At 41.7% G+C, this 66342-nt stretch overlaps 1 protein-coding gene across 1 annotated transcript; it reads right to left on the bottom strand.

Annotated features, from left to right (window-relative positions):
* Positions 1-6777: 6777 nt before the first annotated feature.
* Positions 6778-39993, bottom strand: LOC124267331. Its single transcript, XM_046702250.1, has 8 exons — positions 39841-39993; positions 39624-39686; positions 28303-28881; positions 13968-14092; positions 10938-11045; positions 10094-10129; positions 8903-9004; positions 6778-7440 (listed from the first exon to the last, which is right to left on the bottom strand). Exons 1-8 carry the CDS (start codon positions 39857-39859, stop codon positions 7174-7176), a joined length of 1299 nt encoding a protein of 432 aa, XP_046558206.1. The 5' UTR covers positions 39860-39993; the 3' UTR covers positions 6778-7173.
* Between the last annotated feature and the right edge of the window lie 26349 nt (positions 39994-66342).

The raw sequence follows: 66342 nt of genomic DNA, 5'->3' as shown, positions 1-66342 counted from the left end.
CGCGACATTTCCTTTGGGAAGCATCCCTGATTGTGGTTGGACGTCCAGCTTATGATAACTGGCTTGTGTTGAACTCATATGCAAACTTGACCACATCGGTGATAGACGGAACTGCCACGCGATTCGGCGCAGTTCATCAGACGACGAAGGCTGGTAACTTCTGAAGGGAGGACTCACAGGAATAGGAATTTTAACCTGGGCTGCCTCTACAGCCTGTACCGGACTGTCAAATACGTGGCTGGTTCCACATCGTGTGCTCCATTGGTGACAAAACGCAATGAGACTGGAATATATATCAGTCGAAGAACCAGATTTCCGAAGATCTTGCTTACCACTTTCTTTATAAATCATTTGGCAACAAGACAAAACTGGTTGGTGTTCAAATCCCGAAGAACAAGTGATGATCTGTCACAGTTGATACAGGTCTTGTGCAAGACGCTGGTTTTGTATAAAAGGGTATGTGTGTGGATCTTCAGTGAAATGAATGAGTGAATGAGTGAGTGAATTAGGATTTTAAAGGATATATACGGTAAAACCCGAAATCGACTCTCAAATTAAAGAAGAAATAACTCGAAATAAAAACTTTATTTCTTAAATCAACATTTGGCAGCATTTCAGCCATATCGTGACTAAACAAGTCATGCATTGAGAATAAATAAAGTAATGTCATAACAGCTGTCGACAAAGGAAAGTAAAACAACTAGAAGATCACAGATAGAGATTTAAAGCCAGCATATACATGTATCTTTAAAGCTATAAACCATTCTGAACAACACAATGCAAAGAAATGGATGTAAATCGTCAGTAACTGAAGGTAGATCACCATTCCATCGACCTTGGGACTTTGTTACCAACCTAGCTGATTTACATCGTTCCGTCAGGTGTTTTTCAGCAATTTGTTTTGGTACATATTAGCCAAGCAGAACAAGATTATATATTCTACGATTTAAGTCAGGAGGATGAAAAAACAAGGGAGTTTAGTTTCACACCGCTTTAAGCAATATCTACATCAATATCTCGGCGGGGATACCAGAAATGGGCGTCACACGATGAAAACAACTTTGAATGAAACAGGATCTTACACACCCACGCGCAGGTGTCGGTCAAATGAGGTGCTGGAAGCCATTGTGAAATGTAGCGTGAATGATGGCCGTTGCTGTGGATGAATGGTTGATAATAATTGAACTCATGACAAGTCTATCCTTGGTGGAAAATGTATGTTCACAAGAATTGAATCGAGTTAATACATTTGATTGTTCACCACCAACTTGTGCATTGTTGACATATTATTTTATGTCCTTACCTACCCTGCCGTGATATTGCTGGAATATTGCTAAAGCGGCGTAGAACTAAATTCAGTCCCTTGGTGGAAAAGGTATGTTCACAAGAACTGAATCAAGTTAATATATATATTTTTATTGATAACTGCCAATTTGTATTTGAAACAGTATTGAAACCACAAACAGTATTTGAGCTCAGCATAGAGTGATTAATCCAATATTAGCCTCAAAATGGATGTTCTGTTGCCGTCTCAGTTGAGTGTAACTGAGTATTGAGAGAAAGAACAGCGATCGATCATTGAGCAGCTTTATACCTTTCCATCACCTGCTTTGAATAGCGCCGTGGTGATGAAATCTGGAAAAATAATAAAAGGAACGCTTGAATTTTCTGTGATCCTTTATTTCTTTCTCTCAGGATATTTTAACAGAAAATATTTTGCCTTTTGTAAACAAAATTGACAGATTTTAGTAGAATAAACTGTTACAGTACACTCTTGCAGTGGCCTTGGAAGTCATTCAGCAGATGTCAAGACCTCATCAACGCATGTAAAATAATGGTCCTCTTGCCGGCACGTATATGTATCACGGGTTCTTCCGCCGAGACACGTATGTATAATGAGTAGTCTCGTGTACACCTGTATGTATAACGAGTAACCGTCTACACACCTCGTGTGTATAACGAGTAACTGTCTACACCCGTATGTATAACGAGTAACTGTCTACACCTTATTCACACCACCCGTGTGTATAACAAGTAACCGTCTACACCCGTATGTATAACGAGTAACCGTCTACACACGTGTTTATAACGAGTAAATGTCTGCACACGTATGTATAACGAGTAACTGCCTACACCCGTATGTATAACGAGTAATTCGCTCTACAGACGTATGTATAACGAGTAAGTGCCTACACCCGTATGTATAACAAGTATGTGCCTTACACACGTGTTTATAACGAGAAAATATCCACACCCGCATGTATAACGAGTAACTGCCTACACACGTTTGTATAACAAGTAACTGCAGATACACGTATGTAGAAATAATGAGCTTCCTACACACCTGTGTATAACGACTAACTGTCTACACCCGTATGTATAACGAGCAAGTCTGCCTAAGTGCCTACACGTATGTATAACAAGTAACCGCCTACACACGTATGTATAACGAGTAACCGCTTACTCCAGTCTGTATAACAAGACAACTACCTTAACAAATATCTGTTAGAGTAAGGTATGTATGTGTGAGAAGTAACTTTACAGATATGCATATAACTGCTTACGCTGGAGTAACTGCCTCATTCCCGACCAAGGTTGATAGATGTATAGATTTCCGTGGTTAATTGCTGCAGGTTATAAAAATGTAGAAGTATAATAAAAGGTGAAAGCGGCGTCCATAAAATCAAACTAGTAATATCACCATTCACCGGTGTATCGCCAACAAGCTTTGCCTCGATGTGATACACGATTAATTTGTTTTAGTATCGATTCATATTTTCTTTGACATACACTAGACGCCAAAAGAAACGTTACCTCCTACCTTTATGAATTCACTGAACAACTATCAAAGGTATGTTAGAAGGTTTTAGCTTACAAGAAAGCTTAACAACACAGCTTTATGCAACCACATGAAAACAATTCTCAAATGCATTCATATTTAGGTGAAATGTAATATTTTTCAGAAGAGTTAAATTGTCCTATATTCGCCCATGCCGAAATAAACTAATAATAGTGATTTGAATGTCCAAAAGAAAGGTTGAAATAAAATTCTGCTTTTGGTACAATGATAAACAATTTAAAGTCACCATTTTTCAACTACTATAACAAGAAACAAGGGTTGTAGAGTGACTGTGTAAAATTGTAAAATAATCATTCCTATGATTTCAGTCTTTTAAAACAATTTCTGCTGATTTGCATTAGTGAAAACAAGTAAAACGTGTCTTTTAATAAAGTGAACAAATGTTTTGATACATCTAAAAATTATCTTTGTTAATATTTTGCTTGCAAAGTAACACTTTTCCTTTTCTGTTTACACATAGCAATATCAATCGCCAAAACGCAGCTATATTCAAGCTGTATTTACATCCATTTCACATGTGGAATGATTCTATAGGGTATAAAGTGAGCCTAGAATACATGTTCTGATACACAAAGTGCGTACGAGAAATATGCCACGATTAACAGCTGAAGGGAGAGAAAGAACCATTGGGATGGTGCAGATGGGGTCGACATACAATGTTGTTGCCAACGCCCACGGATGCCACCGTATCACGGTTATAAGACTTATACAGGGCTTCAGACAGACTCAGTCACCGTAGACAGATCAAGAAATGGACGTCCACGCATCACAACGCCAGCTGAAGATAGGTACCTCCGTCATTAAGGAAGGAGGGTAACGCGTTTTTTACGTTTAGTGTACATATTATTTTGCATGTTGCACCTGATATTTCATATACATTACTTGTTGGATACAAAGACATTATTAAAGTGAACTTAACACATCTTCTCTTGTAATTTTGTCATACAGAATATCAAATGTGACTAAACTTGGTGAGTGTGGTTGATGGACTCTTGGGTGATATACTCAGGTTTCCTTCTCGAGTAATCTCTCCAAAATATTTGGTGACTGGTGAGCTATGGTATGAGTTTGCCATCAAAGTATTGGATGCTTGCTACGCGCAAAATGTCGGAAATGTAGCATCCGATACGTATCGTATCAGGACTTCAGTATAATAATTATTATTATTATTATATTATTGTTATTATGACATGATTTGTTTGTTCAGAATGTTCATCAGAATCGTATTGTTTCCATGAGATATGTGTGGCTGTATACACCAACATACTCTACCTGGGCAAAGTCAAAACATTGATAACACAACAGTCTCGTTTCCTGTTGACTGGGTGCCGTCCTATTGCGCAACTTAGTACAATAACCAGTCCAGAAATTTAGGACCAATTCATTTAACTGGATGCATAATTATTAATCAGTATTATTTGATACATATATGCACTTGTATATTGGAACACTACGCTCCTTCTAATCCTTGCAAACACGTCGTGCAGCGTGCTCTGTCGTACAGCGAGCTCTGACAAACGGAAACCTGGAAATCGTGGAGATCTCAAAACGAGGCTCTCCCGCTAGAAAGGTTTGTCGGTCTGGTACGGGCTTGATATTATATCAATCACCTTGTGCGTTACAGAACTACACTGAGTAAGCACAAGAAAACACATAACAGGTGTAACCAGTGAGCCAGATGCATTGTGAATCATTTTACGACCTCATCAAACAGGGGCAGTCTGTGACGTGTTAGTTAAGGACATCCTGCCTACACTTCGCCATAAAATATAGAAATACGATGTTATTAAAGTTTAAAATTAAAATTCGTTTGCAAATACCATTTCATTAGGAAACAAGGAATTGGAAGTCAATGTAACCATAGTTGTTTATGATGTCTATTTTCACTTTCACACGAGAAAATTCGGATCGGCTGAAAAGTAGGTCATTGTCTGAATAGGTTAATGAGACTCATGTTTCGGTTTGTACTTGATCAATACGTTGACACAATTCACACACATTCACACGTTGTGGGCAAAAAATGACAGAAAACACGAACAATAATTACTTGTAAATATGAGCATTTTATTGTTTTTCTGTATAAATGGTAACTTGAAGAAGATCGACACAAATGTTATAACATATCAAGGTAAAAATCGGAAATCGTTCATCCTTCTGGCTGCTAGAAGCCTTGCCATACGTAACATGCTGTTGTAGGAAAATATAGACAGGTCACTATCTGGTTGTTATATCACAGCTAAACAAAACTCACACCCATTCCAAAGACACGGTTATCGCTCATTCTAGGTGTACTCTGATGTAAAAGATCTTAAATGACAACGAACCATAGCAATATGTAGCTGCACAGAAATATATTAATTAATGATCTTTCATTCCATTTTTTGGTAGTCTTCACCAACCTGTGGTTGAAAGGTACGAGATTCAAAGGTTTCATGTTTCTGTATGTGTTTCTGTATGTGTTTCTGTGCAGCTGTTTATTCTTATTCACAAACATAAACTGACGTTCAAAAGAGAGTACACTCCTGGTGATTTAGATTATTAAAAACAAACAAACAACAGAAACGTAAATATTTTGAAAGTGTGCTTTGATTGTGACTCGCAATCAACAATATTCAGGAATGTTTTTATCAAAAAGGTGGGTAGTTTCTTTTGTACGTCAGTTCATATGATGACATGACAAACGGAGGATAAATGTAAGGATTGTTTCGTTCGATGAGGACAAATCGATTTGCTGCCGCTTATGAGATCTTTTCTCATGATAATGTGAGAATATTCATCAGTGTACCCTCTGTTAACTATCCATTAAGACTAGACATATTCTACTACCTCGATGAAGTATTCTATATGTTCAGACTGGTGGATGAAGAAAGCTGATGTAACAATGCATCGTCTATGCAACGTTGTCCTGATACGTCATTGTATAAGTAAGTGAGTTTAGTTTTACGCCGCACTCTGCAACATTTCCAGCTATATAGCGGTGGTCTGTAAATAATCGAGTCTGGACCAGACAATGCGGTGATCAGCATCATGAGCATCTATCAACGGAATTGGGAGACGAAGACATGTGTCGACCAAGTCAGTGAGCCTGACCACCCGATCCCGTTTGTCGCCTGTAAAAGGTTGTTATATTTTGTATATACGAGGGTAGTGGTTAAAGCGTTCGCTCATCACGTCAAAGACCCGGGTTCGGTTCCCCACATGGGTATAATGTGTGAAACCTATTTCTGGTGTCCCCCGCGGTGATATTGCTGGAATATTGCTAAAGGCGGTGTAAATATATACTCACTCACTCACTTGTGTATACGACTCAGCTGTGTTGCGTCATCGTGACGCTGACGCTTCGTGACGTATCGCACATACGAGATAACCCTGATGCGTCATGGCAAGGTATTAGTATACTCTATATACAACGTGTCTCTGCTACGTAAATGTATGAACCTTACGCCCCATGACGTATCGTATAGATGACGTATCCTTCTGATGCCCCATTGCGTATGGCATATACAGTCTGCTCTTGTTACATCCATGTTTAAAACGGACCGCCTGAGACGTATAAAAAAACGCCAGGCCCTACAACATCAACGTACGGAGCTCATATTCCATGGAGTATAAAAACCGACATATCCTAAACATGGTATAATGTGACTTAATACCGGATAGCTTTTCTAATTCATACTCGACAGCTGACACATTCTCATGTGCAACAAAAACACTAGCTCTCTTAGTTATGTAAAGCTACAATATTGTGCTACTAATCTTACTAACCAATCGGCGTTTTTCCACAGACTTAGACATGAAAGGCCTACAAAAGAGAGAGAGAGAGAGAGAGAGAGAGAGAGAGAGAGAGAGAGAGAGAGAGAGAGAGAGAGAGAGAGAGAGAGAGAGAGAGAGAGAGAGAGAGAGAGAGAGAGAGAGAGAGAGAGAGAGAGAGAGAGAGAGAGAGAGAGAGAGAGAGAGAGAGAGAGAGAAGAAAAAGAGAGTGGAGATATAATATATCGTCAAAGTGATTCAGATGTTTATGCTGTTTTAAGCCATGAGCATTGTAATGTAAATACTTAACTTTGAAACGGGATCACAGGAAAGGGAGGCAACTCTGTACGCCTTGGACGACTCAGAGACCAATGCCTTCTCTTTCAGTGGGGACTATCAGAATACGTCGCTGACGCTAACTAGGTACCAGTAAGAATGAAGCGTCTGTAGATGAAATAACAAGGCGACTAATGAATATCGAGTAACGAGACTTAAATATGGCAGTCTTCGACACTGATGAAGATGAGATGCTGTAGATCCAGCGGTTTGAGTTGCTCAGCTTGTCATGAGGGAGCCATTTCCTGTATTTCCCTCAGCTCCCGGACAGTGCACAGAGCATGGAGATATTGAGAAAACAGTTTGATAAGACCAGCGGTATTCTCCTTTGACAGGCAATGGATATATAACGACATACACTCCTCCGTGAACTGACATATACACAGTTGTTGATCAATATGGCGCTCTTGGGTCGGAACCGGAAGTAGATTACGTGATAATTTGAGAGCGTAGGGCGCCGCCATCATTACCGTCAGCCTCTCAGCTAGAGACATCTGTAAATGAGAAATAGCACCAAAATGTAATGTTTTACCCACCACAACAATGAAGTATGTCACGTGAGATTCCTACTGTTTGTTGTTTTTGGTCTCAGTTTGGGCAAGTGGTAGCCTCATGGTTAAAGCGTCTGCTCGTCACGCTGAAGGCTCGGGTTCGATTCCCCACACGAGCACAATGTGTGAAGCCCATTTCTGGTGTCCCCCACCGTGATGTTGCTGGAATATATTCCCTTACTCACTCATTTTGGTCTCACTCTATTTGTTTACTAACAACATAGTATAACTGTACTACTGCTGGAGTGAGTGAGTGACTTTAGTTTTACGCCGCACTCAGCAATATTCCAGCTATATGGCGGCGGTTTGTAAATAATCGAGTCTGGAGCAGACAATCCTATGATCAACAGCATGAGCATCGATCTGCGCAATTGGGAACCGATGACATGTGTCAACCAAGCCAGCGAGCCTGACCACCCGATCCCGTTAGTCGCCTCTTACGACAAGCATGGGTTACTGAAGATCAATATTCTAACCCAGACCTTCACGGGTTTAATACTTCTTGAACAAATACTAACTCTGTATATACTCATGATATGGTCACAAACTGTACAATCGACTCGTCTTTTAGCGGAGATGTCTTATGAATTTGTCTCTCTATTTTTAAATATACGCTCGCGTTTTTTTGTATGGCTTTTGTTTACAGGAATGAAAAGTAAAACAAACATTTAAATGTTTTCGACGTAATCTTTTAACACAATTTCGACACATGCGATCTGCCTGACCCTCACGTCTACATAATCGGTTAAGGGGTCTCGAGGTTAATACATGTCGCGTGGATAAATGCTCATGATGTCAATCACTGGGTTGTCTGGTCCAGATTCGATCATTTAAACACTGTGATCACGTAGGTGTGATATTACTCAGTGCCGTGTTTCACAACAAACAAACAAATAAACAAAGTAACGTCCACTCAGCATTTACCTCATTACACGGCACAAGCAGGGTGAGTGAGTGAGTTTAGTTTTTAGCCACTTTTAGCCATATTCCAGTAATATCACGGCGGGAGACACCAGAAATGGGCTTCACACATTGTACCCAATTGGGAATCGAAGCCGGATGTTCGGCGTGGCGAGCGAACGCTTTCACCACTAGGCTACCCCACTGCCTCACCCGTGGAGGTCCGGGTGAGAATGAACCTTCATTCACCCATGCTTGTCGTAAGAGGCGACTAACGGGATCGGGTGGTCAGGATCGCTGGCATGGTTGACACGTGTCATCGGTTCCCAATTGCGCAGATCGATGTTCATGCTGTTGATCACTGGATTGTCGGGACCAGACTCGATTATTTACAGACCGCCGCCATATAGATGGAATATTGCTGAGCGGGGTAAAACTACACTCACTCACTCACTCACTCACTCACTCACATCCCCACTGCCTCCGTAGTAGATACGTCACTCACCTCACTAAGGTAATCACAGTCCTTAGTGTAGACCTTGATGAGTTTAGACAGTTTGTCTACGTCCTCGTCTAGACAGCTACACAATAAAAGGTTCACATCATCCTGAAAATAACATAAGCATATACATATGTCAATATTGAACACTCACACTGGATATTTCCCTGACCATGTAAAATGTATTTTCAACAACCGTAGAATTAGATTTCTTTCCATAACGTTATTCACCATTTTCAGACAGGGCGTTTCATATACATGTAGGGCTAAATATAAGCAAAACTCATGGCAGTTGTGGTGATAAATGCATTTATCAAACAATACCAAACCGTGATTTTTTGGAAGATCATTTTAAACATCTAATTGAAAATATCTCTCTGGCTCGGGAATATGACATCTACGCTCGGATATTAATCTCAATGTATTACAGTCTTATGTTTCCGGTGTTACCAAACTTTGGTAACAGCATAATTGTTTAGCCACTTTCGATTTTCAAGTATATACTTTTTGTCCGGTAGTGTATTTAGACCTACAGTAGTTAGATGGTAAAGTTGAATTTTTAAACATATTTCAACTTGACGAAATTCATGAGCTATACAAGTTAAATCGTATTTAAACGACGCATAAGCATCACTTTGGCCAAGGTTTCCACGAACCAGAAGCAAATGGCTTTACAGGTGACCTCTAACAGTGTTGTGGTACGTTAAAGACGCAAACAGCGTGTGGAAACTTGAAACACTTCAAGGGATACTTGCGAATTACATTAAAAGCGCCACGCGTGTGGTGCTGATCGTAGTTAAATCGATTTAAAAGTCTTCAAAGGCAGTGTATATGACAATAAATCTAATCGTTCGTGTTTGTTAGACACAAGAAAATTTCCATCGTGAAAAAATATTTTGTCCCAATATCTTCAAGGCATTCATTGTTTCTGTTTAAACCAATTATTATACGTTCTCAAGCTTTGATGTCTGAAGGGAAAGAAATGTGATCAAGATGAAGGTCTTGAGGAAAATGTAGAAGTTGGGAAATTCACTATAAAAAGAAACGTGAAAACTGACCGAGGCCATTTTATCACAGAGGAAGTGGATGAAAAAGTGCTAATGCTTGTTTTCATACACATTACAATATATGTGGGCGTTTCGTCGTCACGAACTTGTATTTTAAGAACGAAAAATGAAAACATGATGATATACTTACAAAACAGTCAGCCATGTTGAAATAATAGAAATACACCTGTTGAAAGTTAAGGAAATGCAACAGTAGACATCCAAGTATTAAAACGAGATATTGATATTAGAGGATTTAATTTTTAATTTTATTAATGAATTTAATTAAACAAACAATTCTACCGGTGAAGACCTGGTGTCATCTCTGGATTTCATTTATCCATTAACACCACTATTTTGTTCAAAACAGGTAATATTCCCGGAGTGGTACAAAAAGACAAACGTACGCACACGCACGCACGCACATACACATGGTCGCACAGACACGCAAGTGCTTGCACATCGCTTCGCAAGTTCAATCATTTTGATCGTGGCGTGATGTTTTCTTCTTTACTATCGGACAATGTATACACCCGATATTAGAATCGGAGGAACCACATGTCTTCCCTTTAGCTATTCTTTTAGAAAATAGCCATAGAGTCATAGACTATGTTCGATGCTCATGATGTCACTCACTGGAGTGCCTCTTACTTCCTACAGTACAGGGGGCGGTGGGGTAGCCTAGTGGTTAAAACGTTGGCTCGTCACGCCGAAGACCCGGGTTCGATTCCCCACATGGGCACAATGTGTTAAGCCCATTTCTGGTGTCCCCGCCGTGATATTGCTGGAATATTGCTAAAATCGGCGTAAAACTAAACTCAGTCAGTCAGTCCTACAGTCAATTGGCATAGCTGATTGGTGAGTGAATAGAACAAAACACACACACACACACACACACACACACACACACACACACACACACACACACACACACACACATAAAAAAATCAAAACCAAAACAAAACAAAACAGGCAGGCTCATCAACAAAGGATGCATTAAATCTTGCACCCCTCTCTTGAGTGATGGTCACCACGACCGGACGATCATCCGTGTACAGCGAACTGTTGATGTGTAGACACCGGCTCAACATCCGCTTGCAAAGCTGCAAAATATAACAAATTACATACACAAAATAAACAAATTATTTTCGACAGAATTAACAGATATGATTTCTTAATTTATTTCATCGAAATGAACTAATTTGAGATACATTAAATCATTGTTGTTTCGTAATCAATCGAAAAGGATTCACGTAGATGGCCCTTTTAATAGTATTCATATAATGTTGTCAAAAGCACTGGTCAAGAAGCTTACCGACACAGTTGTGTAATGCTTTATGAAAAATATAGATTTATTCTCTACACAAGCAACATTAATCCGCTAAACAAATGCTAATTTATTACAAATTGGTGTATTTATGAAACACGTAGTGACTATGAAACATGTATCACTATGAAATACTATATTTCTGAAACATGCAGTAATTAATTTTTAAACTCTTGATAGTGAATAATGAAAACAAATATCTGTGAAACATGTAGTAACTGCTTGTTCATCTACAGATATATATATAGTGCATGATAAATCGTTAACTGATGTTAAGCAACTATTTGTTAAACAATTGACAGTTCATGCTGAACACATATAGACATGAAAAGAAGTAACTACTTATTAAACGTTTGACAGTTCATGCTGGGCAGATATTGCTATGATCTAGGAGGCAAATAATTGTTAAACTATTGACAGTTCATGCTGAACAGATATAGATAGACATGAACGAGGAAGCAACTATTTGTTAAACAATTGACAGTTCATGCTGAACAGATATAGACATGAACGAGGAAGCAACTATTTGGTAAACAATTGACAGTTCATTCTGAACAGATATAGACATGAACTAAGAAGTAACGTCTTATTAAACTTTTGACAGTTCATGCTGAGCTAATATAGGTATGAACTAGGAAGCAGATACTTGTAAAACTATTGACAGTTCATAATGGACAGATATTGACATGAATTGAACTGGGAAGCAAATAAACTAGCGTCCAAAAGAAACGCCACAAAATAAAAATTATCATAAATTGTCAAAGTAATTGCCAATCTGCTGAAAAACGGCTGAAAACACATCCCTCGAACACAACCTGTCTATTCCCAGTGAACAAGTGCACGAGATTTTGATGATTGGTGAGGTGAATGAATTCGCACAGAATAAATGGAAATTTTGCACAAAGTAACCCGTATGACATGAGGGTATAAAACCTGACTAGATTTGTTCTCTCTCATCATGTGACACGATTGAAAACAGCCAACATGCCTCGATTGACCAAAGAACAGAGGGAAAGAGCAATTGGTATGCTTCAGATGGGCGCAACACAGGGGCACGTGGCCAGGATCATGGGATGCTGCACGTCCACCATCACCAGACTGGCAGTACTGCTGACAGACCCAGGAGTGGCAGACCCAAGGTCACGACCCCACAGGAAGATCGATATTTACGGGTGCTTCATCTGAGAAACCGCTTCCTCACTGTGACGTCATCAAGCGCCAATAGCCTTTAACATGCAGTCAGCAGACAGACCGTAGCAAGACGACTCCGTCAGCATGGTATTCGTGCCTATCGACCTTTCAAGGGCATGACGTTAACGCTCCGACACCGACGTGCCAGATTGAGGTTGGCCAGGACCGTAATGCAGTGGCAGCAGCGAAACTGGCGAAGAGTGCTCTTCAGTGACGAGAGCAGGTTCCACCTCTTCAAATCTGATGGTTGTGTTCGAATCTACCGACGTCGGGGCGAACGGACGGCACCTGCTTGCATCCAAGAAGTGGAGCATTACGGCGGTGGAAGCGTTATGGTCTGGGGCGAAATTTGTGGGGACCAGAAGACAGATCTCGTCATCATCAACGGTAATCTCACCGCACGTCGTTACATCGACGAGATTTTACGGCCTGTGGTGCTGCCTTACATGAAACGTCACCCAAGGACTCTGTTTCAACAGGACAACGCCACACCTCACACAGCTCGGATCACTTGTGACTTCCTCAACACTAACAACGTCAACCTGCTACAGTGGCCAGCGAGATCACCCAATCTGTCTCCAATCGAACAACTCTGGGACCAACTGGGGCAACGTATTCGGAAACGTCAACAGCCGCCATTGACTACGGACGCTTTGGCAGTTGCCCTGCAAGAGGAATGGCGCCGAATCCCTAATAATGACGTCAGAAGGGTCACATACTCAGTTCGACGCCGCGTTAGAGCCTACATCACTGCTAGGAGTGGGCACACACGATACTGAATCACCTGTGTTGTTCAGGACAGTTTAAGACCTTAAAGACGAATCAGCGTTGGCGATCGAATACTGGACACTGCACCCCTGTGTCATCCATGTGCCTTCAGAACACGAACTGTTTCGTTTTTCTAACTGAAAAGTTTCAAGAACTGTTGCTGAATGATTGTGTTTTACAATACAACACTTCTTGTTACCATAATTTGCTTTTGTTGTGTTGTAGTGAAGAAAACTGTTTGGTGGCGTTTCTTTTGGACGCTAGTTTACTTGTTGGCAGTGCATGCTGAACATAAATAGACATGAAGCAGGTAACAGCTATTTGTATATATAGAATCTCACCCAAGTGTCTTCTGATATCAATTATGGAGTTGATAAAGGTACAAATATTTTACTTTTATCAACGAGTGTTGATATATTTGATATCAGAAGACACGAGGGTGAAATTCTAAAAAATCACTCTTCGTTAGTTTTCAATGAAAAATGTCCATCTTTGAACACGGTGCTGCCATTAGACTTGCAGTGCAGCGATGTCATAGCATTGTGACGTCATCAAGTTCATGACGTCACAGCATTGTCAGGGCATTGTACAAAATATACTGTCAAAACGATATCTCCTAGGAAATATCGTTTGATCTCACACATGCAATATCTCCTGTGCAACACAGTTTTGGATAATAAATGATATCTACACATATCTCTGACAATTTTTGCTCGGATACACAAAACCAAACACTTACCAATTTGATATGTTTTCTTCTTTTCCACCGGACAATGTATACACCCGATATCAGAATCAGAGGAAAGACGAACACGGTCAAGCGAACAGACAAAATATCTGAAACGATAACAAGTGAGTCAATTTAACTTTATGCCGCTTTAGCAATATCCAGCAATATCATAGCGGGGGACACCTGAAATGGGCTTGACACATTGCGAGGAATCGCACCGGTCACCAGGCTACCCGATTGCCCCGAAAAGAGAACGGAATAGCATGTTTGAGGAAACAGTGTTAATTAACAATTAAACAACGTTTGATGTCGCCCTCAGCAATATTTCACCTCTATGACGGCGGTCAATACATATCTGGATACCCGTGTAGGTCCGGGTTAGAATATTTGATCTTCAGTAATCCATGCTTGTCGTAAGAGGCGACTAACGGGATCGGGTGGTCAGGCTCGCTTACTTGGTTGAGACATGTCATCGGTTTCAAACTGCGCAGATCGATGCCCATGCTGCTAATAACTGGATTGTCTGGTCCAGACTCGATTAATTACATACCGCCGTCATATAGCTGGAATATTGCTGAGTGCGGCGTAAAACTAAACTCACTCACTCACATATCTGGACAAGATAATCCAGTGATTGACAACGTGGGTATTGATCTAAGCTTTTCTTTTCCTGTTTTCAAAAAAATTCAAACTATAAATAGGCGGTCTGTAAAGAAAACAAGCCCCCACACAATCCAGTAACTGACATCATGAGCACCGTTATACGGGTACAATCATATGCAACAAGGAAGTCATCGAGACATTGCCGTGAGATCCCGTTAGATTTTACCACTACAGATGCCTTCTTAAAGCAATCTTGAGCGTTTCATATATCTCATATGCTTTGATACATGAGATAAGGATGAGCAAGACACATTCGAGGTTAAGAAGGATATTATTTATTCCTTCAAGGTCCTACAGTATCGATATTTCTGTACTCTGAAGTAAATACACGTCTTATTAAACATGACTATGTCCATCTTCGGAATATCCCCAAGCCAACACTAATCTCCAGGGCGGAAACACCACGCGTTCTTGATGAAGAATGATATCCTATTGTGCTGTTCTCTGTGGAGTTGTAAGACAACTTCCACAAACCGGAATTTTGTATAGCCCCAGCAAGCGACCGTAGCACGTGCCAAGCTCGAGCAGTTATGCCGCCTTTGCTTTTAATGATCAGCAGCCTTTTGGGAAATATCGAAGTTTTGAAGAAGCCGTTGTATCCTGAAAGCCGAATTTTTCCTGTCCAGTGCGTTGCCTTTGTGGAAATGCAGTTTGGAAATGTCGTAAAGGATTTGGTGATCTGAAAGCGAGATTAGGCATTCATATCCAGGAAGTACATTTAAATCGGCATACCCCGCAACCACCAGTCCCAGCCGTCAGGTTATGGTTCTCTCAGTGATATCTATAAGTTTTTTGACCTCATCGGCATTAAGCGTTCATTGATATCCAGCTTTGCGTTCAGCTTTTGTTGAAGTTTAGTTGTTCACCGTCCGTCATAAACAAGTATTCCAATAGCGCCGTTACGCAATGAATCCTACAGTATGAAGTATCGGCGCGAATTGTTATGTACCGTTTGTTATTGATAGCGCGTTAAAATCGGGCGAGCGAGATGAAGTTTTTTTCTTCCAGTTATGCGTAGTGAATTGGTTGTGGATAGTGAAGAAGGAGCCGAATTTTACGCTACTTCTGAACCGGTATTTTGTTACGCAGCATAATAGAATGTCTGGTTTAGCCATCGGCGAGTTTGAAGTTCTGCGCCATAATGAAATATTTTGTTCCGAAACCTGTCAACTCGTTAAGGTTTTCCAGCCCGTTTCGTTAATCCCCTTAGTTCCGCCATATAATAATTAGATTGATGGATTCTGGCGATCCGGTTCCATAATTCAAAGAGGGTTTTAAACAGTAGTTTAAATATTCGGTCGAAGCGACGACGTTCTTTGCGCTTATTAGTTTACCCGCCGCAAAACCTTTCATCTGATCCGCAATCCGGCATTCCAGCGCGCCAAAAGTCCGTCGAAAACCGGCGACCGCATGCCATTAAAGCTTCTCCGAAAGTGAATCATTCATAGCTGGGATTATTGATTTTGTATGATGGAGCCGGAAGAAGAAGGCGTTATCCACCCTGCAACCAGCACGGGTCGCCAATACGAGACTTCGGTGCTTAGTCAGCGGGATACAAGTTTTGAAAGGTAATAAAAGTTTTAACTTCGGTCGGAAAGGTACTGGTTAACTGCCTAAATCCATATCAAAGCCATCGTCGCGCCAAGCGTATAGTTCCAGTTTCCACGGTGTTAACGCCTGGTTAGTTTGTGTATAAGATAAAAGCGTTTCGAAAGTCGGCGGGAAAATAATTTGCTTCCAGCTATTGAAGAATTCCGTCTTTCAATCCCGGCGCCTCCAAATGGTAGCATCAAAGCCCGCCGTTCGCTGTAGATTTATAATGGGTTCCACCGAAGTACGCGCAACAAAGCGCCAGATTCATCCCAGCCGCAATTGTTTGTTCCGCTCGAACACGTCATCAATCGCAGTCCATATCAGAAAACGTTATATTGATCTTTCTGGAAGTCGTTCGCATTAAGATTTCTCCTTAACAGCGAGCCTTCGAAGTAATTGTTTCGCCAGCGCCAGCGGTATCCCGGTATCGAACAATGGATGGAAGTCGATCGTTGATCATGCGATAGTTCATCTACGTCAACGTTCTGGCGCCCAAAACGCCTGCCGCACCGCTCTGTGAAGAGCCCAGCGGAGAAGTAGTCATTTCTTTCTGTCGACCGCGGTTCTCGTTTTCAGCAATGCTAAAGAGCCATATTGTTCTCCCACCAAAGCCGCCCGTTTCCATTCTTTCGAGCTGGTTCTTTATCTGCGCCTGGTGACGATTCCGGAGCTCTTCGTCACGTCCAAAGTCCCATCTTCATGCCAGTTGTAATCAATATGAGGGTTATCGATTTGTGGTGAAACATTAACTTATTAACCGAAGGGGAATAAAACTCTCTCGATAATCCCAGCTTTAAAATGAAACCTTTGCATTTGCTGGAAGGAATCGGATAAAGTCGAAACCAGCGATAAAGCCTGACGGTCCTTCCAGTCGAAAGCCCTCAAAACCAGGTCAGCCTGCGTCCCGAAACCATATGCCGTTGTGCCTGTGCCTCCTGCGAAGATTGTTGTTATTTTTGAAAGCGAATCGCCGCAATATTCCAAAGCGAAAGTGCGGCGAATAACCCGAATTATGTCCGACATCGAACAGCATGAGATCGATTCGATATTGATGGATCTGTGGAGCGGAGCTTTGACCACCTTGATCCTGTTAGTCGCCCTTTGAGGATAAGGCGGCGGGCGGTTGAAGACCACTTTAACGTTTAATTTTTCTATTGAGTCCTTTATAATTGGCATTGGCTATCGTGATTGCATCTTTCTTGGTGAATATAGAACTTTCGGCGAAGGGAACTTAATGGCGGATTACGACGTTACTTCGTTTTCACATAGAACCGAGTTTTGCATTCTAAAGTTCCATCGTTATCCGCCCATAGTTCACCATCCCTGACAAACCAGCCCCACTTAAGCCCGTCAAACCAAAAAAGACTGTTTCTTTCTGAACTCATTTTAGTGTCACACAGAGACACGCATGTATCCACAAAGGTACAAGAACGAAAGAACGTTATTTTACGCCGCAGTCAACATACAAATAGCTATATCACGACGGCCTGCAGAGAGTCGACCCTCATACCGGCGAACGATAGCATGAACAACTATTACAGCACGGTGAAAAGCACAATTCAGCAAAGTTCACAGATCCTGACCTTTGTAATCACGCCTGAAGACAGTTCTTGCTCAAAGAGACCAATTTTATCCCGGAATCACCACTAAAAAATGTGTAAAGCAACGCTGGTTGAAGCTGCCAGAGCAATTCAGTACATGTACAGCATTTGAAATTACGAAAGTTCTATACCACAGTCAACAGCCATAAAATTTGAAATATCACATTGAAAAACACCGTGAAAGTGTATAGAATGTGTTCTACGCAAATAGAACCATAACGTTCCTCCTTGGAATCAATGTGATGCCCACTGTCGTCTCCGACGAACAGATAAAAGAACTAATGTTTTTAGGGATGAACGCAAACGGCAAGAAATGTTAAGTGCAACATGTGCTGAACGTCATGTTGGATTATATCAAGAACTCCCAAGGCATGTGTTTTAGTACACAGCGGTCAGCTTAATGACATAGTGAGAACCACAGTGGAAGTGTTTCTGGACTGAACACTGCAGGCAGTTCAGATTCTCCCAGCAATGGTGTTTTAATGCTTTGAAGTTGTGCAGGCAGTTCAGATTCTCTCCAGCAATGGTGTTTTAATGCTTTGAAGTTGTGCAGGCAGTTCACATTCTCTCCAGCAATGGTGTTTTAATGCTCTGAAGTTGTGCAGGCAGTTCAGATTCTCTCCAGCAATGGTGTTTTAATGCTCTGAAGTTGTCGTGTAGGCAGTTCACATTCTCTCCAGCAATGGTGTTTTAATGCTCTGAAGTTGTCGTGAAGGAAGTTCAGATTCACTCCAGCATTGGTGTTTTAAAGCTCTAGTGTGAGTTGATCGAATTTGTCGAAGCAATCCAAATGTAATCATCAAAGGTTGAAACCACGGTAAACCGGACGAAAGTCAGGCGCATTTTGACGATATATCCTCGTGTGTGTTTATACGACCTTCGCGGTGACCTGTTGTATGCGCACACACAGAATGGGAACATGGAAGCGATCTACTCACCTTTTACACATTGACAGTGTTGCTTGAAGCGTACATGATAGGGAACATGTATGCGATTAACAATCACGTTTAATACATTGACAGGGCTTGTATGCGTACATAGGGAACATGTATGCGTTAATCAACTCCATGTTTCAGCACATTTGATATTTAGGTTGAAATGCATGATAAGATGGTGTTGATTAAATCACGTTTTACAAATGCCTCCGACAGTGTTGAATGGTATAAGCGAATATGGGTATGCGATCAACCACAAAGTGAGCACAATGGAGCCAATGTCGAAGTCGCATGATTAGAATGATACGCATACGCTGATCAACGCTAGGCTTCATAATCTTTTTCTTGAAAGCGGCGCGAAATGCGGAGATTTTCAATAGCGTATCGATCAACTTACGTTTGCCAGCTGATCAGCCGGTGCGTCATAGGAAATATGTAATACGATCGGGCACTGGTTGCGCATTACGGCCGATGGCTATACGAAGATAGGGAATATGTACAATGATTATCATAACTAATGCTTTCATTTATTGAGGGCTGCGTACAGGCTGGAATAACCGGCAATCCCTGACAGTGTAGTATAATAACGAAGTCGGTTTCCCGGTGGCGGTCCTTGCTCTTTGCTACAGTTTTTAAGTTCACGTAACTACCGGGCAAATAGGTTAACATTATAAGTCCAACGGCAAAATGGGTTTTTCAACCGTACTGGAAATTATTGCGTCTCTACGGTAATGGATCTGATCTTCTGTGCAAGGTTGTTCCCAGAGAGTTTCAGGTTTGCTCTTTAAAGGAAGCTGTGACCGCAAAGAATTCCGTTAGAATATAGCCTTTAGCAACCCATAATGCCGCCAAAGCACCGAAGTTTCATCGTAAGAGGTTGAATAACGGATCGGTGGTCGCATTAAGCGATCGGTTTTGATATAGCGTCATCGGTTCCTAATCAGGCAGATCGACGCTCGCGCCTACGACTTACTGACTATCTGGTCGATCATTTTACAGACCGCCACCATATATAGGCTCGAAATATTGCTGAGTGCGCGTAAAACCACTCACTACCTGGAAGTTTTATAGGTCTAAGTGGAAGTTTGCTCGGTAGTGGTGGAACACGGAGAAGCGATGTTATCCCGATCCTTTGTGGCCCCAGCGTCCCGTTACCTATCAGTTGCGTCCGCAGATAAGTGGTACAATCCCGCGGTCGCATTAACACTTAAAAATTCAGAATCTTAAAATTTGAATTTCTTCTGCAACTGAAGGCGGTAATTTCAGACTGGACAAATTTATGCTGGTCCTTTCTTGTCTTGTCACGAGTTGCATTTTGACAGCGCCAGTTTGTTGATTAAGGTGGATATCGTACAGCAATGATTGCATCCAGCGATAAACACTACGGATCGGGATTCAAGTGGCAGCAGCCTTCCATTCCAGGGAATCTCTTTACTCTGTCGATGGGTTCATTGTTTATAGAGCGCCGCTCGTTGCGACTTTTTGAAATGCGGATTCTCGGCAATCTTCTAGAGATGAGAGTATCTTTTACACTCTACCTTATTAAATACTCTGTCGCTGCGATTGAAAGTGACTTTCGGATTGATAGGGTTTTCCGTGATGGTTTAAATGCGTTAGATGTCGAATCGTCATCAGCGTAGCGTTGCATATGATGATGTAATCTTCGCGATGTCTCATAAGAGGGTTGTAAATGGTAAAAGAAATGGTCCGCATAGAAAGTTTGAGGGACGCCCAGATAAACTTGGGGAAATCATTCCTGATCGATTGAATCCTTCCCAGAGATTTCGATAGGAGCCGAACCAAAAAGCACCGCCCTTTGACGTCGTAATTCTGCCTGAGACCGGTTCATGAGGGAGTGGGATCGGTCGTGCGGCATTCGTGAACGCCAGGAGAGAAAATGAGTGAAAAGTAGGGTGGCGGTTCCATGGTGGAGTCCAATTTATCAGCATACCGATGGTTAAGAACGCGCGGCCGACTCAAACCGCAGCGTATTCCTTTGATGAAAAATAGGTCGAAAGATAAATGGTTTTCACGATCAACCTGGCGTTTATAATGGACAGCGCGCCAGCGTAGATAGAGAAGGGCGTAACTCGGACCGCTGGTTAATTCATAATGCGGTTGTGGCGGCGCATAACAGGCAAAATGATCAAACTGGCGCTTAATATACCTTGACAGTGTTTAAATTCCAGAAAAGCGAGAATATGCCACGATCAACTCCGTCATTTTAGAAAGAAGTGTAGATAGGAAACATGGCATGATCAACTCACGTTTCATCAGAGGGTTCGTTGGTTGTGGGCTGATATCTCGTCTTTCATCTATCATGAGATGTGAGCCTGGTAAAATCCCGACTTCAAAAACGGATCCACGCAACACGCCAATTCAATGACTTTGACGCCTGGCTTAAAGAAAACATATGGTCACTGTTGGGCGATGAAGCAGTTCAGGCAAACACGTCAAACGGAAAGTAAGGCTACTGAAATTTGGATCTTGATCAAATCGAATTCGCCTCTAAATCGGGTAACCTAACCCAAAGTCCTGCCGTCACTGTTCGACCACTTTGGCTCTTCAGCTGCTGGCACCGCCAACAGCTTATCTCATCACCTTGACCTTTTGTGTTTGTGTCGCTTAAATCCGGGTTATAGTTTTGGATCCCCGAATGCGTGTCCCGTCGAAGTCCTTAACGCGTTCATGAACGGCAATTGAAGATATTTGATTTTTCAAACGGCACGGTGCTCCGCTGCGTTAAAGTCGTCTGGTTTTGCCGCAATGAGCGGCGGAAGATTTGCGCGGAAGAACGAAGGCACATCGATGATGTAATAAATATGCGGATTTGCCGGTAGCTGGAAACAATACATACATCCAGTCCGGCGTAACTACATCTCTTCAAACAACTCCGCCTTCTTCTGTTAATAGGGCGGTGGGGAAGTCGGAGTTTAAAGCCATCAGTTCATCGCGCCTGAAGTTTCCCAGCCTTCCTATGGGTTCGATTTCCGCTTACGGGCGGCCGCCGTGCATAGAAACCCATTTCTGCGTCCGTCAGTTTGGGATATTGTTTGGAATATTTGGCGGTGCGAAGTAAAACCCAACCCACCATTCAGAATTTGGCGGAATTCGGTACCCGGTGAGCCATATCTCTTCAAACAATGAATCCTACCGGAAGCGGCTTCCGCAACTGGAACCATTCTCTGAAACTGGCATAAACGTACCGGTGAATGCGTTGCGCAACCTCTCCAGCCACCTGATTCCATCTGCTCACCAATTGGATTATCATGTCTGAATGACCGACGGTTTCACGGCTCCACGCCATCACCTTATTCCTGCGCATTGAAACACGGCCTGAATGCCGGCGCCTGCTCCACCGGGTGCAGAAAACAAACTGGGATGCTTTGTGACGCTTCACCTCCAGCCATTCCAGCGGTTGCGCGTTTTGAATATCCAGCATAATGAATCCATGCCTTGTTCCGGGCATGCGGTAAACCAGCGCCGCACAAAATCCAACACCGAAGGCTTCAAACACCAGCGCAACACCCGGTACAATGAGCCGCGCCACGCCATTGATCAGGATCTGCGTTTACGCACGCTCAGCATACGCCGTTTACGGCGCGCAGCATCAGAATGCGCAGGTCGCCCGGTAGTGGGCCATATATCCGAGGGCGCGCAGCATCACGTCTTGGGGATCCAACCTTGTGGCGCAGTGGTGCCGCAAAGCGAGTTATCTGATGGGGTCGACAAGGAAGCGACAGCCAGCTATCATCCTGGGACAACGATTGCGGAAACGACATTGCCCAGCAATACGTCAGCACCGATATCGATAAATCACGAACCCGTTCGATAAATCCATGGCTTCGTTTATAGCGAAACCAACCGATAATCCCAGTGATTGATCGCCGGTATATCGATTCGCAAATTGGATGACATAGGCCACAACCAAACAGAGTCAATCACCGATCCCGCCGGAGTGGCCACGAGATGGCGCGAGCGGTTAATAAAGTACCGGGATTCTTAACCCAATCGGGGCGAGTGGAGGGTTTTTTTTACGTCGCCGGGTTAAATATTCCAGCAACATCACCGCAGTCCGGCATACGATGAAATGCGCGAATATCGGCCTTTCGCGTATGAGCTAACGTTTTTAATCAATGATGTTACTTCCACCGTCGATATCGTAAAGCGTTCTCGCCGGTATGAGAGATGCAATTGACTGGAGAAGGATATTCGAGCATTTATCATGGCGATATGTTGAAGTTTTAATACCTGTAACGGAAGCACGGCGATTCCACGGTGATAGTGGGATGTTCGGTAATCAAATATCTCCTTATTTGAATCACAAAGTTGTTCAGTTTATAAGGCGGTTTATCCAGAACTGGTTATCAATATACGGGGAGGGTTAATAGCTCTTTACCAGCCGCTGATACATTTCTGGAATAAATGACGCGGGCTATTGAGCGAATGGCGCGATAGTCTTCCTTTGCTGGCGATTTGTCGAAATGCGTATTTGGCGATCAAAACGAAGTGAAAATGATTTAATCCAACTGAAGTGACAGGAAAATTTCGATCTTAGTTGGCGATTGTATCGATTTGGGGAAAATGGTTTATGGGGCGTAGCGATGAATTTATTTAATCGCCCCATTTAACAATTTTGGCCAAATTGAGTACCGGCTGGTGGGGAAGATAAGTCATTGGGTTTGCAATTGAATCGATATTCCGTTAGCTCCGAACCACCGACACGGAATTGTTATCGTTTCAAACAGGTAATAAACGCATAAAACCATTTTCTCCATATTGGTCGAAACGAATACATATGCTGAAACAATAGCTTCCGAAGTAGGGTAGCTTCAATGGTTAAACGCCAGTTCGTCATTTCGGCGGCCCCAATCTCATTATGGCACCGTTCTATCTTCAATTTTCCTCTCTAGTATCAACGTTAATATTGCCGCGCGGCGGCAAACGAAACCTAATTTAATTATTCGTTTGATTCCATCTGAAACGCCGAAATTCAGGTTATGAATCATATCGTTCAATACGATGCGTACCATTGTGTCGCGAGAAAAGCGCGCGAAACGCAGTTCCGCGAAGGCGCAAAGTCATTGTTTTACTTAAGCGGCAACATTTAGTAAAGGCTTCCAAATGTTGGAGCGATATTTATAAAAAGTTCCGTCCTTCGCCGATAATTATCGAGCTTCTCTCGCGCCAGGAACGGGGTCTGACCTCGACTGACGTTATTTCGGAAGTCTTTTGAAACGCATTACATCCGGCATTAATACCCGGAGGGTGGATGGAAATGAAGCTGTTGAATGGGGAAAGCAACCAACTGGCGTCCCAGCTCGAAGTTCTTCCGTCCTTCGTTTTATGACTTTTGTCCCCACGCTGCCAATGAAACTTTTATCCGGCGAAGATCTGGGGAATAAATTATCGTTAGTGCGATCTTTTTCAGATTAACTTCAACCTTAGGGGAAGCCGTCTCATCACCAGCTCTGCTTTCTTCGCTTCCAATCGAAATTAAATCGATAGATACGCCGCCAGCGGAATTCCCGATTCCGCCGAATCGCTGGCGAAAATAATAATTTTTATGTTCAGCTCTAAAACGACGATGCCGAACCAGCATTCCTGATGTCCGGCGCCGGCTATTTCGAACCAGATTCCGTGGTAGAGGAATGTCCATAGCCTTCTGGTGCCCATATACAGAATTTAAAATACTAACCGGTGCGCGAGCCCAAAGCGATTCGATTCCGGGTAGGAAATTCCGGATCTGGAAGTTCGTCATTTCCAGCGAGCTCTTCTGAAGGTTTCCGGTAAGCGCCGCAGGAGGAAAATGATTTATGAATCGGCGATGCGACCGAAAGGTTTGTTGATGATGACGGAGGAAAACAGTTCCCCAAACGATAAAACCGTAGGCGAAGAAATAGAGAAAAATGGGCAACACCCAGCTCTATCACCAATACATTCCGGGATACAGCAGAATAGTGCCGAAAGTCTGGTTTCAATGTTCAAAAGGTCGTCTGGTATATTCGGAGAGCCTGCGGATGGTTATCATTAGTGCCCGAGGGCCATAATGAATCCAGTTAAAATGCATTTCGCATTATCGTGCTGACCTTTCTCGTGGTGAATCTGTCAGCGGCGGCGGCAACCGCCAGCAACGCCGATTGAGGGCAAAACAAAACCTGACCTGCACGGTATTATTATCTGAAGATCGAAACAAATTGAATCGTGCCTTCTTTTGCCGGTTTTAAACGTCGTATTGGGCGAATATTCCAGAGAATAAAGTTCATCCGAATCGGTTAGAGATTGAATTTCGATAAACCGTGGTATTACGATGCGATTTGGTTTCAGCGGCAGCAGGCGTATTATCGTGGTTAATACACGATTGTTTGTTTTGTTGTTGGTTTCTGGTCAGCCGCGGGTCAATCGGTTTCCGCGATGGAATATCGCAGTCGAGTTCGGCACCCAGACAACCGAAGTATAGCATAACGATTAACGTGGCTGATCCATACGCATCGGAAATGCGACGAATTCCACCCAACCTCTTGCCAAAGTATACGGGTTACGTCGAAGATCGATTTCGTTCGCCGGTGCGATTCAGAGCGCCGAAGCCCGTGCGAACTCGTCTTCGAAGGCGACGCATTAACGTCGTGCGTGCCGTTGATTCTTTCGAGGGTCCAGCCCGCTGGCGACCGTGGAATTCTGGCGGAAGAGCGATACGAATATGGCGATATATCCAACTGATCATCTGCTGTGAATTAACTTTTGAAATGAAGCTAAGCCCCCTCATCGTTCAGGTTATGACGGTATATCTGCCGCTGATGATTCCACCGCTGTATGACGCCTTTAAACGGTACAACAGCGCACGCCGATAACTGATTGGGCGAGTTTGGCTCAGCAGCAACCGACGCAATCGTATTTGGCAAAGAACTAAACGAAAGAGAAAACTTCACCCGGAATCATCGATGCCATCATGGCATAACTTTTCGGAAAGTGTAAACCCATTGAGAGACACCACCGGGATATCGCCGTCTCGCTTCTGCGCGGCCCGGAGGGTCAAGCGCAAATTTTGGGCGAACGTAAGCTCGATATCTAAATCAAGAGATGTGGAAAGCTTCCCAAACCGAACAGAGCTGCGAATCGTTTGAAAGAAACCGTGGTCGCCTCAATCTGGCGTGAACGGTAAAACCAGTCCATCATTAACTGAACGGCACCGAACCGGCATCTTTGAAGAACTGAGTTATCGCATCGGCGCCTGCGATGCCCAAGAAGCAATGCCGCCGAACTGGAGTCCTTCATCGAGGTTTCGGTACGTGTCCGGTGAGTCTGGCGGAGTGGCGATTTTGGCGGCTGAAGGGAGTCGCCAACGCTATTAAGCGGGTGAACCATTGATGATGTCCGTAACAGGCCCAAGCATCAAAACTCAACCAATTGCTGTTCCGTCTGGTTCAGGTCCGCCTGACCCTTTGTGATGGATGCCCGCACCAGGCGGGAGTTACTCGACGGCGGACCGGTTATAGAATCGGCTCCGCTTTGTCTGGCTGGGCCGTTGTCATTTCCGGCGCAATTCGAAGAGTTAATGATTTTCACCAGCAACTCATCCCGTCCGACGGCCGTCTGCAGTTAAACATGGCGTTATAGGCGAAGCGAAAGATTATCTCTGGTTCACTGGAATTAATCGATTTGGCGGTAAATGCACCGAAGATCGCGGTATCCGGATTCTCGCCACCGCATATTGAATCTGATTCCCAGCATATTTACCCGCAACGTGCGAACAATCGAGAATATAATTCATTTTAGTTGATGGGAATAACGATGACAGCAAAGCCGTGATATGGATGAAATTTTTGAGAGGCAAGGGAAGGGAAGAGCAGAGGAAGGTACAGCGAGGCTTGGCTTTCACGCGGTTTATTCCGGTTGCGGTTATGTATTCAGAATTGAAGCCTGGATCGCATAATTCAAAGATTCAACAGCGAATGGTTACCCATCTGGTTAATTGGGAAGTCCCATTACAACCAACTGGGTTTCAGCAGCCCTGGAATTACCCGATCCTGCTGTCAGTCTTTACGCATAAAAGTACGGGTTTACCAGAAGATCATCGCACCCCGAATCCTTTCAGGGCAAAGTAAAGCGAGCGATACAATTTGATGAGCAAAACTTCTCGATATTGCTATGGATAGGGTTAATGTCATCCATTAGTAAATGGTATGTGCATATGATGGCTTCCCTGTTATTGCGCCCGGATACCAACAAAATGCCAAATGATCTTCACGTTGCGGTAACATATGCTTCTTCATCTCATTATCTGTTCATCATTTCTGTCGATAATGCGTTAAACCCATGACCGTTAAAACGCAAAGTCGCAACGGCAATAAAGAAGCGATCATATTCCGTTGTGAACCAGACACCAGCGGAATAGATGAGGACGAATTCACGTTCTTCAGGAAATGTTCGGAACTTTGGCTCCTCGTCTCATAAATGTGTCTGATCAGCCCTGGATCTTTGACAGGTCAATTGGTCAATGCGCAAACTTGGGAAACAACTGTGATTGGGGTAAATGGAACGGAAACATCGATCGATTTCCTGTCGCTATATTTGTATTGGGGAGACGTAGATATGTGTGGCAACGTCATAAACCACACACCTATCATACGATCAAATAACTTTTATTAAATTTTCAACTTTGGTCGTTGCTGATAAGAATAGATTGTGCATGGTTCACTCGGTTAACTATCAAGAATTACCTAAATAATGGTATCTCGCTTGACACGAAGAACGCTCCATTTGACAACGGGATTAGAATGTGTGGACGACAATGTTAAATAACTGCTAGGTGTAGCAATTTGGATCTCTCAGCAGCTAAATGTACTCATCAAGCTGTCATTTCAAGCGCTGTTTATCCCAGAAAGAGGCTTACAGAGGCGTGATAATTAAACCATTTGTTAAACCAAGTCTTGTCTGGAACTTACGACCCCTAGTTGCATGCAGGAGGGTAGAAAATCAAGTAAATGAGGTCACGTGTTACTTCAAGTCACCCAGTCTGAGGGTATCGTTCGATAGCTTCCTTTACCGCATAGATATTGAACTTGCAATAACCACATATCATACATCTTATTGATTGGCATAGAGATTTGCAAATCATGACTTAGGCGAACATTTAATATACAATATGTTTATTCAGATATCAAATAAGCATTGGGTATGGATCATAACTACAGATTAATAAATGCCAAAATATAAAAACTGTATGTATGTATGTATGCATGTGTGTGTGTGTTGGTAGGTGTGTATGTATGTATGTATGTATGTATGTATGTATGTATGTATGTATGTATGCATGTATGTATGCATTTGTGTGTGTATGTATGTATGTATGTATGTATGTATGTATGTATGTATGTATGTATGTATGTATGTATGTATGTATGTATGTATGTATGTATGTATGCATGTATGTATGCATTTGTGTGTGTATGTATGTATGTATGTATGTATGTATGTATGTATGTATGTATGTATATACACGGTTTTTTGTTATTACTATTAGTGATATATTATGACATATTTGATACTTACCACTTTTTAACCGCCTTGTAAACAACTGAAAAAATCCAGGATCCGTTGCATCAAGAGAACCACACACATCCAAAATTTCGGGAATTTCACAGTCTTCTAATTTAACAATCAACATACGCTGTTTGTGCAAACTGGTAGCAGTGAGATTTTTCAGAATTTCTTGAAATTCCGGCCATGTTTCTTCCACGTATTTTTTCGACAGCACCAGCACAACCCGTTCACTCAACATAACAGCACACAACAGATTCTGACTGATGCTCAACCGCCTGTTGAACTTCTCACACAGATAGTACGTCTTGTACGTATAGGGGGGTGTTTGGAGTTTGTGTACGGTGTCCTTCACCCATTCCACGTCCGCTGGGCAGTGTGAGAAGAACACGTGGTAGCGGTACAGGTCACTGAGGGATGGGGCCGCGCACTGGTCATCGTCCTCGAAGTCCACACAACTGTCCACCAGCGACTCCTCCGCAAGAGATGCCTCTTCTCGGTACAAATGGTATCCGTTCTCTGACTGATAATCACCCGTGAGGTAAATAGTATCCTCTTGCGGGGTCTCCCGGGGTATCAGGATCTGATGATCTGGAAACGATAGACATAAATTTAGAGAATATTGTTTTTCGCCGCGTCACAGAAATGGATTCACAAACTCTACCATGTTCGGAGTGGAACATACGTCTTCGGAGTGACGTTTTAACCCCAAAGCAAATCTGTATTGAAATTTGTAAAACGTTATGAGATGTACATTTCCTAAAATAAACTTTGAAACATGTTTTGCATTTTTGGCCGTTTTTATTCAGTTGTTAAATTTCAATGAAATTATGTTGAGGGGATACATCTCCTTCCCGTCTCTATTGCTTAACGTGGCGTGAAGGGAGAGCCCTGAACGAACACGCAAACATCTATATCCATATTGTCAGCTTGAGATAATAGAAACAAGGTAATCCAGAACAGTATTGTTCACATACAAGCTTGTCATTCGTCATAAACATCCATGTGTTCGAAATGAACTCGTCGATGTATTTAAATCACAGTTCACAGAGAACTGATTAGACTAAAGCTTAGTCTCTAAATATATATAATTTTGACAGTAACAAACAAATCCATTTAAATTGAAATGGAGACCCAGAGAGCCAAGAAATTCTGAACCTTGTGAAATCTAGACTTGCATCATTGAGGGCTTTTGCATTGCAGGGAGGGCAAATGATGTAGTAGGGGAAATATGTGGTTCGGGGACTGTGAGACTAATTATTATAGGATAGGATATTTATATCACACAGCCTCATCCTCACAAGGTACCCATTTGCAAATGGGTGAACTGGGACACATAAGCACAATATTTTGTCCAACGATACTGCACGTTACTATACCCGCAACTAAGAACTGATGATCATATACGAGCATATTCCTCAATTCGGAGCTATGTAACAATTCAAACGTGTCGAACTACTCGTAGTTCGAAACAAACGGAGTTCCTCTTATACATTCCGCCATGGTACCATATTCTACATCAAGTTGAACGAATTTAAGTAAACGTGATTTAAATGAAAATTATGACAGATTTGCATATCTGGACCCGAGAAACATATTTTTTTCACGAAGTCCATTACAACGTTCATGCAAGTATGAAATGGTTTAATCCTCCGGCTATGGTTATACAATGAATTAACTCTTTCTGTCAAGAAACCCAATCACGTTTCCTGCTTCAGCGGAGAGATTACAGCAACTACATGCATCCGGTATCATCTGCCTCATCAGCTAATGGAACGTACCGGTATCACACTGATCCTTCTGGGATAGGACTTACGTTGCATGTGATGAAGTTATTTTAAATGAAACTACACCCACCAATGCACATTTCTGCAGCTAGTTTAATCTGATATTTGTTACTCGTCAAATGATTCTTTTCTTCGGGGAATCTATGATCGATATTTGGAACAATTAATATTGTTTTTGGATCACGTAATGCTCATTTCCATATTCTTTCTACAAGCACTTTACCGCCATCTAAGTCGACCAGTGTGTTTCTTTCATTGTGAGCGTACACAAAACATCTTACCATGGGAAATGGCAAGCTGCATGATAAACAATAGCCCTTTCATGGTAAACTGCAAGACATCAGTTGGAGAAGAGACAAAGAATAATGTTCCGTGATAATGAAAGAAAAGGGCAAACGTGCATCCAAGACTAAAACATACCTTTTGTTGGTTTCAGGATTAAGTGGCTCAAGCAGAAAGTGTGCTTGATGGAGTGATCGTGTAACAAATCAGAGTTCAAGCAGAGAGGATTGATCCCTTCTGAAGAATTGGGGCCATTATGTGTGGTACAACAAGCTTAATTAAAGATTCGGGGGCGGTCTAGTGATGGAAGCGTTTGCTCGTCTCGATGAAGACCCGGGTTCGATTCTCTGCATGTGTACAATGTGTGAAGCCAAACAGGTGCTCCACTGTTATCGCTGGAATATTGCTAAAATCGGCGTACAACCACACTCACTAACTCACTAATAAAAGATCCAGCAGAGATGCACAGAAGCTGCTGATGTGTGTGTAAGTGTGTGTGCATGCGTGGGTACAAGTGTTTGTGTGAGTGTGTGTGTATATATGTACATGTGTGAGAGGATGTGTACAACTGTACAATTAAGATACATATTACTGACTGAGTTTAGTTTTACGCCGCTTTTAGCAATATTCCAGCAATATCACGGCGGGGCACACCAGAAAATGGGCTTAACACATTGTGCCCATGTGGGGAATCGAACCCGGGTCTTCGGCGTGACGAGCCAACGCTTTAACCACTAGGCTACCCCACCGCCCCTAGATACATATTACAATGACTGCAACTACAACAGCTCAGTAAAACAGTAAATACACTCAATAATGACAACCAATACCCCTGGTGAACCAGGACACCAGGTTCATGAAGCTTTGCAAAATTCTGACACAAGACCTGTTTAAACGTGTGCAAATCATTTCGTTGTAAAATACATTATTGATGGCATAGGCAGTCATGGGAGTAAAATAGCTCATGTTTCCGCAGATCGCTAATCTGAAAAAGCGCTCTCATTGTTTGAACGTTGTCTATGTCGATATACATAACAGCTTACATTGATCAACCTGGGCACAATAAGTGCAGTTTAATCACATTTACACCAAACACACATGGTGAGTACTCAGGTGACAACAGGTGGGGCACATACAGTTATATTGTAGTAGATATTTTGCGTTCCTCATTTTCATTTGAACAATGTTGCCCTGTGGTTGTTCAAGTGAACAATTAATCGCCTCCGTGGTGTAGTGGTTAGAGCGTCCGCCCGGAGAGCGGAAGGTCGCGGGTTCGATCCCCGACCGCGTCATACCAAAAGACGTTAAAATATGGTACTTGTTGGTCCCTGCCTGGCGCTCGGCATTAATGGGTACAACAAGGACCGGTCGGCTCGGAGTCTAATGTGTCTGAGTGGGGTATTCATGCTTCACTGCGGCATGGTATCTCAGTGGGCTAGCACTATAAAACCAGCTTAAGTCTGGGCTAGTACAAGTAGCCGCACATACAGATACACACGCATGCACGTCGTCATATGAGCGAAATATTCTCAAGCACGACTCCTCACCTCACCTCAAGTGAACAATTACTTACGATTTCACAGGGGTAGGATACGCTCACCCGTTTGCATTAGGTATGTTGCTGGTTGATAGACATTGATGAAAAAAAAGCCTGAACCTTACAACGGATCCTTCTGTAGCAGAGTTCTCTTATGGATATCAGTCTTGTCTTGAAGTCTGTAACAAATGGTCTTGGAGACAGTGTGTAAGTGCGCTTTCGTCTATGTCCATTATGTCATTCGTAAAAGTGGCGGTGGGGTATCCTGGTGGTTAAGGTGTTCGCTATCCACGACAAATACCCGGGTTCGATTCCCAACATGGGCACAATGTGTGAAGATCATTTCTGGTATCCATACTCAACCATACTCAATCTCTCACTCGTGGAACATCACTCACCTTCATCTAAGAGTTCCGAGAGGCAAACACAAGAAGGAGAACAAACAGGCATTATCGTAGGATTATTCCAAACACAACCAGATGGATATAATGGTACCACGTCCACTTCGTGTGATCCAAACGTCCCACTAAAGACTCGGAACATACGTTGTGATTGCCCTCGGACTAGTGGCAAAATCACCACAAATGTGCCCTAATGAACACTTTGAGTTCTGGCGAGCCCTGGTTGATTTGCATTTGTTTTACAAGCTTGGTGTTGAAAGAGCAGCGAGACCCGTGGCTGGCAAATTACGGGGAAAGATTGACATCTTCACAGTGGTTATTACATTGCCGCACGGCAATAAAAGGCTGATCGTCTCTAATGTAGACGTTAAAACAGCTACATAGAAAAGAAGATGGTGATTAAAGAAGTGGCCAGGCGTTTGTGTACGCTCTGCTTGGTGAGAGCACTAACGGACTTTGATTGAAGGGCGTTACGTGCCCCACTTACAAGACGCTCTTTTCGTTTCCAAGCGGTTCATCAAGACTCGGAATATAAGTAACAAATAGTCCGCTTTCTTACATGGCTGAAATTTTCGATGCTGAGTATAGCTCGGAAGAAGAATAGTGATTCTTGATTGTACAAGACGTGGATGGCACTATTTCTGTCATTTCGTTCTGTCATTTTCATTTCATATCTGTCACTATTTTAAAACGTCTTCAGAAAATTGAGGATCTGGAGGCTGCTTTCCGGATACCGAGAAATACACGAAGAAAAAATAATAATAGGCAAACAGCTTCTCCTGATATGCTTTTTCAACAAAATGTGACAAAGTTTGAATAAGAGCGTCAAAATCATTTCAACGACTTGAAGAAATGTTTATTAAGGGCATAACCAGTCCTGCAATTCCGAATTCACCGTGAGCGTGTTTTATGAATCTCTTCAAATAGTAATGATACCATGTCTTCGTGAAAGAAGTCTGTCTTTCATGACAATCGTTACAAACACATGCAAATAGCGAGCGTCCATCGACCAAAACACAGATTATATGATACAAGACGTCGGAATTGCATCTGTTTCGGAAAGAATAGACCCGTGAAGGTTCGGGTTAGAATATTGATATTCAGTAACCCATGCTTGTCGTAAGAGGCGGCTAACGGGATCCAGTGGTCAGGCTCGCTGACTTGGTTGACACATGTCATCGGTTCCCAATCATGCTGTTGATCACTGGATTGCCTGGACAAGACTCCACCATATAGCTGGAATATTGCGGAGTAAAACTGAACTCAACACTCACTCTGAAATAATAGGTCAAATTCCATGTATTTATTGACAGTCATATACGACATGTTACGTAATCAGAATTTAGACTGCTGTATTACACACGGTTCTCTACTGTGACGACAGGTGTTGCATATACTGCTCCAGTGGCTGCATCAACATAAAGCCTTGTGTCAGAATGACACACGGACATGTCAAATGACGTAAAGGTTGTCAAGTACTCATTTCAAGCAGGAATAAACATATATGCGCCACATGTCGTTGTATACAGTTACACAGACTAGTCCATTATTGTTAGTTCGCATGTCGGGTCCACCAAGCTATGTTTTTAGGTTTGGCAGAACGGTGCCATTGCTCCTGGGTTTTCCGAATTTGGTAAATGTCTCAGACCGGCATAACCTCGGGCGTTCTCTTACATTAGTTAGTGAGTGAATTTAGTTTTACGCCGCACTCGTCAATATTCCAGCTATATGGCGCGGTCTGTAAATAATCGAGTATTGTCCAGCCAACCCAGTGATCAACAGCATGAGCATCGGTCTACGCAACTGGGATACGATGACAAGTCAACCAAGTCAGCGAGCCTGACCACACGATCCTGTTAGTCGCCTCTTACTCTCCCACATTAGATTGAGACGCCTTTTACTATCAAGCACACTGGACCCAGAAACTTTCTTGTCACTACTAAAGAATAGATCATTCCTTTTTGAAAGTTGTAAAGACCAAAGAGAATATCCACTATTTCAAACTTCGATGACCAACTGGAACCTTTGCCTGAGCCGTACATTTGCGTTAGTATGAGAGGTTTTTGTTTATTTTTGTTTTGTTTGTTTCTTGTTTTACGCCGCACTCAGCAATATTCCATCTATATGGCAGCTGTCTGTAAATAATCGAGTCTGAGCCAGACAATCCAGCGATCAACAGCATGAGCATCGATCTATGCAATTGGGATACAATGACATGTGTCAACCAATTCAGCGAGCCTGACTATCCGATCTCGTTAGTCGCCTCTTACGACAGGCAAAGCTATAGGTTGCTGACGACCAATTGTAACTGGTAGACTTCACAAGTTATACTTAAAGCATGGTAAGGGGTTGGAGGAAGGTCAAACAAGACAGTCCAATGACAATCAGGCAGACGAAACAGTTCAACACAGAACGGGTTCCGGTTTATGTATACAGAAACATCGTTCAGATTTAAAATATTCACTAAAGAGTGTTGCGTTCTTGAAAGCGTGGACACGCTAGGGGGACAACAATGGATGACGCCCACTAGTGCAACAGAACTCCAAGATGATGGCATCTGAAGACAGGTTATTTTTAACACTAATAAGCACCAGCTGTGCACCGTTGCTAAACGTTTTTCTGAAAGACAGCGCGCATTTTAAGGAAAGGTCTGACTTCATCACACACTAACGCAGTCTGATTTCAAGTGTTTTCCATTTGTCTGTGATAGTGTTTCCATAGTTTATCTGGGATTGAAAATGCTACGAAATTGTGGATTTCTCTGAGTGCACTGATACTCTGATTATCACAATGGGTTGTAAGAGGACATTCTACACCGATGATCCAGCAGGAATTATAGTAAAGATGAAATCGTTCCGTTGTATTATGTTGCCATTAAGAGTTATACTTACGTAAGATAAATAAATTATATTCACATTTATAAGACGACAGTCGATAACATGAATGTTCTATATGAGTAAACGATTTGGTGTAATGCTTGTAGCAGTATTTCAGTATCATCATGGCGTATCTGTTTGATGTGGGAGGAAGACCCGAAGTATGGTAGGTCTCTTGTGTTTACTATTTTGGTGACACTAACCAGTACAGGTTTGGTGCTGACAAACCTAGAAACAGAAACGGGATTCGAACCTACGGATTGTACAAATCAGTACACAGGGAATTGGGGCGCTTAGATGGCTGTGGCACTAGTACCTCAATGAAATGACACCCTGCCAAAAATGTGCCCATTCTGTAATTACGTCACGCGGGAGTATGAACGAGTTGGTGTTTTGTTCATTTCATCAACAATTTTCCAGTGATTGACATCATGAGCACCAATCTACACAGCTGAGATACGACGACATGCATTTACCAAGTCAGCCGCTAGTCTTCTCTTACGACAGGCATGGGTTGCTGAAGACCAATTCTTACACGGATCTTCAGGTAATATATAAACGACATGCATGGTATTTGGAGACAGTTGCACAATGATTCGTTCAATGTCTGATGACCCGAAAATAACCCCCTCTCGATGGACATTTGCGAAAATCAATGGCCTGACAGCATGGACTGTATGTAATGGGAGTCCAATTTGAAGTAAATCAGTTGGAATATTTTCGATGAAGCAAATTAGAGCCGATTTCAAGATGGCTGCCGCAGCACTACAGACTTCCTGTAGTTCTTGAACAGCATCAGCTTGGGCTGACTGGGATTAAATTTCCGTGTGGGGTGAATCAGCACTGATTCTCGGATTGTTAAATAACATCAGCTGATCGCAGGTCCACACTCACCTTCATCTAAAATTGGATTTACTTCTTCACTAATATGCCCAAATCGTATTTTCTTTCCGACTGATTTCCACCGACAGATATACAAGAGGCTAGGGACTGAGTCGGAAATGTCACGGAGACAGCGTATCAGGCAAGAAATGCTTTTTCCCAGTGATGATTTCCATTAGCTGAAGGAAAACAGCAGAAGATTCTGATCTCTGCCGATACGGTAATTCTAGACTGACAGACTTCGAGGCCCATTAAAGACCAATCGTAAAAGCAATGACACCAGATCGCATTTTTCTCTTCCTTTTTTTCTATTGAAAGAACTTGCATCTTTACCGACTCTTAAAGGTGTCAATTGAACCGAATTCATCGGAAATTAATGTCAACGTTTTACATTTTTGTCATTTTCGTCGATGTCGAAAAAGAAATTGAGTTTAAATGATCTGTTATCTTTACACCGCACACATGGATTCAGCCAGTATTAAACCAATTTTTACCACTTTTTGTAATGCATGCGTCATGACTCTCCTCGTAATCAATGTCCCATTCTTACTTTTTTCATCGTTAGTTGGGTCTTTGGTTTAAACCATGCCAGGACCATAATGTATTTTTTCACCAACATGTTCATTTTGGGAAAGAGGTGGTGGGGTAGCCTAGAGGTCAAAGCATTCGCCCGTCATGCCGAAGACCCGAGTTCGATTCCTCACATGGGTATTATGTATGGAGTTCATTTCTGCTAAGAGTCAAGGTGTCAGGTTACAGTGTCTGAATTGGATATCAGGGTTTAACAGTGGCATGGTATCTCAGGCACACACTCTCTCTCTCCCTCTCTCCCCCTCTCTCTGTCTTTCTCCCTCTCTTCTCTTTCTTTCTCTCTCCATATCTTGTCTCCCCCTCTCCCCTCTCGACCTCCCTATTTGCCTCTTTCTATGTCCCTCTTTCTCCCCTCCCTCTCTCGTTCTTTCTTTCTTTCTCTCATCAGTCTGTCGTGCTCGATAGCATGGGGATTGCCTTTCGCTCTCCTCTCTGTAGCTCTGACTGTCTCTTTCTTCCTCTCTCTCTTTTCGCTCTCCTTACTCCCACCGTCTGTCGTCTACGTCGTAGCATCTAAGGTTGCCTATGATTTCATTCATCATTTGCCAGGTTGCTGATTGAGTTACAGTCGGCATTTGAGCTGGAGTGAGTGAGTTTAGTTTTAAGCCGCTTTTAGCAATATTCCAGCAATATCACGGCAGGGGAAACCAGAAATGGGCTTCACACATTGTACCCATGTGGGGAATCGAACTCGGGTCTTCGGCGTGACGAGCGAACGCTTTAACCACCAGGCTACCCCATCGCCCCCATTTGAGCTGGAACACTTGTATATTACCGACTATGCATACGGCGTTAATTCTTCCATGGTATTAATTGTTTGTTCATTCCGTGTACATTAATCACACGGAAATGTGACTGTTGTATTTAATAGTATGCATTAGGTTTATTGCAGGTAATAAAGTTAACAAGTCACATTACATGACAATTGTAAATTATCTAAGAATTTTAGAGGAAATTTCGCCGATAGATACAAGATACATAATACCAGATTGACGAAAGAAAATAATTTTTTTCTAGAATATTCGAGAAGTACGAGTTCGAGTTTAAGAGGTTCGAGACACAAACACAGACAACAGCTGCTCATGCTAGAATCCGAACCGTTAACGCTGGTTTTTATTGATCTCTGACAGAATATACTTGATAACGCATGCACACAGCAATCCTAAAACAACCCAGACTTAAACGCCATAACAAATGTTCATTCATTGCAATATTTTATGAAATGCATGACCTGGTCAGTTTCATTCTTCGAATTCATGACAGCTGGTGAACGCCACAATCTGACTACAATCTAAACCGAGTCGTATTAATATTTATGCATGACATGAGAAACACAATCCCATATTTATTCACATAAAATATCGCAGGTGAAAGAGTAGATCTAGCAGCGATACTAAAACTGAGTTGGCAGAACAAACACACTGATAATAATACGTATAACAAACATGAAGCGGATGCAAGGATAAACACGTTTATGCAACTTGTCGCTACATCATTAGAATCCATACAGATGCTTTTAAGGTATTGATGCTGCATCTAAGCCAACAGATGGTGATTGTGTTTGCTCATTTATTGATTTCTCGATATCAAATCAGTCGTTGCTAGTTATGGCAATCTACTCGTTTTGATTTAAATATTCATACAATGACGTTGATATCCAAGTTCGTAAAGGAGGTTACAGACCCCAAATTACAATACAGTATTAGGGCACGAAGAAACTATCGTACTTATAATAAATATTCTTACATAAAATGATCATTTGGACATCGGGATATCAAGGCAACTCGTCGTATTACTTAATCAACGTGTGAAGAAACGTGAGTGAGTGAGTTTAGTTTTACGCGGCGTTTACCAATATTCCAGCAATATCACGGGGAAGGATACCAGAAATGGGCTTCACACATTGTACCATGTGGGGATTCGAACACGTGTCTTCGGCGTGACTAGCTAACGCTTTAATCACTAGGCTACCCCACCGCACCGCGAAGAAGCGTACTTTTCATAGAGACCCGGCAGTGAATGGGTACCCGGTAGGAGGAGATAATATAAACCTCCTTGTGCGTCATGAGCAGTTTGAAATGAATGATCTCCAGGGAGCAGTGTATGAAATTCAAGAGCAAACTGATACAATGACCCCCAAAATATTTTGTGGCGATGTTGAGCAGGAATCCAAATTGGAGTCCAAGGGTTTAATGTAAGAACTCCATGTTATATCAAAGGTTCCTTATAGTAAATATCCAGATGCTAGGCTGTCCAAATTGAGGGGGTCAGTTGTCACTCCATAAAATGTGTTCCTTTCCGAGGCGGTGGGGTAGCCTAGTGGTTAAAGCGTTGGCTCGTCACGCCATAGACCCGGGTTCGAATCCCACATGGATACAATGTATGAAGCCCATTTCAGGTGTCCCCCGCCGTGATGTTGCTGGAATATCGCTAAAAGCGGCGTAAAACCAAACTCGGTCAGTCAGTCAGTGTTCCTTTCCATCATACCTGCTTCTAAATGCCACTTAAAGAACGGGTCAAGATCATGGAGGTGTTGCTGTATTTGTCTTTTCAGCAATATCTCAGCAGTATTTCAGCAACGTCAGATGAAATGGGTCGAGAATAACAGCAAGACTGCAGTGAGTCCTGAAATGGATTGCAAATAGCCGCATGGCTGCTGTTCCGTGTTAAAGGGGCGCGTGGGGGTAGCCTAGTGGTTAAAGCGTTGGCTCGTCACGCCGAAGACCCGGGTTCGAATCCCCACATGGGTACATTGTGTGAAGCCCATTTCAGGTGTCCCCTGCCGTGATGTTGCTGGAATATTGCTAAAAGCGGCGTAAAACCAAACTCAGTCAGTCAGTCAGTGTTAAAATAACTATAAAAACAACAACAACCCCCCAAAAACCCTACCCCTCCCAAAGAAAACAAAAAACAAACCCCAAACAAACAAATGAAACGGGCCACTGTGTACTGATAAGATGTTAAAAGGTGTACTCACCGTCATCCATCCCTAGTGCTTGTGTGGCGGCTCTTCCTCTATCTGTGTCCACATAGCGGCGAACTGCAACGTAGAACAACACTACAGACTATTATGAAACATACAGCATTTACTACATACCTGTAGTACACAGGCTCAGCTTCCAAATACATGCAACAGCCCTCGAATCGTAACACTGCTGCATTGTAGTTTTAGTCAGTATCATGACAACACCAACCTCCGACTATATCAGTCATAACAGGTCATCACGATTTGATCTATCCACAGGCCTACGACATGGCGTGGAAAATCAAAGAAGCCAAGCATATCACTCCCATTGAACGGCATCAGAGATTCTGTGCTATTGTTTGGCTCATTTCTTAGTGATAGAATACCAACCACTGTCCATCGCTGTAAGCCGTACTTGTGCTGTAGTTAGGCTGAACTGTCAGCGGTGAGCATATGGTCTGGCACAGAAGGTTGTCGTATATTTAGTTCTAAACGCATCGAGGTTCTGAGGTTACTGGCGACAGGTGTTCTTGGTATAGATGCTGTGAATATTTTAATGTTATGATTAGACAATTGAAACTGAACGGTGTGTAGGTGTATGAGATTGCGCTTTGTGCTTATTCTTGCCGTGTGGGTGTGTTCACTGACTCACTCATTGACTCACTCACTCACACATACATACACACTCACCGACCCACTCACACACTCACTCATTCACTCACCCACCCACACACTTTCACTCACTCACCCACTCACTCTCACTTAAACACAACACAATATTAAACAACACGATACCAAACACAGGCAGACCTCGTTTTTTCGTTGTGTAAGTGAAAAACTGAACCATTTTGTCACTAGAAACACGAAAAAGTGACATAGTCCTTAAATTATATACTTGATTAAAAGTAGAATAATAGCTTATTACCAAATACATATAGGGCTCTTATTGCCGCATTTTGTTACTGGGAACAAACACTAAACTGTCTTTAAATAGTCAGATTTGATTTGTAACTAAATACCTGACACGCACAGAACAGTTTGACCTTTTAGAAGTAAGCAACTTATGTAGTTTTCAGATAAAACTTGTCTTATTGAATTATTAAACCACATTTTTTCTCGATTGCTCACAAACGGTATTGATTATCTGATCAATATATATCTCAGTTAGTATTTGATTGAGGGTTTAGCAATGTCACGTTTCCATATAAGAGAACAATATAAGAATATGTCAATCGAACACGTCCATACGCCTCGATGGTCTGTGCAGTTCATGCGAAGTCAATCCAGCAATCCCAGACAAATTAGGGTGCTGCGTTTTCTAGAATGTTCTGATGAATGTTTGTGTGTTCTGAATGTTTTCATAAAAGTGTGTGAACTCTGTTGATTACTATCATCTTCTTAAGGTGAGTGAGTTTAGCTTTATGCCGCTTTGAACACTATTCCAGCAATATCACGGCAGGGGACACCAAAATTAGATTCACACATTGAACCCATGTGGGGAATCGAACCCGGGTCTTCGGAGTGTCGAGCGAACGCTTTAACCACTAGGCTACCACACCACAAATTATATACCAATATATAAAACTATTAAAATGGATAGAACTGCAATGATATATCTGAGTGAATATAGTTTACGTCTCTTTTAGCGATTTACCATCAATATTACGGCTGAGGACACCAGCTGTTGACAACCAGGCTACATCACCCAGGCACACATCACACTACATCACACCCGAGACCATCTGAGAGGGCAATGATAGACGTGCATGATGATGGAACTACATCATCCTCTTAAGTCATTCGGGGCGGTGGGGTAGCCTAGTGGTTAAAGCCTTCGCTCGTCACGCCGAAGACCCGGGTTCGAATCCCCACATGGGCACAATGTGTGAAGCCCATTTCTGGTGTCCCCCGCCGTGATGTTGCTGGAATATTGCTAAAAGCGGCGTAAAACCAAACTCAGTCAGTCGTCATGCTGAAGACCCAGGTTCGATTCTCCACATGGGTACAAGTGTGAAGCCCATTTCTGGTGTCCCCCGCGGTGATATTGCTGGAATATTGCTAAAAACGGCGTAAAACCATACTCACTCACTCACTTTTTACTCATAGAGAGATCCGTGAAGATCCGGGTTAGAATTGGTCTTCAACAAGCTAAGTTTGTCGTAACTGGCGACTAACGGGATCGGGTTGTCAGGCTCTCTGATAAGACTGACACAAGTTATCGCATCCCAATTGCGTAGATCGATGCTCGTGCTGATCACTGTATTGTCTTGTCCAGACTCGATTATTTACAGACCCCCGCCATATAGCTGGAACGGCGTTAAACAACTCATGAAATGAGGACGGACTGGTAGTCTAGCGGTTCGCACGTCACGCCGAATACACGTGGGTATTCGTTTCTTTAATTTGCTCAGCAGTTTACCTTTACTCAATAGAAATGAGTGAGTTGGGTTTTACGCTGCTCTTAACAATGATAATTCTATTATCTCATAAACACCAGAAACGGGAACCAAACCCTGGAATTCGGTGTAACGAGAGAACACCTCAACCACTTGGCTAACCGATCACCTCCTCAATATAAGGACAAGCATGTTTGATTCTATTTTTACAGGGCCGAAGCTGTACATGATAGCAAGCTGATGTTATTTATTCCAAAAGGCGAGATAGCCTTCAAGCAACAGGTGGCCGATTCATTATTTTGATATACGATGTAGAAAATACATACAATTAATTATCGCTTTTGTGTTGTGATACTGCCATCGCAAATGTGCGGCACGTGGGCCAAATATGATAATGCTTCGTGGAAACATATTTGACATATTTGAAGTCACGTGATGCAGCCCTCCGTTGCTATAGCAACTTTGTGATATCGAACAGGTGTCGGAATGCTAACCCACTGTTTATAGAATAGGAAAGTTATGTTCGCTTGGGTTTTGTTTAAATCTGCTTTCAGCAGGAAGCACAGTATATGCCGACGGCTATTTAACCGAACTGAAGCAAACAATCAGATGATTGATATTATGAACACACAATCAACAAGTTTACGGAGCTTGAGTGTGTTTTCATCCCATCATTAATGTCACCACTTACGACCAGGGTCCCGATCCACAAAACGTTCGTAGCGCTCTGACATTCGTAACTATAGAGTTACTACAGGTCGTAACCTAACGAACGCTTTGTGGATCGTGACGAGCTCAGGATGATTTAACCTGGGTCCGAATAGGATTAACAGCATATAGATGTAAATAATTTTATTTTATAATAATATACTGTTCACCGAAGGATTTTGAAAGGTCCATTTCTGTACGCGTTCTTAACTGATCGTACCACAGTGTGTAAACAAAATTTTCCATTGCCTTTGGATACCACCATTGCCATACCCTTTAGACATTGTTGTTGACAAACCACTAAAACGACAGATATGAACTAAGGAAAAAACATGTCGTGGGAGTTCCTCTCATTAGACTTTCCTTCGAAGCTATCCGTAATCTGTTCTCGTACAAATTGTTTGTTGTCAGGATTTACAAACAAAAACAGACTTGTTCACTTGACATGTTCTAAAAACTAGACTATGTGTCTTAAAACGTGCTCGAAGAATTACTTCCCTGTTCACGATTCAATAGGAAAACTGAGTGCGAGAATCCCAGTGACGTAATTTGCAAGCAACCACTTTGATACCATCTGCTACAGCAGCGACGGGCGTTGCTCCTAGGTACTTACAGTGCAGTCATACGTAGGAATTGAGGCAATATCTCCTCAGTGGTAAATATTAAAAAATGCAATAACGGGAACAATAGGTTGGGTTCTTGCGAGTGACATTTTTGTTCATTAAACTGCCTCGTCCTGGGTTCCGTTGTAGAAACGACCTCAGTCGTAAGTCTATGTTAAGGTATGGGAATTACGGCAACCGTAGCGCTGCAACTGTCGTAGTCTATGTTAGGGTATTGGGATTGGACAATCGTAAGTCTATGATTGTCGTAGCCCTGCAACTGTCGTAGTCTATGTTAGGGTATTGGGATTACAATAACCTCAGCGCTACGATGATCGTAAGTCTATGTTATGGTTTGGGAATTACGACAACCGTGGCGCTGCGACTGTCGTAGTCTATGTTAAGGTATTGGGATTACGATAACCTTAGCGCTACAGTGATCGTAAGTCTATGTTAAGGTATGGAAGTACGTCAAAGTTAGTGCTACGATAATCGTAAGCTATGTTAAGGTATGGAAGTACGTCAAAGTTAGTGCTACGATAATCGTAAGTCCATGTAAAGGCTTGTGAATTACGACAACCTCAGCGCTAAGATAATCGTAAGTCCATGTAAAGGCTTGTGAATTACGACAACCTCAGCGCTAAGATAATCGTAAGTCCATGTAAGGCTTGTGAATTACGACAACCTCAGCGCTAAGATAATCGTAAGTCCATGTAAAGGCTTGTGAATTACGACAACCTCAGCGCTAAGATCGCTTTGTTCAACAGCACTATGACTGGGCAAGAAAAGGTTGGGCGAAGTATACACTCTTTCTTGTCTGGTGAATTTGCTTCTGAGAATATAGTCTCTGTCTAAATCAGCAACGAGTCACCTACAAATGGTTATATTGAGGACAGGAAGACTGAAAATACCACCATGAGCACGGGGACAGGACGTCTTTGCCACACCAAAATGACCACGTTTCAGCTAAACTGGTATTAAATATCGTACGTTAGCATCAAGCCCTGTTTACGACAGCTCAGCACAATAAATTATAGATTTAGCATTAACCAGCACCGTATTTGAAGGTTATTGGGTGTCCTTTGTGTGGCCAGGTGAATAACCTCGGGGGGTTGGAATATACCTATTTAAAAAACACATCGGAATCATGCAGGCACCTGGTGTGCGGTGTAATTACAGTTCTCTTTGTTGTGCTGGAGACAATCTAATGGTAACCACTGAATGGACCCTTGTGCGTCACAAAAATAATATGGTGTAGTGAAATCGTTGAGGGAATCGATCGGCGAGCAAAAAATAATAATTAGAAACAAAATAACCAACATCGGAAAGCAGATATATTAAACTGGGACGATAATGGACCTGGTACCTATTTTCAGCTTCGGCTTAGATGTTGTATTTAGTACTTTGTACAATGACATCGTCTGTCTCTCTCTCTCTCTCTCTGGAGGTACAGGAGAAAGGTTTTGTTATCATGAAATCAATTAGCACTTTACAAGATGTCGGTACAATAATTTGACGACATTAAGACATTTAAGAAATATAAACATTAAATATAAACTGATAAATATACAAGCCGGTGTAAAATTCGGCACACAAAAATACAGTCACTCTCAAAGACACTTATCTAATATACATATGAATTGTGAAATATTCTTGATTTCATTTACATTTCGACATGCTCGACAATGTTTTGGAATTTATGATATAAGGGAATTGTGCATATTTATTTGAGATAAGTCTGGATTCATTGAAAGCTTCACGTTTAAACAGGTTGTGAAATGCATCGGCTATAGCTGGCGACATACATATTTACATATCCTAAAATTTCTCCTTATACCAAACCAACGGCCAACTTCAACATACATATTATGGTTACAAGTTTTATATTATATATGTAACCAAGACATATAAGACGTAATTGGAATTATTAATATGGCTGCATTCGTAGTCTTCGTCACCACTGCACTGTACATTGACTTTTCAGCCGTCTTGTACCTCTCTGTCACTGTCAAATACTCTGTATGACACACACAACCTTAACTGACCGTGTTTGCCATCATATCAGTTAGTCCAAGGTACTGCCATTGTTTCTTTACCTGTACATTGTTGTCTCTTCAAATGTCCATTGTTGTCTAGATCTATGTGTGTGTGTGTGTGTGTGTGTGTGTGTGTGTGTGTGTGTGTGTGTGTGTGTGTGTGTGTGTGTGTGTGTGTGTGTGTGTGTGTGTGTGTGTGTGTGTGTGTGTGTGCTCACATTTATACTGTCAGATAGTCCGGTATACCGACTGTCTGTGTTGGGGCGACCGCGAGCAGGATAATGCCGTTCGTAGGAAACGCTTTGAGGTTGAGCTGGAACTCCGCTCACCTCATATATTTCTGAATCGGCAACCCAGCTCATTGCTGTCTTGTGTATTTGTTTATAATGTATTGTATAGCCAACTAAAGAAGTCTGGACTCAGCGTATTGCTCATCTTATTCTGAGTGAGTTCTCATGTCGATATATACGCGTTGACACGTACACGAGGGGCGCACTGAAACTCATCCAATCTTAGTCTCAGAGAATACCACACGAGACGTGATCTCACTTTCATTAAGTTTCTAGGTGTAATTAATGATACGTGTTTACTATTGGAGTCCCTACCACAAGGCTTGAGGGTAAAGGTCATTCTATGTTTCTGTACGGAAAACGTCCGATGTAAATGTGTCTGAGATTTCAAAGGTGAAAGCTGCTGTAATTGACACTTTCAAGTGAATGAGTGAGGTAGTTGGATCTTAATAATCCCTTTGCATTCTCACAGCAGGGAAGCAACATGACCGAAATTGAACTCATTTGGGAATTCAAAACCGGTCTTCGCTTGACGAGCGAAAGCTTTAAACACTTTCAAAACCTCAAATTATGGACAGATTATGAGACAACATGCACAAATATTATAACCATTAAAATGTTTATTGGTAATTCAAGACAAGCAGATAGTTGTTATCAAACCATAGCCCATGTGCCGTTCCTAATGAAATGTGAACGAAATATTCAAATTCTTGAATTGTTATGTCTGGGAATATATTAACCTTTAATACAGGGGGCGTTCTTTCTATTTTGGATCTCACAAATTGATGTAAAGTTTAAATTCTAAGTAAAAGTGAAAGTATCTTCTAATTCATCTGAGCATAAGACGAAACAGTAAACGACTATAAGTGTAACTGTAGCAAACAATCTAAACATATACACCATTAAAATAGCGACAAAAGCAATTATAGGTTCAGAACAAATACTTGCTAACAGCAGTGTCCATTGCCTGATTCGGACTATAAGTATCATTTGAAATATTATCAAATACTGATGACACAAGGTGTTCGAGTAAAGGCTAGGTGGCGCCAAACACATGCAATGACCTACGCATAAACAAGAGAAATATTGGGTACATTTAAATTATGGAATTACATCAGACATAAATTTGGTCACTGCAATTTTAAAATCCCCTCTACAAGTTTAACATACCGTACATAGGCATTAATAGGTATGACCATGTTGAAACAAACTTTGAGCAAGATTTCAAAACTTACGTGGCCTCACACAAGACTCGATTTCTTAAACCGACCTGGGGCATCTTAGTCATTCTGAGGACCCTGGAAGATCCGGGTTAGAATTGGTCTTCAGTAACCCATGCTTGTCGGAAGAGGCGACTAACGGGATCGGGTGGTCAGGCTCGCTGACTTGACTGACACATGTCATTGCATCCCAATTGCGTAGAACGATGCTCATGCTGTTGATTACTGGATTGTCTGGTTCATGCTCGATATTTGACCGCCCGCCATATAACTGGAATACTGCTGAGTGCGGCATCAGTCAGCAAACAACAGACAAATAGTCATTCCGAGACCCTTTGTTGTAGCAGTCCTCCGTACTGAATTATATATAACAATAGACAACTGACTATCTACATCAGGATGTCTGTCTTCCAGCTGCAGTACCTGGAGCCCAGAGAGCAACAAGGATGTTACTATATATAGGGAGATGCCCACGCTTGATTAGCTAGAAGAGACATATGATTTTGTTCATAAAAGAGTAACATAAGTTGAGTCATAGCCATATTCTGTACACAAGGCAGAGTTAAATGTATCTCCAGTGTATGTTTCACGTGTAGATTGCGATAATATGATGTGCTCATAAAACAACATTCCTTCGGGTTCTATTCCCATTTATGTCGGATTCAATTTATAACGACTATTTCGCAGATCCCACACTGTGAATTGGTTGGAATATTTCTAAATGCGGCGTAAAACCGTACTCACTTACTCATCAGGAAAAACGTATTGACTCAGTTTTGGTGCCAAATGTGTATTAAACTGAACGAATATTAGCATTGGCACAATAACATAAAACACATAAACATGCACAATGTGCGCCGTTATACCACGGTAAGCACTGTAAGCATTGTAAGCATTGTGTATTCATGGTAGACAGTAAAGATATCATAATTCTGAAAACGCTTCCAAGAATTCTCGTAACAAATAAAGGCCAGCAGGTTAACCTAAGTCTACAAATCTAATAATTTTCGAACATTATTTAGACATCATTTTTTCTAAGAAAACATATATATATGAAAATGTTGATGTCTTGTACTTGCATTCGATTGTTCAATGTAAGCAGCACACGGAGGTTCTCCAAAACACATGTCCAGAATGCCAAGGCTCTAGGGACATTTGGTAAGTCTGTTTGACATACACATATTGAGACATCAGCTAAGATTGTGTTATATGTATCTATTGATTAAATGCCACTTCACGATGAACCCAGATTGGCTTTAGGGGACACTGTCAGAACACATGTCTGCGCTGAATGTCATCGCATTGAATCTTGTCTTCAATCTTGTCATTCAATGATTACCAAAAGAAAGGCCGTGACCTACAGATAAGGACTCAAGCACCAGAGAAACATGTGACAAGATGATTTAGACAGACATATCATATGACCAGAAACTTTATGAAAATCATTTTTTATGATATTCCGGTTTTTATCAAGAGAATATTATGTAATGTAAAATAAGATATTGGTGTTTAAGCATCTTTGTTTTCTTGTAAATACTGTTCACAGATTCACCTAATTCTTTCAGTTCTATTTTAGATTCAATGTCCTGAGTGGGTGAGTGAGTGGGTGTTAATATGAAGACTATTTCAACTATAAATGTATAGTGAAAGAAGTCCTGGAGGAATATACATGAAAGGTTTACCTAGTTCGCAAAACCTACACGCCTACACGTGGAAATAATACAAGACTCTGATAAAATTATACTCGATCGTGTTAAAGAGACACATTATCTTTATTTATGGACTGGAAATAGACGTTATAAAAGTAGTCGCGTAACTGCATACTCTATATATAAGACGTTATCATGTTATTCAATATGTCATTCAGGGGCGGTGGGGTAGCCTAGTGGGTAAAGCGTTGGCATGTCACGCCAAGACTCGGGTTCGTTTCCCACATGGATACAATGTGTGAAGCCCATTTCTGGTGTCCCCCGCCGTGATATCGCTGGAATATTGCTAAAAGCGGCGTAAAACCATATTCACTCATCTCGAAATATGATTCAAATGAACATTGCCACGTGGCATCATGTGATCTATCAGAAACATTCACTTGTTCGAGTTCAACAAGGGAAAAGCTCATTTCGTACATCTTCCGCAGTGATAATCTTGGAATATTGCTAAATGCGGCGTAAAACTCAATTCACTTACTCATCACCGAAACACTAACGAATCAACGTTGTTTATATCAAATTCGAATGTATTTAAACAGAACGGATATCAGATTAGGTCCAATGCTTGACGAACGAAACAAGTATCACATGTGATATTATGCTACATGTACAGAGTCTTTGAACGGCATTTAGATCCGGGTTAAAACTGGTCTTCAGTAGCCCATGCTTGGTCGTAAGAACGGACTAACGGGATCGGGTGGTCGGGCTTGCTTGACACATGCTATTTTATCCCAGCAACGTAGGTCGATGCCAATGCTGTTGATCAATGGGTTGTCTGGTCCAGGCTCCATTATTTACAGACCGCCGCCATATTGCTGGAATATTGTCGAGTGCGCCGTTAGACAACATCCAGTCCAAACCAATTGAACCGCATTTAGAGCATGTACAGCGATCATAGAATATGATGATTCTGAAAACACTACTAAAGACTTTCTATAACATATGCACCCGTGAAGGTCCGGGTTAGAATGAACCTTCAGTAACCCATGCTTGTCGTCAGAGGCGACTAACGGGATCGGGTGGTCAGGCTCGCTGGCTTGGTTGACACATGTCATCGGTTCCCAATCGCGCAGATCGATGCTCATGCTGTTGATCACTGGATTGTCTGATCCAGGCTCGATTATTTACAGACCGCCGTCATATAGCTGGAATATTGCTGAGTGCGGCGTTAAACTAAACTCACTCACTCACTCACTCTATAACATATGCACACCAGTAGGTCAATTTGAATATAAGTATATAATCTATAAGGTATAGTATAAGTATCTTAAGATACTACACAACTATGAGCAAAAGACTATAATGAAAGTAAATCTCCCAAGAGTAAGTGAGTTTAGCTTTACGCCGCTTTTAGCAATATTCCAGGAATGTCACGGCGGGGGACACCAGAAATGGGCTTCACACAAATCTCCCAAGAAGGACATTTGAAGTTAATTAATCACAACGAGTTTTCCAAACACAAACATCCCAAATCGTATCCTTTCATAATTTAGTTCCCTCTGACCTCAAAATCAATCGTTGTTGAGACATTTCAGAATGTTTAATATTGTGCAGTGAACATGAGCAATACATGGTGTTTATCAAAGGACTAGACAGCTTTCATAATTTTGAATTACGTCATGGTGTGCATGTAAGGTATTAATTACAACGTATCTCCCGGAAGAGAGCCTGTATGGGTCAGCAATGCTTTATTGCTTTGAGAAGTATTTCAGTTATATCACGTCAACCCTTTTTGAATTATTTCAGTTATACCACGACAACCATTTTTGAAGTATTTCAGTTATACCTCGGCGATCCTCTTTGAATTATTTCAGTTATACCACGACAACCATTTTTTTAAGTATTTCAGTTATACCACAACTACCCTCTTTGAAGTATTTCAGTTATATCACGGCAACCATTTTTTAACTGCTTCAGTTATACCACGGCAATTCTCTTTGAAGTATTTCAGTTTTATCACGGCAACCCTTTTTGAAGTATTTCAGTTATACCACGGCAACCCCTTTGAAGTATTTCAGTTATACCACGGCAACCCTTTTGAAGTATTTCAGTTATACCACGGCAACCCTTTGAAGTATTTCAGTTATACCACGGCAACCCTTTGAAGTATTTCAGTTATACCACGGCAACCCCTTGAAGTATTTCAGTTATACCACGACAATTCTCTTTGAAGTATTTCAGTTATACCACGGCAACCCCCTTTGAAGTATTTCTTTGGCGATCCACTTTGATTTTTCAGTTATACCACGGCATCCCTTTTTTATTTCAGTTCTACTCACGGCATCCTCTTTGATCTCTCTCTCTGTGTCTCTGTGTGCCTCTCTGTCTCTTTCTGTTTGTCTGTCTGTTTCTCTATAATACCGTTATACAGTTCTTACTCGTACGGCTCATGTGTTTGATCAGCCTTAAGTTACATTCAGGGACTTAGTAAGGTTTTCATGGCAGACATAAGCAGGACATTTCCAAACGCCTTTTGGATGAGTACTAAACACATGTTATGATATTGTCAAAAACAACACAATATGCTGGGACGGTTACTGAACAAAGTGACACTGGGTAGACTTCTACCACTTTGTCACCTGATCACGAGATGAGACATGAAGAATGGACAACCCTCTAGCAGAAAGACAACAATGCCAACGAACCCATGATACTGGCCCAGAGAACGGGACAAATATGCGCAGAACTGCGTCGTCTTTGGCAACCGTGTCAAGACAATTCCAAGTTGAAAAGTCAATGTTCTAATCTGGACGACGTACAACACTAACAAGATAACATCCCTAAATTAGCTTATATACTGACAAAACTACCAGAGAAGCAATTGGGTGTTTATAAAAATACACCTCAACCGTATATCGATCCAGATTTGCATGTAACCCGCACTGGCAATAGAGGTAATCAGTACTACATAACCCTAATTGAATTGAGTAGATTGTAAACCGACGCTACATACCGTTTAAGAAACAACCAAGCATTCCATTTCACGAACGATACATATAAAGTACTTACGTCAAGCTATCGTCTGAGGTATGCCTCCAAAGCCATGTCTCCCTGGTGTAACTTTGATACTGATGAAGCTATAGATCAACGATGCTACTGCACCGAGACATCGATCTTAGTCATGTGTTTCTGCCCTCTTATAGCCTAGCTGGATCACCTGTGGTCGGCTTAGCCAATTAGGGCAGTCCATCCTAAACCATACCTGTCTACTCAGGTGTGGCACTGAAGGCGGTGCCTTTCAAGTCGTGGAACTAATAAAGCCTGAAAATGACACGGTTGAAGGTTGGGGTTATAATAATTCGTGGATCGATTTATCTCGATACGTGTAAACAATGCCATTAATGGTATGGTGTTGAGAGCCAGCAGTTGCTTCTGTTAGTAATCAATAAGCATTCTGAATAACAATGTTCCCCTTACACGGCATGTGTATGGTAAATGCCATATATGCTGTATATATTATATAATGGCGGCCAATGAGAGGGATCTCCTGGGGGTCGCAGGTTGGAATTGGCAATCAGCAACCTGTGTTTCTCGTAAGAGCCGACTGAATGAATCGGGTGGTCACTTTTGTCATATAGGGGTAGCGTGTCCTTGTATCCATACGTTATGGTTCGTTGTCATGACATTGGTTACTGGATTGTCTTGTACACTAAAATTTGAATATTTACAGATTGATGTCATGATTAAATAATAACAATAATAATAACAGCCTGAGGGTCTCAGAGCTAGATTACAAATTTAGGGTCATAGGAACATTATCGCAGAACTAAATTAAGACTGACTGACTGACTGAATTCGGTTTTACGCCGCTTTTAGCAATATTCCAGCAACATCACGGCGGGGGACACCAGAAATGGGCTTCACACATTGTGCCAATGTGGGGACTAAATTAAGAACTGAAGGTCATTGGAACACTTTCTCAGAACTAGATTATGAACTTGGGTCCTATAAACATTATCTGAGAACTAGATTAGGAACTGGGGGTCATAGGAACAATATATCCATATTAGGGCATGAAATAGTCAGGAATATTCCCTAGTATGACTTATTTATACGACACCTTCTCCTCGATACACAGCTATCCATTTCCCCATGACACCTTGCTTCATAAACTAATTATACAATTTCCCTCGTCGCCTAAAGGGAGTATTTGATATCTGCTACTTGAATTATACAAGAGAAACAGAAGTCCCCATGAAGGTGCCCTAAAAGAGAGCCCAGCAATTATCTGGGACCAGAAGCGACAGCTATAAGACGTAAGACGATCAATGATGTTGATCTTGCATACGTGGTGCTGACAATTCCTCCAGGTTTCAGACTTGCCTTACACTGCAAGTCTGTGCTTACGGGTGTGGGGCTCGATGGAACTTGGGAGCGGGATGTGATAGGTCGAGTGGAAGGTAGCTGTGTGTACAGGTATTGGACGACATTATTACCTTTGTGGATGTGGGTTTTGGGAGAATGTGGGTTTGGGTTTGGATTAGGTTGGGGTAGATGGGAGATGTGGTATTGTATAATCAAGGAAGTCATCTGGATGTGGTTTTGGTAGAATGTGCACGTGGGTGCGGGTTTGTGTTAGGTTTGGGTAGAAGGGAGATGTGGTATTGTATAATCAAGGAAGACATCTGGATGTGGTTTGGGTAGAATGTGGCTGCGGGTTTGTGTTAGGTTTGGGTAGAAGGGAGATGTGGTATTGTATAATCAGGGAAGTCATCTGGATATGGCGTTTGGTAGAATGTGGCTGCGGGTTTGTGTTGGATTGTGGTAGGAGGGAGATGTGGTATTGTTAAATCCAGGAAGACATCTATTCAGCATCAGTACCAAATATTTCCTTTGTGGTCATGGGGTTTGATAGAATGTGGGTAGGGGTTAGTTGTGTGTTGCATAACACAGGACATCTGTTCAGCATCAGTAGCTAAGGGATGTGGGTTTGGTAGAATGTGGGTAGGAGTTTGTGTTGGGTAGAGGTCGCGTGTGTGTGTGTGTGTGTGTGTGTGTGTGTGTGTGTGTGTGTGTGTGTGTGTGTGTGTGTGTGTGTGAGAGAGATATACAAGACATCTGTTCAGCAATCTCGGGCCGATGACCAAGCATAATAAATACGTACGATGGCACATTTTCAAGTGAACCGAACGTTTATCCTAAGCTGATGTACAAACACGCACATATACTAGTCTAATGCAGTCTACATTCATTCAATCAGTTCAATTCTGTTCCGGATTTAGAACAACAATAAATATTCCCAAAACTCTCAGATACATAAATATTATTCTGAATTGAGATATATATTGATTATTTCCGCTTGACCGTGATGGAAATGAACACCGTTATCTATCGACAAATCACCTTCATGCCTTCGATCATATCTACATAGGCGGTATTCCAAGCTAGATTGGATGTGAACCGAAAGTATATAGCCGAGTTCAGCGAAGCGTCCCAGTTTATGCCAGCTTCCGATCGATTTTGTGCAATGTTATGACGAGAGTGGCCATATTTCTTTCATGCCATCACCTTGATGAATAATATCAGAGAAAACAGGATTCTGTAATAGCGGAATATCGAATGCATTGATCTAACATACTGACGAAATCTCATGCGCACGGACGGAGACATCCAAGCAAGTAGAGATATCTCACACCTCGCGCCAGAGTTGAGGGAAAAGTTGAACTACCTAGTGAGTGATGGCGTTAATGGTTGCCATCGAGCACTCTTTCCAAGCGCTGCTTAATCCACGATCGTTGGTTCCATTATCAAGGTACATTCACCATAACTGGTGTTTCAACGTTACCGGTGTCAAATTAAAATTACTTCTCGTACCAACATTGATCAATGAGTAATATATTTTTAATTTGTAAACAACAGAATCGGTGCACTTGCACCCAGAGGACGTAACTGAAATTAAACATATCGTCTTTAGTTTCATTAATTATAGTAAATTCTGTCATCACTGGATTGTCCAGCCAATCCCTTGATTGTATGGGTGGTTTATTGGCCACCGTTGCATGGCAGTTCTACTGCTAGCGGATCGGTGTGGTAGCCTCGTGGTTAAAGTGTCGCTCGTCCCGTTGAACACCAAGATTCCATTCCCCATTTGGGTACAATGTGTGAAGCTCATTTTGGGTGTCCCCCGCCGTGATATTGCTGGAATATTGCTGAAAGCGGCGTAAAACCATACTCACTCACCACTACTAACCAGGACATGGTTGCGATTTTCATCAACACCTGGTGTCATCACTGATTGTATGTAAGCCAGTCAATTAATTGTCACTGCTAGTTTGCCCTTTTCACTCAGAGGAAACCGTTCCGGTGGGTAATTGGTTATTCTCTGAGGTTCGTGTTTAATGTTTCCAACGCTTGAATCCAAACCAGCTTTTACAACACTGGTATAGCGAACAGGAACAATGTTCAATTATCTCACTTTCAGGTCACATGGGACTTTATTGCTGCCTGCCTCACAGTATCGCTTGATTTTTTCATTTATTTTTTATCACAGCATCTATAATTCTGCAGTGTCGGAGAATAATATGCGTAACAAACAAAATCTGATTGGCAATAAAATATTTATCAATATATCATAAATCCTGCATAGAACCTCACCAGATCTCAAGTAAAACGGGTCGGTGGTGTAGCCTAGTGGTTCAGACGTTCGCTCGTCACGCCGGAGACCCGGGTTCAATTCCCCACATGGGTACATTGTGATAAGCACATTTCTGGTGTCTTCCGCCGTGATATTGATGGAATATTGCCAAAAGCGGCATAAAACCAAACTCACTCTCTTAAGTAAAACACGGCTTATTATCAGTAGAAGTAATTACGTTACACATCGCGTTGTAGGTCATCCACAGACACGTTGTAGGTCGTCCGCAGACACGTTATAGGTCGTCCGCAGACACGTTGAAGGTCACCCGCAGACACAGCTAGGTCACCTTTGTTGGGATCATGGCGTCTTATAGAGTATAAAACCCCAGTATATTGGTCCAGAAGGATTTGCGCTACACGTCTCGCCACTGGCGGATGTGGCAGGTTTAGATAGGAATGAAAGAATGAAGAAAGGCGACACATCTTTCGTGATAACACACAACCGGAGGCAAATTCTTAAGGATCGACAGCCCGCCTAACTGTAGAGTGCTTTCGCTAGGACTACTGTAATTTCAAGTAAATAAAAAAAATGTAAGGGTATTGTAAAGCTAGCGGGGCGATATTGACTTGCGTATAATCCGACTGGTGTAGAATTTTAGTTTTATAGTCCGAGTGTGCTGAGATGAAAGTGACACTGGACGTCTGGTGTTGTGCAATATAATCATGCAAACAAGAGGTGATGTGGACGTGTGTTGATATGTGTTCGTGCGTGCGTATGTGCATGTGTTTGTGTATTGCTTTTTTGTATGTGTGTGAAATTGATCGTTGCTTCTGTTTAGCAATGTACGTGTTTGTGTGTGTACGTGTTTGCGTGTGTGTGAATGCATGCGCGCATGATATTGTGGTGTGTGTAAGAGAGAGAGAGAAAGGGAGAGAGAGAGAGAGAGAGAGAGAGAGAGAGAGAGAGAGAGAGAGAGAGAGAGAGAGAGAGAGAGAGAGAGAGAGAGAGAGAGAGAGAGAGGTATAACTGAATTACTTCAAAGAGGGTTGCCGTGGTAGAACTGAACAACTTCAAAGAGGGTCGCCGTGGTATAACTGAACTACTTCAAAGACGGTTGCCGTAGTATTACCGAAATACTTCAAAGAGGATCGCCGTGGTATAACTGAAATACTTCAAAAAGGGTTGCCGTGATAAACTGAAATACTTCGCAAAGTAATAAAGCATTGCTGACCCATACAGACCCTTTTCCGGGAGATAGATTGTTCTTAATACCTTACATGCACATCAGGAAGTAATTCAAAATTATAAAAGCCGTTTTGTCCTTTGATATACACCATGTAATGCTCGTGTTCAATGCACAATATTAAACATTCTGAATCGTCTCAACTACGGTGGATTATATTGGATATTGAGGTCAGAGGGAACTAAATTATGAAAGGATACGATTTGGGATGTTTGTGTTTGGAAAACTCGTTGTGATTAATCAACTTCAAAACTCCTTCTTGGGAGATTTGTGTGAAGCCCATTTCTGGTGTCCCCACCGTGACACTGCTGAAATATTGCGAAAAGCGGCGTAAAGCTAAACTCACTTACTCTTGGGAGATTTACTTTCATTATAGTCTTTTGCTCATAGTTGTGTAGTATCTTAAGATACTTATACTATACCTTATAGATTATATACTTATATTTAAATTGACCTACTGGTGTGCATATGTTATAGAGTGAGTGAGTGAGTGAGTGAGTTTAGTTTAAACCCGCACTCAGTAATATTCCAGCTATATGGCGGCGGTCTGTAAATAATCGAGCCTGGACCAGACAATCCAGTGATCAACAGCATGAGCATCGATCTTCCCAATTGGGAACCGATGACATGTGGCAACCAAGCCGGCGAGCCTGACCACCCTATCCCGTTAGTCGCCTGTTACGACAAGCATGGGTTACTGAAAGTTCATTCTAACCCGGACCTTCACGGGTGCATATGTTATAGAAGTCTTAGTAGTGTTTTCAGAATCATCATATTCTATGATCGGCTGTACATGCTCTAAATGCGGTTCAATTGGTTTGGACTGGCTGTTGTCTAACGGCGCACTCTCCGGAGATTTTCTTTTATGGAGTTCACGGTCACACTCTTACTTACCACGCCACCCCCACTTCTCCTTTCTGTCTCTCTATTTCTCTCTCTCTCTCCTTTCTCTCTCTCTCTCTCTCTTTCTCTCTCTCTCTCTCTCTCTTCTCTCTCTCTCTCTCTCTCTCTCTCTCTCTCTTTCTCTCTCTCTCTTTCTCTCTCTCTCTCTCTCTCTCTCTCTTCTCTCCTCTCTCTCTCTCTCTCTCTCTCTCTCTCTCTCTCTCTCTCTCTCTTCCCTCTCTCTCTCTCCTCTCTCTTCTCTCTCTCTCTCTCTCTTTCTCTCTCTCTCTCTCTCTCTCTCCTCTCTCTCTCTCTCTTTCTCTCTCTTTCTCTCTCTCTCTCTCTCTCTCTCTCTCTCCTCTCTCTCTCTCTCTCTCTCTCTCTCTCTTTCTCTCTCTCTCTCTCTCTCTCTCCTTCTCTCTCTCTCTCTCTTTCCCTCTCTCTCTCCTCTCTCTCTCTCTCTCTCTCTCCTCTCTCTCTTTCTCTCTCTTTCCCTCTCTCTCTCCTCTCTCGCTCTCTCTCCCTTCTTTCTCTCTCTTTCTCTCCCAATCTTTCTCTCTCCTCTCTCTCTTTCACACACCCATCCAGTCTGAAGGTGATAACGTCCTCTTCCCTCCAACTCAATGTTATTCCACAGAGGGTTCACCACTTGGATTGCCTAGATGTCAATGAAACACTAATTCTCCCACTCTGGCGTCTCATCAAGGAGCTATGCCCTCTGGCCACGTCGGTATAATTTCAGAAGGTCAGTAATTGATGCTGCAGAGCTAGTCTAACAACATATATCAGCGCAGTCCAGCTACAAAGTCACCAACTTGACATTTAGGATAATGGGAAGATCATTGCCGACTGGTGATGATGTGCGTGGTCCAGTAACGCGGGGAGACAGGAGAATTATTGCCATTCAGCAGGTATTCCAGCTGGACGAAAGACATCTGGATGTAGATGGTTAGCTCTATATATTCTTAAATAATTCAGGAGGATTTGATAACAGAGGACACGGGATTGAGTCTGATATTGACAAAGACGTACCGATTTAGTTAAGGAACCCGAGTCCTCAAGATAAGTCATTACCTGACATAAAACCATTTATTCAAAATGAATCTAAATCATGTTCACAAATTCCTGAATCTTCTATGGCGTTTAGTACAGACACGAAGACCTAACCCTGTCTAAATATTTGGCTTAAACATATATTGTAAACTATAGTCAAATGGATGTCGGCGATTGAGTAAAAAAAAGCACAAGTCTTCAAGATAATCCACAAATTCCTAAATCTTCTATGACGTTTAGCACGGACAACAACATCTAAATCCATCTAGACGTATATGGCTTTAACAAATATTGTAAACTGTTTTCAAATGAGGTCAAATTGAGTTAAGAAACAAGAGTCATCAAGATAAGTCATTACTTAACATCTAAATATATATTCAAAATGAATCTCAATCTAATCCACTAATTCCTGAATCTTCAATGACGTTTAGTACCAGAAACCAAGACCTAAACCCATGTAAACATTTGGATTAAACATATATTGTAAACTATATTCAAGTGAGGTCGGCGACTGAATTAAGAAAGACGAGTCTTCAAGATAAGTCATTAATTGACATCAACATATTTATTCAAATTGACTTTTAGATTTTGTCCACAAATTCATGAATCTGATATGACGTTTAATTCAGTCACCAAGATCTAAACCCGTCTAAACATTTGGCTTTAACATATATTGTAAACTACAGCCAAATGAGGTCGGCGATTGAATTTTCAAGATAATTCATTAACTGATATCAAAATATATATTCAAAATGAATCTAAATCTTGTTCACACATTCCCGAATTCCTGACTTTCAGAACAGACACTGTGACCTAAGCCTATCTAAATGTATGGCTTAATATATAGTGAACTATATGCAAATTAACTTGTTCCTTAAAAGGGGTGGTGGGGTAGCCTAGTGGTTAAAGCGTTCGCTCGTCACGCCAAAGACCCGGGTTCGATTACCCACATGGGTACAATGCGTGAAGCCCATTTCTGGTGTCCCCCGCTATGATATTGTACAGAATATTGCTAACAGCGGCGTAAAACCATACTCACTCACACTGTTCCTTAAAAATCAAATGGACCTCAAGTAAAGACCTACACTCTATCTATCAGAGGCCGCTCATTCCATATTCAAAATGGGCAGGGGTATAAATCGTTCTAGAAATGACATCTGTTTCAGAAGATAATTGAGACTGACTTCTCTGGCGTGGACGTGTTATGCGTACATATAGGAATCTGATATGAGGATTTTAGTGACTGTCTGGGTTATATATTAAACGTTTTGTGCATCCAACCTTTGGCTATATTGGACGTGGTGTTATATTACCCGCCTCCGTACCATCACGAACATCCGTATCATATCAAATACAGATGGATATCAAAACGCAAGGTTTTACATTATCTACTGTCACGATGCAAATGATGAGAAGAGATTACGCATAGTAATTACCTGAAAACTACACGCCTGTATGGGTGCTTGTTATTTATAATACAATAATAATAACAATTCTGAATATTTATAACGAGCCTTTCCAGGCTTCATGTCTTGTAGAAATCGCAGGATCAGATTATTCATGCCCCGGATAACCAAAGCTGTCTGTGAGGCGCTAGAATGTTAATAGTCACATGCCATATCCCGCCGGGTACCCATTTTGTGCTGGGTGAACAGAGGCAATTTCGAAGAAACTCACTTGCTAAAGGTGAGACCACATTACTTCCAGCATGTTCTTGAATTTCAATATTGAATATTGAAGATTATGGAAGGAATGTTAAATCCACATTGTTAACAAATGCAACACAAATTCTACATAAAGTGAACAGAAAACTCTCTAGTTTTGCTATTTAACGCCGCACCCAGCAATATTTCAGCTGTGTAATAGTGGTCAGTAAATAGTCATTCTTTGCCCAGACAATTCAGGGTTCCGGTAATTGGTATACGGTGACATGCATCAAGCTGGTAACAGAGCTTGTCAAATTGATCCTGTTTGTCGCCTCTTATGACAAGCATGGGTTGCTGATGATCAATTCTAACCGGATCCTCACGGGGAAATACCACGTATGTATATATCTTGCTGATGATCAATTCTAACCGGATCCTCACGGGGAAATACCACGTATGTATCTTGCTTAGGTTTGTGCTTTAAATTGTACCGAAATATAGAAGCATGATTGTGGTTACCGTTCATGTGATCCATTGCTGAAGATTTTCTGGCCCAGTTATTTGGTTTCGACTTGCCTACCATTTCCTGAACATCGCTGATTTTCACTGTTCCATTCGCCATAATCTTCTCGACTATTTAGCCTTTCAAACCCAATGGAATCTGTTTGGTAGATAATCAAGATTGTTCTGTTCTTTCATTGACGTTATTTTTTTATGAAATGTACACAAAACCGAATTTCAAAAGATGTGAGAAGGTCCTGGTTGGAATTGAACCTCAGGAACCCAAGCGACTAACGGGATCGGGTGGTCAGGCTCGCTGACCTGTTTGCCACATGTCATGGTATCCCAGCTCATGCTGTTGATTATTGGATTCGTTGTGTTCAGATTGTTTTTAAGGTTGACAAACGTCATCTAATCCCAACTGCGTAAATCGATACTTAAGATGTTAATTTTTAAATAATAATACTCAATTTATATTGCGCATTTATCCATGCACATTGAATGCTCAAAGCGCTGACATATTACCCCTGGTCAACGAGTACAGGACGCTCCCTGTGGAGAATACAACCGGTCGCCTGTCAGGCGCTCAAAATTCAAATTCAGACTACCATTGTATCATACCAGGTACCCAATTTTACTGCTGGGTGGACAGAGGCAATTTTGAAGAAACTCACTTGCCTAAGGTGAGACCACATGCGTCACATGTGCTTCGTTGTGGGGCCAGACTGAAGTCCTAGAAACTTTCAGGAGTCAAGACCACCGTCGTATAGCTGGAATACTGCTGAGCGCGGCGTTAAACAACAAACCCATAAACCAACAAAACAAAGTTAACTAAAAAGTATGCAACATGGTTGTAGAGTTATATCGCATCTCTTGCATGTCAAGTAAGCTGGTATCATGTGTCCAGCTCCACATGAAAAGCATCAGTCAAATGCTAAATTGATAGGTATCGTGACATATGGATGGTTTCTATCTGGCTTGAGCTACATGCCGTAATTGAGGCATTAGTCTGGTATTGAAGATGCTTTCGTGAGCGTTGTAGTTATAAGTCTATCAGATCTGGATACGAATGCAATATCCATGCCCTTCTAAATGTCTATATTTATGTCACGACATCAGTAATTACCTATCTTATTCACGAGCTGTGGAACGCCAGGTTTTCGATGACTCAGGAACGCGAAGCAGTTGAAAAAGAAGTTTGAAATGAGTGGTCGGGCTGTCGTTATGAGAGAGCCCCTTAAATGAATGTTGGATGCTTTAAGAACTGGGATCAGACTCCTTAAGGCTGGGCAGAAATCTGGACCATTTCAGTCGGTATTGATCTCCAATGTCCATCAGACCAAATTGGGTTAACAGTCCGAAATTTCCGGCATCAGCGGAGGTAGTCTGACAGCATCTCTTCGACTAAAAACACCATCCAGTTAAGAAAAGGTAGCATTAGGGCCGACTCGTGGTCTGAGGATGTTCCTGTGAGTTACCCAACTAATTAGCAAATGGAAGGGATTCGACTTCCTGGCGCAGGGTCAAGCCTCCCTTGGAAAATACTTACGGCATCAGTGTCAAAATAGAAAACATCTGCATTATTCATCGTTTTACTATAGTTTGATACCGTCAGACGTTCCAAGAAATCTGGCAGATTACACGCTTCCAAAACGTTTTTCTGGTAATTAGGTGTGATATTTGAGCTTGCCCTTCTCGACATGGGATGCACTTAGAAAAATAAAGTACGGGATCCGTTATCTAATACGCCAAGTAATTAGATCCTTGTCTGGGTGTCGAGTCGTGAACATCTCATCCTTAAGTTACCGCTGATGTTATACTTGGTTTTGTTGCTCATCGTTAGCTTTTCTTGGATATTTGGAAGTTGGTTTAATGGCAATTTATTTTTTATATTTCAGCCTGAGTGGAAAGTGTTGTTTGTAAAATGTGGACTTAGACAAAGTGCGTTGATTCTTGCATTTGTTGTTTTTGTGTTTTTCGAGCATCAAGAAGTTAATGAAATGAAAAAAAGGCATTAAACACTACAGAATACCAGTCTCGATTATCTATTGTTTAGGAGTAGAAGCAAAATAGGGAATATTACAAGTATGACTCACTCACAGTCAGTGATGGGATCATGTGAGCACAAAGTGGGGAATTGTCCAAAGGCAACCTAATCGTCACATGCCATGTATTGAACATCCACGAATAGTATTACAAAGAGCTTATTGGGAAAGGTCGATATTCTATCGGACTTTCCATGTGGTAATGAATCACAATCAAGTATATCTCCATATAAATATATACTTGTAGAATATATATTTGTAGAACGCCCAATAATGACATCTCTATATTACCCCGGTTGACCCAAGCTGTACATGAGATGTTAGAAGGTTAACAGTCATTTCATCCCACCGGGTACCCATTCACTGAGATAGTTTTGGACAAACTCACTTGCCTAAGGTGATGCCACATGTGTTACGTGGTCTTCATTATGGGTCTTCATTGTCCGAGTAACACTCAGGAGTCAAGCTGCCAAACACGATCATCCATCCAAGGACTCTCCGTGACCAACTTTGTTTAACTTCAACTGATTTGTGACCTAGTCTCTGTACACTAGACCACACATCACCGCATTGTATTAATGACACCGGGTGTTTTCGAAAAGCTTATATTATTCTGCCCAGCTGTGGAACCCCTCGCGAACATATGCATAAGCAAATCATTTAATCATCTGAACAAAACACACGAACATATGCCAGGGGTTAAAATAGGGAATTGTGTCGCACATAATATTGGTGACTGACAAATGTAAAATGTAAAAATGCAAAAATGTCCTCTAGTGTAAAATCACACGTTTTGCTAATTAGCTTTACTAATTCTTGGATACATAGAGTAGAGTTGGCAGTTTATTTCTACATCAGGGTTTTGCAAGCTGATGATCATAAAAATGTAGGCGATTAATTTCCAAATAAAGCTAGAGACAGAAAGTCATGGTAATGGCTATGTTACGATGAATTACACACCTTCGCTAAAACTTTAATGACCCGTGAAGATCCGGGATAGAATAGGTCTTCAGCAACCCATGCTTGCCACAAAAGGCGACTATACTTGTCGTAAAAGGCGACTAACGGGATCGGGTGGTCAGGCTCGCTGACTTGGTTGACACACGTCATCGGTTCCCAAAGGCGCAGATCAATGTTCATGCTGTTGATCACTGGATTGTCTGGTCCAGACTCGATTATTTACAGACCGCTTCCATATAGCTGGAATATTGCTGAGTGCGGCGTAAACTCACTCACTCACTAAAACTTTAATGTTTATTTTGGGTAAGCATGGCTCATTTGTTCGTCAACAATGGACAATGTTGAAAATTACCTGAAAAGCAAGAAAGTCAGTCTTAATCAGTCCAGGAAATTGAAAAGGCATTAAACGTATTAGCTAGGCCCGATTTCTGATAATAATGAATAACAGCAAGCAATTTAAGCTGGCGGTTTCAAAATACAATACAATCTCATTAATTTAGACAAACATTACACACAAAATCACAGCAATCATTGGTGAAATTGGATAGGCAAATGAATGCGTCTTTTGTTGGCCGTTGTCAAATTCGAATTAATATTTTGCAGACAAATATTTATATTGTCAGTGTAATCAGCATTTATAATGGTGTAGTCGCGATAATGATGTCGTTTGTAAAAGATTTGAAACTGTATTTAGCTTTGGGGTATAATAAATTTTCACGCCCCATCAAAGAAATCTGATTTATTAATCAGTTCAAAAGTTTAAGAACAAAAAGCAAATCCCTTGTAATACATAATCTGACTACTCCGAAAACATAATGTGAAATGTTGTCAACCTCAGATGTATCCCTTTATCAGGCGAATTCTACTTCATCGTTCATAAGACTGATGGATTGTATGTTACTGGACACGTGTTAATACCAATGGAGGAAAGCTGTTCATTTTCAGAGTAGCATGAAGTTTGAAAATTAGGCCTATGAATGTACCGACCTTAACTTTAAGTCCTTTTGAATAATATTTTGTCGAACTTGCTTAAGTTTAAGGTTTAAACTCCGCCTTTAATTACATCTGAATTTGGCATCGACGATTCGTATATCACAAATATTGACGTTGAACCCATTGCAATAAGACATGTAAAGCATAGAAATGGTCATATACTTTTCATGCAAGGGACTTCAATGTAAAAACGTTAAAATAACCATTGACTTGTATCGTTTCAAATACAGCCATTGAAATAATGATATACTTGTTCAATCAAGAATATTGCGGGAATAATGATTCGTATGCATGCAATATATATACTATTGAAAAATATAGAAACGCATAACCCCAAAGATTGTTGTATTTTCAAACATGTATAACTCGTCCACAAATAGATTTTAGTATATGAATTTTTACATGAGTTTAGAAGAAGGAAATGTCTATACAACCAGGTGGATAATTTTAGATAACGGAGACGCTGAGCGCCATGGTGACGACGTAGCACGGTCCCGACATCGGGTCTCCTGGCTCTCAGTCCAATCTTTCTCAACCTGTTCAATACAGTTTGACCGGATATCCTCCGAAGTCCAGTCACCCTGGCTGCTTTGCTCTCACCCGTGGCAGTACGATCACGCAAATGATCCGGATGTACCTATCTTTGGCTGCAGTGGTGACTCGAGGTCTGCCTGTACGGGGACGGTTTTGTTGTACCTGTTTGGTTGTAACGAGCTGCAAGCCGTGATATCGTGCTCAGACTAACATTCAGACGCCTGGCAACAGAAAATTGATAATCTCCAGCGTGCATTCTTTCAATGGCGATGTTCCGTGTCGCAGCGTCAAGACTTGGGTAGTGATTTGACCTTGAAACTCCTTCAAAACGAATGTCGATTTCCGAAAGTAATCTGGATTTTTATAGCCAGACAGTGCATGCTCTTTGCTGCACAATTTCAACTGTAGGGTGATTTTTGTTGCGTTGTAGCGATGCTTTTAATCCTTGTAAGAAATCTCATAAAAATCAACATTTTCAGGTAAAGTCGATATGATAACGTTGAAATGTATAGTTTCAGAGGGTAAAATAATATAGTTTATCTACAAGGAAAATGTCTGTTCAAGTTTGAACGTTTTATCCTTGCCAAGTCTCAAGAGAAAATATCGGCATGCTGATATGAATGAAATTATAGTCCGGTGAAAAGACATATATTTCAGGAGGAAAACGCTGCAATAACCTGCAGAGATGCATAACATTATCACCCCGAAAAAAGGATAGGCACATCCCCAATATCAATCTCAGCTAGCTAAAACAATCCAGTTTGACCATGGGGCGCCTGAAGGTCACATTATTGTCTCATCAAATCTGGTACCCATTTACTAAAGTTTCTTTAAAAGCTAACTTAACTTTGCTTTATCTTTCTCCTGCGCGCTGTAAACAGTACAAGTGACACAGGGTATACATTTCCTTATCGTACATAGCTTGACAATCCATCCTTCAACAAACCGAAACGTATTCGTGACAAATCCATTTTGTAAGCAATACTTCATAATGTCCTCTGACATCATGATATATCATCATGATTGCTGGACCACATTCAATAAGTATGACTAATAAATATAGATACATTTATTTGACCAAACAAGTAAACATAATCTATTGGGTTTGCAAAATAAACGCTTGAAAATAGAATAAAAAAACAAAAGTTATCAAGACGTTACCAGATCTTAATATAGTTGCCGACACGCTGTAAAAGAAATGTCCAAAACACAAATATGATTCGGGTCAGGTACATTAACGTCAAAGAACCGTCCCTAGCTAGTTTTATTATTAGACACCTTTACACGTAGCTGTATACCTTCTTTACTATATATATACTACTGTACATTCTGTGTG

This window comes from Haliotis rubra, unplaced genomic scaffold (assembly GCF_003918875.1).
Source record: "Haliotis rubra isolate DU_JTF1 unplaced genomic scaffold, ASM391887v1 Scf1302, whole genome shotgun sequence".
In the NCBI taxonomy this organism is placed as follows: Eukaryota; Metazoa; Mollusca; class Gastropoda; order Lepetellida; family Haliotidae; genus Haliotis; species Haliotis rubra.
This window is presented reverse-complemented; position numbering and strand designations above follow the sequence as displayed.

Bases quoted from the DNA above. Each gene is read 5' to 3' on its own strand.
- LOC124267331 (XM_046702250.1), bottom strand. The intron at 28,882-39,623 runs GTGAGTACACCT...TATCGTTTCCAG, and splicing joins AGCACTAGGGATGGATGACG to ATCATCAGATCCTGATACCC. The intron at 10,130-10,937 runs GCATCCTTTGTT...AACTTTCAACAG, and splicing joins AGAGGGGTGCAAGATTTAAT to GTGTATTTCTATTATTTCAA.